Raw genomic sequence first — 71,199 nt, 5'->3', positions numbered from 1 at the left:
TAGAGAGTTAGAAACATCAATGAGAGAGAAACATTGACCATCTGCCTCCTACACACACACACACTGGGGATGTGCCTGCAACCAAGATACATGCCCTTGACCAGAATCGAACCTGGTACCCTTGAGTCCGCAGGCCGACGCTCTATCCCCTGAGCCACACCGTTTAGGGATTTCCTAAATATTATTGCACACTGAACTGCTCTGAGCCCGTGCTTGCTGCTCACCTCCATTGTCTTTCATCAGTACTCGGAATATTTAGGTTGTACGTATTTGTACAGTAGAAAGTACACTGAGAACCCTGGTTTGTTCACAGGGTGAATATGCAAGATGGTCTCGGAGGAAGCCTAGCCCTGCTAAGTGGCAACTAGGAGCTAGGTATGACATAAGGGCTTTTTCTCAGGTCACACCAGGAACCTGCTCTTGTCCAATTGTTTAGGTGCAGGTGCCACAGGCCACATCTCATTTCTACCTTTGCTTTCCCATAGTTGACACTTTGCTGACTTGTCATTTCATCTGTGACTTCCTGCCTCCTGGCTTCTATCGCTGTGGTGGCATTTTTATGTCACCTGTTTGGCTGAGCTGCTCCCTCTGCAGTATTCTCCAACATGTGCCTCACATATGTTATGGGTGTGCACACTTGCTCAGTAGTCGTCCAACAGCAGCTACTCGTTCATTGAATTTTACTTGGAAAAGATGTAACCAGTCTATGCACAGCTTGCCCGTGTCACCAGCAAACGAGCCCTGCTGAAGGCTGTTAGCAGAAGAGTGTGCTGGGAGATCCTGCTTCTCTTCCATGTGGTACTTGTCATATTTGAGTCATATTTCTGGTCAGGGCTTCCCTGTTCTGTGATCTTCCGTGGCCCAGAACTTCTCAGCAGCCTCTTATTAATCCTTGTTGCACATATTTTATTTTCAGGCAATTGCATAGAACCCATGTGTTATATGTAACACGCTTTTGTAATGGGACATTCCCCTGTCACCACGTTCAACATTAACTTCCTCAGCATTTTTCTGTTTTCAGGTTGTTGGCATAAAACGGATGATGCGGAGGCCTGTTCTGAGCAGAGTGTATCTGTACAAGGGGAATCACAGGTTAGTGCTTCTAAGACAGATCCAGCAACCCAGAGGACCCATCTCTGTGGGAGGTGTTTCTCTGTGTTCAAAGACATTCTGCACCTGACTGAGTCACAAGCAGCAGACTTTGAGCAGAAAGCCTTCTTCAGTGACGCATGTGTGAGAGACTTCTGTTTCAGTGAAAACCCTCATCAGCAGCAGAGGGAAGCCAGTGGAGAGAAGCCCTGGAAAGAAGCTGTGGACAAGGCCTCGTTTGTGACCAGGTGCAGCTTCTACTTATCTTGGGTGCTTTCAACCAGTAGGGAGGTTGGGGAAGACTTCCCAGCCATCTCAGAGCTTCTCCAGCACCAGGTCCCTCTCAACACTGAGGAGCCACACAGTGGCAGTGAGATTTCGCTGGAATTTCTCAGTGGAAATAGTCATTATGATTGGGGTGAAGGTGAAAAAGCTGCCAGCCACATCCAGAAAGTTGTTCAGCATCAGGGTGTCTGCTCTGAAGAAGTGAATTATGTGTGTAGCAAATGTGGGAATGTTTTTAGAGGCATTTTTAACCTTATGCAACATAAGAGAGTTCACACTGGAGAACAGCCCTATGAGTATAGTGATTGTGAGAAGTCCTTCAGTCAGAGATCTAACCTCAGCAAACATGACAGAGTTCTCACTGGAGAAAAGTCTTATGAGTGTAGTGAACTTGGGAAGTCATTCAGGCAAACCTCTACTGCCATTGAACATCAGAGGGTTCATGCTGGAGAAAAAACCTATGAGTGCACTGTTTGTGGGAAGGCCTTCCGAAAAAGATCTCACCTCATTAAACACCTCAGAATTCACACTGGAGAAAAGCCCTACGAGTGCACTGATTGCGGGAAGTTCTTCAGGGAGAGCAGTACTCTCATTCAACACCAGAGAGTTCACACTGGAGAAAAGCCGTATGAATGTACTCTTTGTGGAAAGTCCTTCATACAAAGGTCTATCCTCACTAAACACCACCGAGTTCACACCGGAGAAAAGCCATATGAGTGCACCGATTGTGGGAAGTCGTTCAAGCAAATCTCGGCTCTCAGTGTGCATCAGAGAGTTCACACTGGAGAAAAGCCTTATGAGTGTAGTGATTGTGGGAAGTTCTTCACTGTGAGCTCTGCTCTCAATACACACCACAGAGTTCACACCGGAGAAAAGCCATATGAGTGCAGTGATTGTGGCAAGTCATTCAGGCAAATCTCCCATCTCAGAGAGCACCAGAGAGTTCACACTGGAGAAAAGCCATATGAGTGTAGCGATTGTGGAAAGTTCTTCACTGAAAGTACTGCTCTCAATAAACACTACAGAGTTCACACTGGAGAGAAGCCACATGAGTGTAGTGATTGTGGGAAGTCATTCAGGCGAATCTCGATTCTCACAGAGCACCAGAGAGTTCACACGGGAGAAAAGCCATATGCGTGTAGTGATTGTGGGAAGTCCTTCAGACAGAGTTCTACCTTGACACGGCACCGGAGAGTTCACACTGGAGAAAAACCTTACGTGTGTAGTGCATGTGGGAAGACTTTTAGGTATAGTAGTCACCTCCTTTACCACCAGAGAGTTCACACTCTATAAAAGCCATGGAGTGTAAGGATTGTGGGAAGTCCTGCAACCATAGGGGTACCCTCACATGACCCCACTGAGGTCATACTGGAGAAATGCCACGTCAGTGTATCTTCTTTTACAATAGATTAGCTCCTATTTTTCCCGATTTTATAGGAAGTATAAGGTTTATAAATGGTAAACACTGGCTTTCTTCATTCTACACAGGTAATTTGAGATTCAACACCAACGTTTTTTATGTGATCACGTAATCTTTCTTATTGCTGAGTAGTATTGTGTTCTGTGGATAACCACTTTGTCTACTGATCTGTCTGTGGCTTTGGTTATTTTGACATTTGAGGTTTTATAAATAAATCTGCTGGGAATATTTGCGTTCAGTTCTTTCTACAGGTAATGTTTTACTTACCAAACTATTGCAGTGTCGGTGAATGTTTTACATTGTAAGATATGCCGAACTGTGACCACAAATGGTCATTCCCTTTGCCTCCCACCCACCCACAGTAATGAAAATTCCAGTTTTTCCCTGAACCTGCCAGCACATCTGATGGTTAATTTTTTCAACTAGTAGGCCCGCAATGTGTATACTGTGAGCTCATTTTCGTTTCAATAATGTTTCCCTAAGAATTTTTGATGGTGAGCACCTCTTCACGCATTTATTTACACGGTCTTTATCTCCTTTGTTATAATGTCTGCTCACGGTCTTTTGCCTCCATTTACAGTGAGTTTATTATTCTAACCAATAGAAGGACAGTGCAGCAGCTAAGACCTGTGTTTGAAATTCACTCATTTCTCGATGACTCGAGTGACTTCTTTGCTGAATGGAACTATTGGTTTTAAATTATAGAAAGACAATTTTCTCTCTCAATTTTTAGTCTATTCACAATTTATAGCCCATTTGTACCATACACTTATGTTTAATGTGCATTGTTAACATTCCCCACCACTCATTTTTAAGTCTAAGCATTCAATAGTACATTAAGTGAAGTATAGGTTTGTAGTATTTGTCCATTTCCCTGGTGTAAAGACTCCCGTTGCCACCATGTTCAAACTGCCAAAATGATGTCCTTGAACGTGGACATGGGAAGATATTTCAGTAGCACATCATTGTAGTTTATTTCCAACATGCTGACACAGTAGCAATGAATGTGCTCAAGAACATTCCTAATAAAATGGTGAAATTAGCTTTGTGCAGTGGCAGTATTGTAGCCAATGAGGTTTATCTGAGGTGCGATTATTGCCAATTGAAAAGAAAAAAGTAAAGTGGCAAGTTTTTAATGTTTTTGAAAGTTTTATATAAGTGTAATTAATTTAAAACATACATTTTAACTACATATATAATTTTAAAAATATTTTTATTGATTTCAGAGAAGGGAGAGAGAGATCGAAACATCAATGATGAGAGAGAACCATTGATCCACTGCCTCTGGCACACTGCACATGGGTTATCAAGCCCACAGCCCGGTAGTGAGTCCCAACCAAGAACTGAACCGTAAGCTCCTGGTTTATACGTCGACACTCAACCACTGAGCCAGGAGGCCAGGCAACAATATGTATTTTTATTGATAGGAAAGAGGAAGGAAGAGGTAAAAACATGAATGATGAGAGAGTAAGTATCATTGATAGGCTGCCTCCTGCACACCTCCTGCTGGGATGGAGCCCCAAACCCGATCATGTTCCATGACCAGGAATTGAACCCTGACCTCTCGGTTCATAGGTTGGTGCCCAACCACCGAGCAACACTGGCCAGGCTAAAACACATTCTTCAACTTACGCTTTTGACGTTTCCGTACATGCCTGCATCCATGAAGCCAACTTCCTCCTCCCCTTTTCAGTGCTAATTGGCACATGAAATCACTGCTGCAAGGGCATACTCTACCTTCGTAACAGCTTATTTCATGTGATTTCCATATAAAGAAAACACTTATGAATCCCCAGGAATTCTAGCTTTCTGTCACCATCTGTCATCATGGGTAGTTTATGTACACTCGGGCACATTCATGGTTATTTTACTCCTAATCCGTGATATGTTTTGCCCTGGCTGGGTAGCTCAGCTTGTTAAAACAGCATCTCAATAATGCCAAGGTTAAAAAATAATAATAATGCCAAGGTTGCCGGTTCCATTCCCAGTCAGGGCCCATACAAGAATCAAACCAGGAGCCAAAACCGGTTTGGCTCAGTGGATAGAGCGTCAGCCTGTGGACTGAAATGTCCCAGGTTCGATTCCGGTCAAGGGCATGTACCTTGGTTGCGGGCACATCCCCAGTAGGGGGTGTGCAAGAGGCAGCTGATCGATGTTTCTCTCTCATTGATGTTTCTAACTCTCTATCCCTCTTCCTTCCTCTCTGTAGAAAATCAATTTTATATATTAAAAAAAAAAATCAAACCAGGAATAGATAAACTTAGTGAAACAACAAATGGGTGTTTCCCTCTCTTCCCAGTGTCCTCTCTCTCCAATCCATACCTTCGTGTCTGTTTTTCACCAAATCTGTCCACACGGGTGACCGCCCACACAGCTGGGGACCCCGTGGTGAACCAGCCAGCAGGGTTCTCACGCGGGGCAGAGCGCACAGTGAGGGAGAGAATAGGAGGGGAGGGGCCCCGACTGTCAGTGTGGAGCGGGGACAGGGGGCTGAGCTGCACAGTCACCCTCAGGGGATGATGGGATCTGTGCTTCCTGAGACTAAAACCGAAGGGGCCTGGAGAAGCTCTGGGCCTGGACGTGGCCCTTGTGGCCTCTGCGCCTTCCGGCCGGGGGTTGAGACCGAGCTATTTTGGACTCAGGTGGTTGGGAGCAGCCCCTACTGCTTTGGGCCCCCAAATCTGTTCACCTTTGGGAAGTGTGGCGGGCTGGCACAGCCACGGCATACTCAGCCCCGGGGCGCCAGCTCAGCCAGGTTCAGTGACCCTGAGTGGGGGCGGCTGAAAGGCTTAGAAAAGACGGACAAGAGAATAAAGCTGGGTCTCGGTGGGACGCTGCTCCCTCATGGAGAGAGCGCCACCACCCGCAAGCCCTGCCTTTATTTTATAGCCAGATGCCAGGAGGCAAAGGAAGGGCGTGGTCAAGGTGTTTACAACTTTCTCGTGGGTTTCGATCCTCCTCAATGACATGCACCTGATCAAGCTTTGTTTACTTGCAGCCTCTATCACTCAGGCACGGGGGCCACGTGTTCAGACCACAGGTTCAGGCTCACAACCACAGCTGTTGGCTATCATGGTGCTGGAGGGTTCCGCCCTCCACGCTGGGACTTGCACGTGGCCATGAGAGGACTGTGCCCTCTCGTCAGTCCGAGGCTTGAACCTGTCCAAACACTGTAGCCGCTCCCCACAGGGAAGTCCTACCTCCCACCAACACACCCACACCCCTGAGCTCTGGGTAAGTTTCCGCTTTGATTTCATTAAAAATTCCACTCCCCAGCCAGTCCTGGAGGTCGCATGGATTCTCCAGGAATTGGTGCTGTGTATTTTCTTTTTCTTTCTTTCTTTTTTTTTTTTTTTTGAATTTTTGTGAGTTTATTTGAGCCAAACTGTCGACATATGCCGGGAAGCAGAACCTCGACGAATTGAGTTAATGCTCCCGGTGCTGTGTATCTTCAATGGGGAGAACCTTCTGCAATACAAACGTACCCAGAAGGCCATGCTACCACCTTGGGGGATGGATTGCAGGTGTCTCCCCCCTCAGGTTAGGCCTGTGCAGAGAAATGCCTTGCTCCTCAAGTGAGGTGATGGACCGCAGACTCTGTGGGACAATACACTATGGGATGTGAAGTTGAGGGGTCAGGGAGGTTGGGAGCTGGAACAGGATTGGTGAGAGGGTTTCGTGCAAATGGAATGTCCAGTGTGTGTGTGTGTTCCCCTCAGAGTATTGTCCCTGTCTATACAGTGTGACCCTGGACATAAGCCGGACACCCGAGTGCCCCGCTGAGGCTGGGGGTGTTCTGTACCTGTGTGTTTCTGTGCTTGTGTTATCTGTATGTTTCTCTCTGAGTCTGTGCACCCTGACAACAGGCAGCTGCATAGGCAATCTCCAGGGAGGCGGGGCAAGGGCAACATGGCTGCTTCTCCAACCCCAGGTGAGCCCCTTCTGCTGCTGCTCTTCCAGCCTCTGGTCTCCCCCTGGAGGTCCCATCACAGTCTATCACAGGGATAGATTAAGAAAAGGGTCAGCCAAAACCGGTTTGGCTCAGTGGATAGAGCGTCGGCCTGCGGACTGAAAGGTCCCAGGTTCGATTCCGGTCAAGGGCACGTAACTTGGTTGCAGGCACATCCCCAGTGGGAGGTGTGCAGGAGGCAGCTGATCCATGTCTCTCTCATCGATGTTTCTAACTCTCTATCCCTCTTCCTTCCTCTCTGTAAAATATCAATAAAATATATTTTTTAAAAAAGAAAAGGGTCAGTTCATAGAACCCCAGGCTGTGGGAAGCGGGGGAGGCGGGGGGTTGAGGAAGACTCTGATGGCAGACTGGAGTGCTAGAGTGTGCATGGGGCATGCGTGTGAAGGACACTAGGCTTCGTGGACGAGCTGGGGCATCCAGGTCCCTTGGGAAGGAATGAGTGGATGGGTGCGTGTGGGGGAAGCTGAGGGGAAAGACTTCTGGGCTCCTAACCCCCGCTAGTAATGAGGCAGTGGACATCCCTGGAGCGGGGTCCCTTGCCCCTGTGGAGGCGAGGCTGGCCCCTAATGGAGGAAGGTGCCTGGCGCTCCACGGAGCGTCATTCCGGGACTTCTGGGCTCTGATCATCTACTGGGTGTGCATGGCCACCCGGGAGCGAGAATGAGGCCCAGTGATCGCTGCACTGGTGGGTGAGGAGAATATCGAGGTTGCTTAGAGCACAGGTCGCTGCCAGAACAAGTGGAAAGCACAGGATCACCAGCGCTGTTCCTGGCGGCATTTTCACCATCAGCCACACCCGACGGAGCGCTCACTGACCTGGGCCATGAAAAACAGAGACTTGGAGGCAGCGTGGTGACGGATGTTCATGAGAAAGAACGTGGACGCTGGAACCCTTGCCGTCCTGTAGCCTTCCCGGTCAACTCTCTTGACCTGTGGGTCTTGCCCAGGACCATAGCGGGGGAACTGAGGAAGCAAGGAAGTTACCCACCCAAGGTCACACTCAGAAGTGGCTTCGGAGTTTGCTTGTCAAAGACGTCTGACCAAATCCCTCCTTGGAAGTTCACTCCTTTCACTCTTTTATTTTTTTAAATCTATTTTATTGATATTTTACAGAGAGGAAGGGAGAGGGATAGAGAGTTAGAAACATCCATGAGAGAGAAACATCCATCAGCTGCCTCCTGCACACCCCCCACTGGGGATGTGCCTGCAACCAAGGGACATGCCCTTGACCGGAATCGAACCTGGGACCTTTCAGTCTGCAGACTGACGCTCTATCCACTGAGCCAAACCGGTTTCGGCTCCTTTCACTCTTGCTGGTGACATTTTTGGGTGGCTCAGGGACAAAGTCCGCCTGGATGAGGAGAAAGCAAACCATCCGGGCTGACGACCACTGTCATTTCCTACCAAACCCCACTCCTCTCCTTGGCCCTGCACAGCCCCCAAAGAGGCTGGCACCACGTGATGGCCTAAACGGGGACTGTCAAGAATGTCAGTTTTGCCAGGCCAGTATGGCTCAGTGGTTGAGCATCGACCTATGAACTTGGAGGTCAAGATTCAATTCCTGCTCGTGGCCCAGTGCGGGCATACAGGAGGCAGCCAATCAATGATGCTCTCTCATCACTGAACTTTATCTCCTTCCTCTCACTCTCTCTCTCTCTCCCTTCCTCTGAGAAATAAATAAAAATAAAAATAAAGGAATGTCAGTTTCTCCTCCCGACCCCCTGAAATTTGCTGAAGCCAGTGATGTGCTTTGACCAATGAAAGGAGGTGGGAGTGAAGCTTGTCATCTCTAACAGAAGAGTCTGGAAGCACTGAGATGGGCCGCCCTCTCTGTCCTTCTGTGATAACACCTAGTAGGTACCTACGTGGTGCTTCTCTTTATCCTGGTCCCAGGAGAACCAGGGTGTTCATGTGGCATGGACAGGAAGCATACCTGCTTTACTCTAAGCCACTAAAGCTTTGGGGCTGATGGTGCCTGCGTCTACTCAGAGCATCACTCCCGGACCCTTCACAGCCCCAAAAGAGGCTGCTTCCACGCACTTGCCTTAATGGGGCCCGTCAAGTATGTCAGGCTCTCCTACTGAGCCCTTGGTGTTTGCGGCAGCCCTTGGTGTATTTTGACAGTGAAATGTGGTGGAAGTGAAGTCTGTTATCTCTAACAGAAGTGTCTAGAAACACTAAGACTAGCCATCCTCCCTTTCCATTTCTGATAACACGTAGTAGGTACCAACATGGTGCTTGTACTTTATCCCAGTCCCAGGGAAAGCAGGGTGTTCGTGTGGTGTGAACGAGAAAGAAACCTTCTTTAGTGTAAGCCACTAAAGCGTTGGGGCTGATGGCTTCGCACCATAACATCTAGCCCATTCTAGCGGGTATGCATTAGCAATTCCACTCTCTAGGAGGCAGCAAATCTTAACAATAGAAGCCAGAGCTCTGTGGTTAGAGAAACATGGGTTTGACTTCCAGCCCTGCCTTTATTAACTCTACAATCAGGCAATTTACGTTGACTCTCTGAGCCTGGATTGTCTCTCCATAAAGTAGATGGTTAAACCATCTCAGGTTGCGGAGAGGATTAAGTGAAATAATAATGCAGGTAAAGCATTGAATCCGGGCCTGGCACCTGTAGTAAACATTGGGTAACTCTTAGCTCCTTAGCTTCACAATGGGTACTGACCACAGACATCCAGACAATGTAGGGAATGTCAACTTGTTGGCCTATGTAACCCTTCAAACGCTGCTTTGAAACGAATAGGATGGGATTATGTATATTCTCATAGCCTGCTTTTTCTCTTAATAATGTGATATTTTTATGTTAAATATAAAGAATCTGACAGCTGGAGGGGCTCAGTTGGTTGAGCATCTTCCCATGCACAGAAAGGTCGCCAGTTCAATTCCTGGTCAGGGCACAAACCAGGTCTCCCAGTTGGATGTGTGGTGGGGCGGGTGGTGTGCAGGAGGCAGCTGATCAGTGTTTCTCTCTCTCCATCTCAGTTCATTTCTCTCTAAAATTCAAATTAAAAAATCAAATATATAACTATACACATTACATTTGTGGTCTTCAGGAATCAATGAAATAACACTTTCCGCCTCAGGGAGCATTCTGGGTTTCACAGAATCTGAAATAATGCCTCCAAACAAGAAATCAGTTGCAGACAACACTCCAAAAAAGCCTATAACAGCCACCAAAACCTCAAGTTGTCATTTCCCAGCGCCACTCAGCGTCCCAAAACCAACACTGCAATGACCAGTCAGTGACTGGGATCCTAATGGCACCTGGGGGGCCGGAAAAGTACGTTACCCAAAGGGCAATGGGCCCAATGATGGCTGAGTGTAGCCAGTGAAGGCCCAGAAGAGGCGCATTACCCAGGTGCCCATTGGTTTGGGTGTGACGTCCAGCATCTTTCTCCTGGTGGTCATTTCCACCTCTTTCTTCTGTTACCACAGTCAGAGGCTCTGGCGCTCTGCCTTAAAACCACAACGAGGCATCAGAGGCAGTGTCCCTGCTCTGAGTGGTGTGTCTGAGGCTTGTTGAGCCACAGCAGATGGGATGGAAGCCTCCTTGCTTTCCAGACTCCTCTGCTTACCGAGTTCCACTCAGCTCACCTCATGTACCTTCCAGGGTCAGGTCCTGCAGCCCAGGTCGCAGCTTACAGAACAGTGAGTCTCTGGTGGGTAACAGACGGCAATGCCAGCCAGGAAGGACGTGGTGGTGTGGTTGAGCTGGGAGGATTCGGGAAACCCAGGTCTGTTTTATGTCTAAAGGCAACAAGAAAGATGAGGGAAAGTTTTGTGTGAGGAGTTTTTCTTTCGTTTTCAGGGAGTGCCAGCATTGGTGCTTGTGAACAAAGAGAATCCTTGTCTGAGGCAGGATTCTAACCTTTTCCCAAAACTGCTCAGAGGAAGAATGAGAAGACTGGCAGAGAGAGCACAGCACTTGGGGACAGGAAGGTGAAGTCCTTTGAAAGATAATGAACCTGGGAAGAGTGTGCACTGAGGCAGGCCTGGGGCCCAGAGGCAATGCAGGCATCTCGAGGTCACCTGGCCCGGGGGCCGGGCAAGGGCACAGCCTGAGCCCATGAATCCTGGCGGTGGTGACCAGACTCTCAACAGACCTCTCTCTCCATAGATTCCTCCAAATGGAGAACCCCTGGGGACTGGGTTGTTGAACTTATTTCAGAGCCTCACGCTCTTGTGGCCTCGGAGATAGTGGTGCCCTGGGACTGTCCAGCCACTTTCCAGCCCTGGGACCTGGGGACCTTGATGAGACACCAAGCCCAGAATTCTAAGTCCAGGTCTGGGGTCCTATGAGTGGTCCCTGTTATTGGCAACCAGTGGAATGGGATGTGAGAGGATTTTCCAGGCATTGGGTCCTGTGTGTGCAAAGTCTCTGAGTGAAGATGGGGCTCATTGAGGAACCAGATGGTGTCCATTTTCTTGGAAAATGAGGAACTGGAAGCAATGCGACAGTAGTCAGGTTTAGAGGAGCTTTGTGACAACTTGGGAGTCTGTTCTGCAGGTGATGGGAGCAATGGGAGATTTGGAGCCATGGAGGCAGGTGACTGACCCAGGTCTCATTAGACTCCCTGTGGCTGCAGCATGGAGAACAATATAGATGGGATGGAGGTGGTGGAGAGACTAGGACAGAAGCTGCTGTGAGTCTTGTTGAGTGTGATGGTAACGGGCCCATGATAGGGGCTGTGGAGGCGAAATAAGATTTGGGTTCCGGATTGCTGTTTTCGGTGTGGTCTCCTGGATTATCTAATTTGAAGGCTGAGATAGAGGTAAGAGTCAGGGATGACGTGAAGGTTTGCATTTAGCCGCTGGAGGTATGGAAGAACCATCAGCTGAGATGCAGCTGAAATGTAGGAACAGTAATGTTCATTGGAAATAATAAAACTTTTACTTTTTACCTCTAAGGGTTTGCAATATTTCAGGGACCAGTTCCTGAGCGTCTGGAACTCTGAGGAGCAGTTCAGAATGAAAGCTTCTTTAAAAGGTAGCTGGGAGTAGAGAGACGAGGGTGGAGTTATAGGTCTTCTTTTCCCTTTTTTTTCCTTTTTAATTGGAGACCAAAGAGCAATTCAAGCACGGTGAGACTGCAGCTGTTGCATATTTACTTGTCAAACACACACCAGAATTCTGTTGTGAGCCTTAGCTGGGGTGTTGTGCTCAGTCTGGTTAATTTGCTTAGGGCAGCCTTGGGCAAACTATGGCCCGCGGGCCGGATCCGGCTGTTCTATCCGGTTCTCTTGCTCTCCCCTCCGCTCCTTTACTTTGAATTTATATTAGTTCACACAAACACTCCATCCATGCTTTTGTTCTGGCCCTCTGGTCCAGTTTAAGAACCCATTGTGGCCCTCGAGTCAAAAAGTTTGCCCACCCCTGGCTTAGGGGCATGAGTGGGCATCTTTGCGACTCCCTGGGCATGGGGGAGAGGACCTTAGGTGATGGGACTTGAGTGCTGAAGGCTGTGACTAGAGAAGGGACATCAGGTGCAGCACCAGTCGAGGTGGCATCTGGATATATGAGACCTGATGTGGTTCTAAATTGCTGAGGTTGAAAGAAAACTCAATGAGGGAGGGAGGCCTTCATAGCAGGACTCAAGGCTGCCTCAATGAGTGTGGACTCTCAGAGTTGGTGCAGAACTTAATCCTGTTCGGATTTGCCAAGCAGTCACTACACCACACATGCTGAGTAATGAGTAGGATGTAAAGGAGATCACCATGGGGGCTGTGGGTGTGGGAGTGCAGGTGTGGGAGGAAGAGTGATGTGCCCTTGGAGAGGGCCTGTGCATTCATGCATGAAGGACCCTGACATTGACATAAGAGGGGATGAAGGTTAAGTCCATTCCCTGCTGACAATATAGTATGGTGAATTTCAGATTAATTCAGAGTACACACTGGAGAAAACCTTTAAATGTGCAGGGAATGTTTTACTTTCTCAGAATAACAACAGCAAAGGAGAAGTTTTTACGACCATTTACCTGAATGCAAACCCCTTTTATCAGAACACTAGAGGCCTGGTGCACGAATTCCTGCACGGGTGGGGTCCCTCCGCCTGACCGGGATCAGGGCCAATCAGGGGCCATCTCACCCAGTCCTCATGGAAGATTGGCTGGCTGGGAAGGGGCCGTGGGAGGGCTCCAGGGCGTGTCCAGCCCCATCTTGCCCAGTCCCAATCTGCCAGACCCCTGCAGCAAGCAAACCTACTGGTCTGAGTGTCTGCCCCTGGTGGTCAGTGCACATCATAGTGAGCGGTTGAGTGGCTTTAGCATATCAGCATATTACGCTGTGATTGGTTGGACGATCGACTGGACAACCAGACACTTAACATATTAGGCTTTTATTATAGAGGGTACACTCTGCTAGATGCCTCCTAAGTTTCAGGTATAAGTGACACTTTCAGAAACTGCATCGCACTTGCTAACCTACTCAGGCTTACAACCTGATTGATGTCACTACAAATATTTGTGTGGAAGCTCTTTCACCCCTATCACCAGCCTCACCTGAAGAGTGTGCATCCATCACAACCCCTGCATGCTCTGGGGTTGTGCTTGAGAAAATTATGAATATTCTGAGCTCCTGGATGAATCTTCATTCCTTTATTTCTGACCAGAGAATTGACCCAGGTTTCGTCCAGAGCACCCATCCTCAGCCAAGAAGGGCTACCTCTTTCAGGGACGTTGTGGGTCTCACATTATGCTGTGATGAAGTGTTTCAGGTTCCAATTCATTAACCTGCAAACCTCTTGCTGTCCTCTGCTCTGGTTTATGATCTTTATGTAAAGGTGTTTTTTCTTTTGTACTTTAATTTTGTTGATTCTATTCTCTCCCTGGGATGATTGAAAAGAAATTGGTGATCTGTCTGCATGGACAGGTGAACAGATATGGTGGGGTCCCAAACTTTCTGTGCTTAGAAAGGCACAGCTTGATGGCAGAAAATCACTCTTTGTTCAATATTGGCTGATTTTGTATTGCTGACCAAGGCCTTCAGAGAAAGTGTGCATGACATTGTGGTTCTAATGTGCTGTCCGGTGTCTCTTTTATTGTAGAGGTCAATGGTTGCCCTGAACAGACGGCCTTTATCGTGCTCCTGTGAACAATATGAATTATATTCTCTGTTCACAGTATGTATTACGTAAGTGTCAGCAATGTTTAGGGGAACGACTCTCCACATGCTCCAAAGAGGTCATGTGTCATGATGTATGAGATTTCATAGGCTGGTGTCATTTGTTGTAAGACTCTCAGGTGGAACTGGTTTGGGACATAAACACTGTTTTCATAGTCATGGCAGACACTGCAGTTAAACTAGATGAAAAGTGCCTCTTCTGGACATACGTCCACATTATTCCAGGGCCTGTGCCTTGCATGATCTTTGAGAACTTTCTGAGGACCTCCATCAGTATTTCCTGTAGCTGGAGTCACTGGCAGAGACAATAATCTAATAGTTTTGTGGATTCCCCTGACCCCTAGGGTGTTCACCTCCAGGTTTTTGCTCAACAGGCAAGAACTCAAAGCTAGAGGAAGGATAAGCCTGTAGTCAGTCCCAGGATGTGTCTTTTGAAACCAGCCAGCATTCCTGTTGGTTCCAATGGCAATAGTCTTCACTGCTTGACAACATTTGCTGCCACTGAGGCAAGGCTGGTCCTCCCAGGAAACGAGAACTCACATGCAACCAAGTGCACCTTTCTCATGTGTGCTATTTGGTGAGCCCTGACCTAGAGAGAAAGCTGTGAAACTGTCACATGTGACATACACCACCTGTAACACCTACACAGGGTGGGGCAACAATAGGCTCACAGTTGTATGTTTGCAAAACACAGAGATTATTCTTTTAAAAAAATATTTTAGAAAATACTTTTATTCTTTTTTGAGGAAAGAGAGAATAAGAGGCTGGAAGAGAGAGAAAAACATAGATCTGCTGCCTCCTGCACGCCACAACTGGAAATCCATTTGGGGATGTTCACTGACCTGGAATCAAACCAGAGACCTGTCCGTGAATGGGATGACACCCAACCAACTGAGGACACTGGCCGGGCAGCGTTTATTCCTGTTTATTGTTATTAATTATTGTATCGCTTTCCATACCAGCAACTCTATACCTTCTTTTGCCACACCCTCTATTTTCCTACTGCCCTGTTGTAATCTCTCTTTCTGCCTTTCTCGGCCCTCCATGCACTCAGGGATTTTCCTTTTTTACGGTAGAATAGTTCATAGTATTCATAATTTTATAGGCACTATTTGATGTGTACTCCTTAACAAGTACTGGTTTCCTCCATGTACACAGTCATTTTGAGGTTCAACACAAATGCTCATGTGAAGAGATAATTTACTTATTTCTGAGGAGTACTGTGTTAGGTGAATAATCACTTTATCTGTTGATCTATTTTTTAAAATATATTTTATTGATTTTTTTACAGAGAGGAAGGGAGAGGAATGGAGAGTCAGAAACATCGATGAGAGGGAAACATTGATCAGCTGCCTCCTGCACACCCCACACTAGGGATGTGTCCACAATCAAGGTACATGCTCTTGACTGAAATTGAACCTGGGACCCTTCAGTCCACAGGCCGATGCTCTCTCTATCCACTGAGCCAAACTGGTTAGGGCCTGTCTATGTGTTTTGTTATTTCCAGGTTTGAGGTATTATAAATAAATCTTCTGGGAATATTTGCATTCAGTTCTCTATATAGACATATGTTTTACTTATCAATCTGTTGTGTAGGTGAAGTTTTATATTTAAGATATGCGGAACTGTGAGCCAATATGGTCATTTCCTTTCCCCTAACTCACAGAATATAAATACCTAATTTTTCTTCTCCCCTGCAAGGACATACAATGGTTAACCTTTTCAAATAGTAACCCCAGAAATGCATATAATATTAACTCACTTTCACTTAATTCCATCTATCTAAGAATTTTTTATGGTGAACATTTTTTTATACATTTCTTTGCACTGTCTTTATCTGTTTTGTTAAAATTTCTGCTGAGAATCTTTTTCAAATTGATTAAATAAATTTATTATTTTAACTGAAGGAGGACTGTGCAGCATCTAAGACATATGTTTGAATTTCGCGCATTCCTCAGTGACTCCAGTGACTCCTTTGCCATATGGAACCATAGGTTTTGAATCCTGAAAGGAAAATTGTTTTACTCAGTGTTTTAAATTAAATATTTTAATTTTTTATATGATTAATGCTTTGTACAACTGAAGCCAACTTATCCCATATACTTATACATTGAAGCTGCATTGCTAACATTCAGAGCCACTCTTATTTAAGTCTAAGCATTTATTAATACATTAAATGAAGTCTGGGTATTTGTCAATTTTCCTGGCATAAAAACTCTCATCATGGTCTGTATTAAACTGTCAAACTGATAGCATTGAATATGCACATGATAAGATATTTCTTTTTTTAAAAATATATTTTATTTATATTTCACAGAAAGGAAGGGAGAGGGATAGAGAGCTAGAAACATCGATGAGAGAGAAACATCGATCAGCTGCCTCCTGCACACCTCCCACTGAGGATGTGCCCGCAACCAAAGTACATGCCCTTGACCGGAATCGAACCCGGGACCTTTCAGTCCGCAGGCCGACGCTCTATCCATTGAGCCAAACCGGTTTCGGCATGATAAGATATTTCAATAGCACAGGATTGTATTTGATTTCCAACATACTGATACAGTTGCAACAAATGTGCTCCAGAACTTTCATAATAACACAGTACAATTATTGGCAAGCCTCAAGTTTTAAACCTTTTTTAAAGATTGATTTGAGTATAATTGATTTAAATCATACATTCAAAAAATATTTTTACTTAATTTTAGGGAGGAAGGGAGAGGAAGAGACCGAAACATCAATGATGATAGGGGATCACTGATAGGCTGCTTCCGGTACCTTCCCTCTCCCTGGGAATGGAGCCTGCAACCCATGTATGTGCCCTGACCAAGAATACAACCATGACCTCAACCACTGACCCACACAAGCTGGGCTAAAGTGTTTAAAAAAATTTTTTTTAAATATGTATGTTTTATTGTTGATAGTATTACAGATGTCCCCCATTTCCCCCTTATATGTGTTCTTCGGTGGATCTGTCCGTGTGGACCAGGTAAGCAGACCTCCAGCCCCATCTCCTCCTCCAGCACCACCTGTGGGGCCTCAACACCTTACTCACCAAGGTGATTGGCTCAGAGGAGTCCTCCTCTGGGTCTATGGGAAAACTACATTACCCAGAAAGCACTGCGCCAGGGTGAGAGGTGCTAAAGAGCATTTCGGAGCCTGCACATCCGGTTAGGGCGGGACTTCCTGCGTCCTCCTCTTGGCGGCCATTGTGGCCGCTACTGGGTTCACAGACGCACAGCGTCAGCGCTCTGGTGGCCAGTGGGAGTAGGTGCGGGAGGCGGCGTCCCGCTGGGCAGGGTGAGTCTGAGGCTGGGTGACCCCCAACCGGCGGGACTGGGGTCCCCGTGCCTCCCGCCTCCTCTCCGCTGACAGAGTTCACTCGGCGTCACCCCATCGGCCCTCCAGCCTCGGGGCCGGCGCCGCTCAGGCCCCGCAGCCCAGGTCGCAGCGCCCAGAGCAGTGAGTGCCCGTGGGGGACGCAGGGGGTGAGGGGAGGAGGGCGACGGGCTGCGATGCCCCGGGGAAGGCCGTGGGGGGCTGAGCCGGGAGGCGGGGAGCCCAGGCCTGTTTGTGTCTAAAGGCGACAGAGGAGGAGAGGCGGTTCCGGGAGGAGCGTCCCTTCCTCCTCAGGGGACGGGGCGGTGGGCGGTGGGAACCACAGAGGGACCCTGAGCCCCGAGGGGTGCGGGCGTCACCGGCCCCGGGGCTGGGCCAGGGCCCTGAGCAGCCTGAGCCCCTGGGTCCTGGCGGTGGGTGCCAGGCCCTCCACAGGCCTTCCGTCCCCACAGGTTCCTGCAGGTGCAGAGCCGCTGAGGGGCTGGGCTGTGGGGCTGATGTCAGGGCCTCACACTATCGTGGCCTCTGAGTTGTGGGGTCCTGGGGCTGTCCAGCCGCTCTTCTCGGGGACCTTGGACCTGGGGACCTTGAAGGAACACCAAGCCCAGAACCCTAGGTCCAGGTCAAGGGTCAGATGAGTGGCACCTGATTTTGGCATCCAGTGGAATTGTGGGTGATAGGTCCTTCCATGCATGGGTTCCAGAATGTGCAAAGGGTTGAAGTGAAGACCAAGCTGATTGAGGGACGAGCAGGTGTCCATGTTTTAAAAAATAGGAACTGGAAACAGTGGGACAGGAATCAAGTCCAGAGCAGCTTTGTGACAACTTGGGTGTCTGTTCTGCTGGGGATGGGATCACTGGGGTCATTAGAGCAGTAGAGCAGGTGATGTGTCCCAGGTCTCATTAGACTCCTGTGACTGCAGCATGATGCACAATATGGGTGTGAGGACGGTGGTAGGAAGACTAGGATGGAAGCTGCTGTGATGGTCTTGGTGAGTGTGACGGTACCTGGAGCACAGTGGTGGGTGTAGATTCGGAAGAAGCAGTTGCATCATGGATCAGGGTTTTAGGTGTGACCACCTGGATTTTCTAATTTTGAGGATTGGAGAGAGGGGTAAGAATCAGAGATGATGTGAAGGTTTGGATTTAGCACCTGAAGGTATGAAAGCTCCATCAACTGACATGGAGAAATTCATAGTGGGAAAAGTCATGTTCATGGAGAATATGAAATCTTTTATTTTTTTCCTATTAGGATATAAGATATTCCAGAGACCAGTTCATGACCATCTGGAACTCTGAGGAGTAGTTCAAGATGAAGACTACTTAAAAAAATAGTAAAGAGTATGGAGCAGGGAGGAGTTGTGGATCACCTTTTTATTTTATTTTATTGGAGGTGGAAGAGTAATTTAAAAAAGGTGAGACTGTGGCTGGTGCATATTTACTTCTTAAACACTCACGAGGATTTCTTGTGACCCTCTGTGTGGCCTGGTGTGTTGCATCCAGTTTGGTTGACTTGCTTATGGGCCTGAGTGGGCATCTGTGAGACTCACTGGGCATGGGGTAGAGGGCCATAGGCAGTGGGACTTGAGTACTGAGGGCTGTGAGTGGAGAAGGGACATCAAGTGCAGCAGCAGTAGAGGTGGGCTCTGGATAACTGAGTTGATGTGGTTCTCAATAGGGGAGGTTGAAGGAAAAAGCAATTTGGGAGGGAGGCCTTCATAGCAGAACTGAAGGCTGTGTCTTGGGTGTGGGCAATCAGAGTCAGGTTAGTACGTGATACTGTTTAAATTTGCCATGCATTCTCTGGAACACACATGCTGAGTTATGACTAAGACCAAGGAGATGTCTATGGGAGCTGGGGCTACGGGAGTGCAAGTGTGAGAGAGATGTGGGCGAAGGAGTGATGTGCTTTTGGAGAGGGTGTGTGAATTCTTGGCCACAGATCCCTGATACTGACATAGTGGGAATAAAGGTTGAGTCCATTTCTGGTGATAACTGGATGATACAACATGGGGAATTTTAGGGTAATTCCTGAAAAGACAGGTGTTCTGACCCTAAATGCCAGGTCCAGAATTTAGGTGTCATGTAGGTGCACACCTGCCTGTTGTTGTTGGGCTGATACAGTGATCAGTAGGAATGGGATAGCATACATCAGTGTTACCTGGGCTTGAAAGTCTCTACTGGCTTGGGGAAGGGAGAAGGGTAAGAGAGAAATACACTACAGAGGAGGTGAGTTAGAATGTTGAAAAGGTGGTTAGATAACAACCCCTCCTCTACGTAGCGTATACGTGTTGTCTTTGAAGCTGTGACTCTGGGAATGAAGCTGTAGGAGAGAAGTGTGATACAAAGAATTATGTGGAACAGGTCGTGCAAAGTGTTGGCCTCAGCACCCTAGGATTGGAATCGAAAGAGTGACGAGTGATGTCATATTTTTTGGGGTCTTGGAGGGAGAATGTGTTGCACAACAAGGATATTTTCCCTCAAGACCAGTGTCAATTCACTCACATCTCTCTTTATGGCCAACATTTGTCTGTACCCTATGTTGGTGTCACACATTGCGTTGACCCTAAATGTGAGGGACTGAGGTCAGGTATAATCAATCTGGACATCTGCTTTATTGCTGTGGGAAGACACAGTATGAGTAGGAATATAAGGAGAGAGTGACTCTGTTGGATGCAAGGTCTGCTATCTTCTGTGATGTGGGAATTATAGGGTGAGGATGGATGTGAGTATTGGGGTTTGTTAAGAAAGTAAAAGCCTGGGAGAGAAGCTGATCATAGACTGAACTGTCCCCATTTCGACAGGATATGGACTTTGAGGACGTGGCCATTGGCTTCTCTCAGGAGGAGTGGGGGCTCCTTAATGATGCTCAGAGACTTCTGTACTGCGATGTGATGCTGGAAGTGTTTGCACTTGTCTCATCTGTAGGTAAGAGCTTCACATTGTCCCAGTGTCCTGAGGTGATGTCCTCTCTTCCTTTATTCTCAAAACAGCTTTCTCTCTCCCACAGCCAGACCATGGGCTCTTCCATTTTATCCCATTATCCTGTGAAATGTGCCGTGGCTGAGAGTGCTGAGTGTGTGTGGAGCCCAGAGCAAAGGACTCCATGAATATCCCTCACACCCATAGCCGCAGATAGGACCGGAAGTGTCTGGGGGTCAGGATTTCTGCAAACAGCTTAATGGGCCCAAGCTTGCACTCTCTCTCTCTGGGAGGGTGTCTGTGTCCACATCCATGGCTTCCACTTCGGCACCATTCCTCCAGCTAAAGACTCTTTGTGACTGACTGTGCCAGGTTATGGTCTCTACTTGCATGAACCATGGGCAGTTCTTGAAAGACCTCCTTCCATTGTTTGTAATATTTTGTTCCCTGAATCCTATTGCATGCTGTCTTGCTTTGGGCCAGTGATGCCTACTCACCTCTGTTGTCTGTCAATAAAACTCAGAATATTTATGTTTTATGTTCTTGTACAGTGGAAGGTACAAGGAGAGACCTGTTGTTTTCACAGGTTGAACATACAGCATGATCTAAAGGGTTGCCTGGCTCTCCTGAGTTACAATTTGTGGGAACTATGACATAAGGGTGGTGTTTAGATCATACCGGGAACCTGCTCACGTCCAACAGAGTTTAGGTTGAGGTGCCACTGGCAGCAGCTCATTTCTACCTTTTCATTCCCATGGTTGACCCTTCCCTGACTTATCTTTTAATCTCTGCCTTCCTGGTTTCTGGCTATGTTCACCTTTTTGCCCTTTTTCCATCTCCTGTTCCTCTGAACTGCTCTCTCTGCAGTATTCTCAAATAATGACCTGCATATGTGTTATGAGGTGCACAGACATGCTTCACTAGACCTTGACACAAGCTTCTCATTTCTTGAATTTTACATGTAATAAGATGTTTTCAACCTTCTGCACAGCTGGCCCATGTCACCTGCAGACAAGCCCTGTTGAACACTGTTAGCAGAAGAATGAGCAGACGATCCAGCTTCTGTTCCATGTGGTGCTTGCCATGTTTGGTTCATATTTTGTTTGAGATCTTCCCTGTATGGTGATCTTCAGAGGCCCAGATCTTCACAGCAGCATCTTATCAATCCTTCCTACAGATGTTACCCTCAGAGAGTTGCATGGAACCAATGCGTTATGTGGGACACACTTTTGTAATGACACTTCTCCCTGTCACCACAGTCGATATTCATTTCATCACCATTTTTCTGTTTTCAGGTTGTAGGCATAAAACGGATAATGCGGAAGCGTGTTCTGAGAAGAGTGTATCTGTACAAGTGGAGTCACAGATCAGGGTTTCTAAGACAGCTCCAGCAACCCAGAGGACCCATCTCTGCCTCAGATGTTTCTCAGTGTTAAAAGTTGTTCTGCACCTGACTGAGTCACAAGCAGCGGACTTAGAACTGAAAGCCTTCTTCAGTGACGCATGTGTGAGGGACTTCTGTTTCAGTGCAAACCCTCACCAGCAGCAGAGGGAAGCCAGTGGAGAGAAGCCCTGGAAAGAAGCTGTGGACAGGGCCTCGTTTGTGACCAGGTGCAGCTTCTACTTATCAGGGCTGCCTTCAACTAGGAGGAAGGTTGGGGGAGACTTCCCAGCCATGTCAGAGCTTCTCCAGCACCAGGCCCCTCTCAACACTGAGGAGCCACACAGTCGCAGTGAGATTTCAGAGGAATTTCTCAATAGAAAAAGTGGTCACCAATGGGATGAATGTGAAAAAGCTGCCAGCCACAACCACAACCTTGTTCAACATCAGGATGTCTGCTCTGGAGAAGTGAAATATGAGTGTAATACATGTGGGAAAGTGTTTTCATGTATCTTTAACCTCAAGAGACATAGGAGAGTTCACACTGGAGAAAAGTCCTATCAGTGTACTGACTGTGGGAAGCTGTTCAATCAAAGGTCTTCCCTCACTAAACACCACAGAGTTCACACTGGAGAAAAGCCTTACAAATGCAGTGAATGTGGAAAATCATTTAGGTGCAATTATGACCTCTTTATCCACAAGAGAGTTCACACTGGAGAAAAGCCTTACAAATGTAGTGAATGTGGAAAATCGTTTAGCCGCAGTTCTGTCCTCTTTACCCACCAGAGAGTTCACACTGGAGAAAAGCCATATCAATGTAGTGTTTGTGGGATGTCCTTCAGTCAGTACTCTAACTTTAGTAGACACCGCAAAATTCACACTGGAGAAAAACCTTATGAGTGCAGTGAATGTGGGAAGTCCTTCCATCATAGGTCTTCCCTCACTAAACACAACAAAGTTCACACTGGACAAAAACCATATAAGTGTAGTGAATGCGGTAAATCTTTTAAGGAAACTACACACCTCTTTATGCACAAGAGAGTTCACACTGGAGAAAAGCCGCATCAATGTAGTGATTGTGGAAAGTGCTTCAGTCATAGCACTAGCCTCATTCAACACCTCAGAGTTCACACTGGTGAAAAACCTTATGAGTGTACTGATTGTGGGAAGTGCTTCAGTCAAAGCTCTAGCCTCATTCAACACCTCAGAGTTCACAGTGGTGAAAAACCTTATGAGTGTAGTGATTGTGGGAAGTGCTTCAGTCAAAGATCTAACCTCGTTCAACACCTCAGAGTTCACACTGGTGAAAGACCGTAGAGTGTAGTGATTGTCCGAAGTCATTTGAGCAAATCTCCACTCTCACAGAGCACCAGAGTTTACATTGGAGAAGAGCTTTAAATGTGCAGGGAATGTTTTACTTTCTCACTCAGAAGAACAACTCCAGAGTAGAAGCTTTTACCCCCATTTACCTGAATGCAAACCCCTTTATCAGAACATACACTCTGCTAGATGCCTCCTAAGTTTCAGGTATAAGTGACACTTTCAGGAACTGCATCGCACTTGCTAACCTACTCAGGCCTGCAACCTGATTGTTGTCACTGGAAGTATTTGTGTGGAAGCTCTTTCACCCCTACCACCTGGCTCACCTGAAGAGTGTGCATCACTCACAAGCCCTGCATGCTCTGGGGTTGTGCTTGAGAAGATTATGAATATTCCGAACTCCTGGGTGAATCTTCATTCCTTTATTTCTGACCAGAGAATTGACCCAGGTTTCATCCAGAGCACCCATCCTCGGCTTAGTGCTACCTCTTTCAGGGACATTGTGGATCTCACATTATGCTGTGATGGAGTGTTTCAGGTTCCAATTCATCAGCCTGCAAACCTCTTGCTGTCCTCTGCTTTGGTTTATGATCTTTATGTAAAGGTGTTTTTTCTTTTGTACTTTAATTTTGTTGGTTCTATTCTCTCCCTGGGATGATTGAAAGGAAAGTTGTGATCTGTCTGCATGGACAGGTGAACAGATATGGTGGGGTCCCAAACTTTCTGTGCTTTGGAAGGCACAGCTTGTTGGCAGAAAATCACTCTTTGTTCATTATTGGCTGATTTTGTATTGCCGACCAAGGCATTGAGACAAAGTGTGCATGACTTTGTGGTTCTAATGTGCTGTCTGGTGCCTCTTATATTGTAGAGGTCAGTGGTCGCCCTGAACAGGTGGCCTTTATTGTGCTCCTGTGAACAATATGAATTATATTCTCTGTTCACAGTATGAATTACATATGTGTCAGCAATGTTTAGGGGAACGACTCTCCACGTGCTCCAAAGAGGCCATTCGTCATGATGTATGAGATTTCATAGGCTGGTGTCATTTGTTGTAAGCCTGAGGTGGAATTAGTATTGGGACAGAAACACTGTTTTCATAGTCATGGCAGACACTGCAGTTTAGATGAAAAGTGCCTCTTCTGGACATACGTCCACATTATTTCAGGGCCAGTGGCTCGTATGATCTTTGAATACATTCTGAGGATCTCCATCACTATTTCCTATAGCTGGAATCGATGGCATACAAAATAATGTCCTTTTTTTTTTTTTTTTTTGGATTCCCCCAGCCCCTCTAGGTTGTTCACCTCAAGGTTGTTGCTCAACAGACAAGAAATCAAAGCTAGAGGAGGGATAATGCTATAATCAGTCCCAGGATGTGTCTTTTGGAACTAGTCTGCATTCCTGTTGGTTCCAATGGCAATAGTCTTTATTGCTTGTCAATATTTGCTGCCACTGAGGCAAGGCTGGTCCCCCAGGAAATGAGAAGTGACGTGCAATCAAGTGCACCTTTCTCATGTGTGCTATTTGGTGAGCCCTGACCTAGAGATAAAGCTGTGAAACTGTCACATGTGACATACACCACCTGTAACTCATACACAGGGTGGGGCAACAATAGGCTCACAGTTGTAAGTTCAGAAAACACAGATATTATTGTTTTAAAAAATATTTTAGAAAATACCTTTATTGTTTTTTGGAGGGAGAGAGATGAAGAGATGGTAAGAGAGAGATAAACATAGATCTGCTGCCTCCTGCACGCCCACTGTTGGGGTTCCATTTGGGGATGTGCACTGACCTGGAATCAAACCAGAGACCTGTCAGTGAATGGGATGACACCCAAGCAGCTGAGGACACTGGCCGGGGCCGCGTTTCTTCCTGTTTATTGTTACTAATTATTGTATTCCATACCAACAACTCTAAACCTACTTTTTTCCACATCCTATATTTTCCTAATACCCTGTTATAATCTCTCTCTGCCTTTCCCGGCCCTCCATGCAGTCATGGATTTTCCTTTTTTACAACAGAGTAGTTCATGTTGGTCATAATTTTACAGGCACTACTTGGTGTGTACTCTGTAACAAATACTGGTTTCCTCCATGTGCACAGTCAATTTGAGATTCAACACAAATGCTCATGTGAAAAGATAATTTACTTATTTCTGAGAAGACATTCGGTGAATAATCTCTTTATTGCTCTGTATTTGTGTTTTGTTATTTTTAGGTTTTGGGGTATTATAAATAAATCTGGGAATATTTGCATTCAGTTCTCTATATAGACATATGTTTTCTTATCACACTGTTGTGTAGGTGAACGTTTTATATTTAAGATATGCAGAACTGTGAACCAAAATGGTCATTCCCTTTGCCTTCCCCTTAACCAACAGTAAATAAAAATCTCTATTTTCCTGCTACCCTGCAAGGACACGCAGTGGTTAACCTTTTCAAATGGGTATCCTGGAAATGCATATAATGTTAACTTGCTTTCATTTTAATTCCATCTACGTAAGAATTTTTCATGGTGAACATTTTTTCATACATTTATTTGCACAGTATTTATCTGTTTTGTTGAAATGTCTGCTGAGAGACCTAACCATTTTGGCTCAGTGGATAGAGCTTTGGCCTGCGGACTGAAGGGTCCCGGGTTCGATTTCAGTCAAGGGCATGTACCTTGGTTGGGGGCATGTCCCCAGTAGGGGGTGTGCAGGAGGGAGTTGATCAATGTTTCTCTCTCATCGATGTCTCTAACTCTGTCCCTCTCCCTTCCTCTCTGAAAAAAATCAATAATATATATATTTTTAAAAAATATCTGCAGAGAATCTTTTTCAAGTTGTCTAAATAAATTTATTATTTTAACAAAGGAGGACTGTGCAGCTTCTAAGACATCTGCCTGAATTTCCCTCATTCCTCAGTGACTCCAGTGACTCCTTTGCCATATGGAGCCAAAGTTTTTGAATCCTGAAGGAAAATTGTTTTACTCAGTTTTTTAAATTATTTATTTTAATTTTTTTATTGATTAAGGTATTACATATGTTTTACTCAGTTTTAATGCTATGTACAACTGAAGCCAATTTTATACCATATATTTATACATTTAAGCTGCATTGCTAACATTCAGAGCCACTCTTATTTAAATCGAAGTATTTATTAAAACATTACAAGAAGTCTAGCCCTAACTGGTTTGGCTGAGTGTATAGCCGATAGAGCGTCGGTTTGCGGACTGAAGGGTCCCAGGTTCGATTCCAGTCAAGAGCATGTACCTTGGTTGCGGGCACATCCCCAGTGGGGGGTGTGTAGGAAGCAGTGATAGATGTTTCTCATCGATGTTTCTGGCTCTCTATCCCTCTCCTTTCCTCTCTATAAAAAATCAAAATATATTTTAAAAAAAAGTCTAGGTTTGTAGTATTTTTCTTTTTTTTTTTGTAGTATTTTTCAATTTTCCTGGCATACAACCTCTCATCATAGTCTGTTTTAAACTGCCAAAGTGATTGCATTGAATATGCACCTGATAAGACATTTCAGTAGCACATGATTGTATTTTATTTCCAACATCTTGATACAGTTGCAACAAATGTGCTCCAGAACTTTCATAATAACACAGTAAAATTATTGGGAAGCGTAAAATTTTAAACCTTTTTTAAAGTTTGATTTAAGTACAATTGATTTAAGTCATACATTCAAAAAATATTTTTAGTTGATTTCAGGGAGGAAGGGAGAGGAACAGAGAGATAGAAACACCAGTGATGACAGAGAATCACTGACAGGCTGCTTCCCGTACCTCCTCTCTCCCTGGGAATGGAGTCTGCAACCCATGTATGTTCCCCGACCATGAATAGAACCATGACTGGTTCATAGGTCGATGCTCAACCACTGCGCCACAGCAGCTGGGCTATCGTATTAAAATTTTTTTCAATGTATTTTTTTGTCATTGATATTATTACAGATGTCTCCCATTTCCCCCTGTAAATACACTGAGTGGCCAGATGATGATGATCTCTGAACGCATAATAATCTGGCCACTCTGTGTCTATCCTATAGAATAAAAGGCTAATATGCAAATTGTCCCCTCGACCAGGAATTCGACCAGCAGGCAGGCCGGCCAACCGCCCATGTCCCCTCCCCCTGGCCAGGCTGGCCGGACCCCACCCATGCACGATTTCATGCACCGGGCCTCTAATATATAAATACTGAGTGGCCAGAGTATTATGCGTTCAGAGATCATAAAAATCTGGCAACTCAGTGTATAATCTTTGGTGGATCTGTCCGTGTGGACCAGGTAAGCAGACCTCCAGCCCCATCTCCTCCTCCAGCACCACTTGTGGGGCCTCAACACAAATATTCTCCTAGTCCTAAAACATTGGCTGCAATGAGCCCTATTCTGGGGTGGGAAAAACTACATTACCCAGAAAGCACTGCGCGATAGAGGGGTTGGGCGCATTTTGGTGCCTGCATATCCGGTTAGGGCGGGACTTCCTGCGTCCTCCTGCCAGCGTACATTTTCCCCTCTTTTGTTGGGTAATACACTCACCAGCGTCAGCGCTGTGGGGTCCCCGTGCCTCCCCGCCTCCTCTCCGCTGACAGAGTTCACTCGGCGTCACCCCATCGGCCCTCCAGCCTCGGGGCCGGCGCCGCTCAGGCCCCGCAGCCCAGGTCGCAGCGCCCAGAGCGGTGAGTGCCCGTGGGGGACGCAGGGGGTGAGGGGAGGAGGGCGACGGGCTGCGATGCCCCGGGGAAGGCCGTGGGGGGCTGAGCCGGGAGGTGGGGGGCCCAGGCCTGTTTGTGTCTAAAGGCGACAGCGAGGAGGAGAGGCGGTTCCGGGAGGAGCGTCCCTTCCTCCTCAGGGGACGGGGCTGTGGGCGGTGGGAACCACAGAGGGACCTTGAGCCCCGAGGGGTGCGGGCGTCACCGGCCCCGGTGCTGGGCCAGGGCCCTGAGCAGCCTGAGCCCCTGGGTCCTGGCGGTGGGTGCCAGGCCCTCCACAGGCCTTCCGTCCCCACAGGATCCTGCAGGTGCAGAGCCGCTGAGGGGCTGGGCTGTGGGGCTGATGTCAGAGCCTCACACTATCGTGGCCTCTGAGATAGTGGGGTCCTGGGGCTGTCCAGCCTCTCTTCTTGGGGGACCTTGGACCTGGGGACCTTGAAGGGACACCAAGCCCAGAATGCTAAGCCCAGGTCAAGGGTCAGATGAGTGGTACCTGATTTTGGCATCCAGTGGAATTGTGGGTGATAGGTCCTTTCATGCATGGGTTCCAGAATGTACAAAGGGTTCAAGTGAAGACTAAGCTGATTGAGGGACGAGCAGGTGTCCATGTTTTAAAAAATAGGAGCTGGAAACAGTGGGACAGGAATCAAGTCCAGAGGAGCTTTGTGACAACTTGGGTTTCTGTTCTGCTGGGGATGGGATCACTGGGGTCATTGGAGCAGTAGAGCAGGTGATGTGTCCCAGGTCTCATTAGACTCCTGTGACTGCAGCATGATGCACAATATGGGTGTGAGGACGGTGGTAGGAAGACTAGGACGGAAGCTGCTGTGATGGTCTTGGTGAGTGTGACGGTACCTGAGCACAGTGGTGGTTGTGAATGTGGAAGAAGCAGTTGCATTATGGATCAGTGATTTAGGTGTGGCCACCGGGATTTTCTAATTTTGAGGATTGGAGACAGAGGTAAGAATCAGAGATGATGTGAAGGTTTGGATTTAGCACCTGCAGGTATGAAAGCTCCATCAACTGACATGGAGAAATTCATAGTGCGAACAGTCATGTCCATGAGGAATATAACATCTTTTATTTTTCCTATTAGGGTATGAGATATTTCAGAGACCAGTGCATGACCATCTGGAACTCTGAGGAGTAGTTCAAGATGAAGACTACTTAAAAAAATAGTAAAGAGTATGGACCAGGGAGGAGTTGTGGATCACCTTTTTATTTTATTTTATTGGAGGTAGAAGAATAATTTAAAAAAGGTGGGACTGTGGCTGGTGCATATTTACCTCTTAAACATTCACCAGGATTTCTTGTGAACCTCTGTGTGGCCTGGTGTGTTGCATCCAGTTTGGTTGATTTGCTTATGGGCCTGAGTGGGCATCTGTGAGACTCACTGGGTATGGGGTAGAGGGCCATAGGCAGTGGGACTTGAGTACTGAGGGCTGTGAGTGGAGAAGGGACATCAAGTGCAGCAGCAGTAGAGGTGGGCTCTGGATAACTGAGATCTGATGTGGTTCTCAATAGGTGAGGTGGAAGGAAAAAAGAAGTTAGGATGGAGGCCTTCATAGCAGAACTGAAGGCTGTGTCTTGGGTGTGGGCACTTAGAGTCATGTTACTACATGATACTGTTTGAACTTGCCATGCATTCTCTGGAACATACTTGCTGAGTTATGACTAAGACCAAGGAGATGCCTATGGGAGCTGAGTCTACGGGAGTGCAGGTGTGAGGGAGGTGTGGGAGAAGGAGTGATGTGCTCTTAGAGAGGGAGTGTGAATTCATGACCACAGATCCCTGATGTTAACATAGAGGGAATGAAGGTTGAGTCCATTTCTGGCGATGAATGGATGATACAACATGGGGAATTTTCAGGTAATTCCTGTAAAAACGGGTGTGTGGTGCTACACACCAGGTCCAGAATTTAGGTGTCATATAGGTGCACACCTGCCTGTTGTTGTTGGGCTGATACTGTGACCAATCTGAATGGGATAGCATACATCAGTGTCACCTGGGCTTGAAAATCTCTACTGGCTGGGGAGGGGAGAAGGGTAAGAGAGAAATACATTACAGAGGAGGTGAGTTAGAATGTTGAAAAGAAGGTGATTAGAAATCATCCACTCCTCTACATGTTGTATATGTGTTGTCTTTGAAATTGTGACTCTGGGAATGAAGCTGTATGAGAGAAGTGATACAAAGAATTATTTGTGCCCTGGCCAGTTTGGCTTAGTGGATAGAGCATCTGCCTACGGACTGAAGGATCCGGGGTTCGATTCCGGTCAAGGGCATGTACCTTGGTTAGGGCACATCTCCTGTAGGGGATGTGCAGGAGGAAGCTGATTGGTGTTTCTCTCTCATCGACGTTTCTAACTCTCTCTCCCTCTCCCTTCCTCTCTGTAAAAAGTCAATAAAAGATATTAAAAATAAAAAAGAATTATTTGTAACAGGTAGCACAAAGTGTTGGCCTCAGCATCCTAGATTGAAATCGAAAGGTTGATGAGTGATGCCACGCTTTTGGGGTCTTGGAGGGAGAATGCGTTGGACAACAAGAATATTGCCCCAGCCCTAACTGGTTTTGCTCAGTGGATAGAGCGTCGGCCTGAGGACTGAAGGGTCCCAGGTTCGATTCCGGTCAAGGGCATGTACCTTGGTTGCGGGCACATCCCCAGTGGGGGGTGTGCAGGAGGCAGCTGATGGATGTTTCTCTCTCATAGATGTTTCTAACTCTATCCTTCTCCCTTCCACTCTGTAAAAAATCAGTAAAATATATTAAAAAAAAATAATATTGCCCATAAGACCAGTGTCAATTCGCTCACTTCTGTCTTCATGGCCAACATTTATCGGTCCCCTATGTTGGTGACACCCATTGCGTTGACCCTAAATGTGAGGCCCTGAGGTCAGGTATAATCAATCTGAGCATCTGCCTTTATTGCTGTGCGAAGACAGAGTACCAGTAGGAATATAAGGGGAGAGAGACTCTGGTGGATGCAAGGTCTGCTATCTTCTGTGATGGGGGAGTGGAGGGAGCAGATGGATATGGAGAGTGGGAAGTATCACAAAATTAAAGCCTAGGAGAGAAGCTGATCATTGATTGAACTTCTCCCTTACGACAGGATATGGACTTTGAGGACGTGGCCATCGCCTTCTCCCAGGAGGAGTGGGGGCTCCTTGATGAGGCTCAGAGAATTCTGTACTGCGATGTGATGCTGGAAGTGTTTGCACTTGTATCTTCTGTAGGTAAGATTTTCACATTGTCCCAGTGTCGTGAGGTGATGTCCTTTCTTCCTTTATTCTCAAAACGTAGCTTTCTCTCTCCCACAGCCAGACCATGGGTTCTGCTAATTTCCGCCCCTGTCTTGTCACATGTGCTGTGGCTGCCCGTGCTGAGCTGTGTGCAGAGCCCTGACCAATGGACTCCAGGAACATCCCTGACACCCATTGTCTCAAAAAGTGCAGAAAGTGTCTGGGAATCGGGAGTCTTACAGGCAGCTTAATGGGTCCCATCCTCCCCTTCCTCTCCCTGAGAGGGTGACAATACCCACATTTATTCCCTTCTTCCCTCTTCCTGTAGGAAAAGGTGCTTTAAGACAGCCTGTGCTAGGTTATGTTCTTCATTTACATGAATCTTGGGCTATTCTTGTAAGACCTTCTTCAATTGTTTGTAATATTACCTTTGCCTAGTACTGTTGCGGGCCAAATTGCTCTGAGCCACAGTTGGCTGCTCTCCTCTGTTGTCGTTCATTAATACTTTAGATTTTTAGGATTTGTGCATCGGTAGAGTAGAAGATTCAGGGAAAACCTGGTTTCCTCATAGGGTGAACATGCAAGATGGTCTCAGAGGAGGTCTGGCCATTGTGAGTGACATCTCGGGGGAAGGAATGACATAATGGTGGTGGTCAGATGGTACAAGGAACCAGCTAATTTTCAACAATGTTTCCGGGCAGGTGCCACTGGCTACACCCCATTTCTACCTTCTCTTTCCCATAGTTGACATGTTGCTGACTTGCATTTCATCTGTGACTTCCTGGCGTTTGGCTACCTTCACCTTTGTCACCTTTTTGCATCACCTGTCCCTCTGCACTGCTCCCTCTGCAGTATTCTCCTACATGGACCTGCACATGTGTTATGAGGTGCACATACATGCTTAAGTAGTTCTCGAACCCCTGCTACTCGTTTATTGAATTTCACTTGGAAGAAGACATAACCAGCCTTCTGCACAGCTTGCCCCTGTCAGCAGCAGACCTGCCCTGCTGAGCACTCTTAGCAGAAGACTGAGCAGGAGATGCATCTTCTCTTCCACGTGGTCCTTGCCATGTGTGTGTCATGTTTCTGGTGAGGTCTTCTCTCTTTTTTGACCTTCAGAGGTTCAGACCTTTACAGAATCTTCTTATATCCTTCCTGCACATCTCTTATTTTCAGACAATTGCATAGAACCCATGTATTATGTGCAAAACACATTAACAATGGGACTTCCCCTGTCAACACAGTCAACATTCATTCCCTCCTCATTTCTCTCTTTTCAGGTTGTTGGCATAGAACGGATGGTGAGGACGTCTGTCCTGAGAAGACCATATCTGTACAAGGAGAGTCACAGGTCAGGGCTTCTGCGACAGCTCCAGCAACCCAGAGGACCCATCTGTGTAAGCGGTGTGTCTCAGTGTTCAAAGATGTTCTGCACCTGACTGAGTCACAAGCAGCAGACTTTGAGCAGAAAGCCTTCTTCAGTGACGCATGTGTGAGAGACTTCTGTTTCAATGCAAACCCTCACCAGCAACAGAGGGATTCCGGTAGAGAGAAGGTCTGGAAAGAAACTGTGGACAGGGCCTCGTTTGTGACTGGGTGCAGCTTCTACTTAACAGGGCTGCCTTCAAGAAGTAGGGAGGTTGGGAAAGTCTTCCCAGCCATCTCAGACCTTTTCCAGCACCAGGTCCCTCTCAACACTGAGGAGTCACACAGGGGCAGTGAGATTTCGCAGGAATATCTTAGTGGAAAAAGTCTTCACCAGACTTGGAACTGTGAAAAATTAGGCAACCACAACCAGAAAGTTGTTCAGCATCAGGGTGCCTGCTCTGGAGAAGTGAAATATGAGTGTGACAACTGTGGGAAAGTTTTTAAACGAATATTTCACCTCATTCGACATGGAAGAATTCACACTAGAGAAAAGCCCTATGAGTGTACTGATTGTGGAAAGTCCTTTGGACAAAGGTCCGACCTCATTTTACATCTCAGGGTTCACACTGGAGAAAAACCATATGAGTGTAGTGATTGCGGAAAGTCCTTCAGGCAAAGCTCTCAGCTCACTGAACACCAACGTATTCACACTGGAGAAAAACCATATGCGTGTACTGATTGTGGGAAATGTTTTAGGAGAAATAGTAAGCTCCTTAACCACAAGAGAGTTCACACTGGAGAAAAACCCTATGAGTGTACTGATTGTGGGAAATCTTTTAGGAGCAATAATACGCTCCTTAACCACAAGAGAGTTCACACTGGAGAAAAACCCTATGAGTGCACTAATTGTGGGAAGTCTTTCAGGAGAAGCAGTGACCTCTCTGAACACAAGAGAATTCACACTGGTGAAAAACCTTTTGAATGTAGCGATTGTGGGAAGTTCTTTAGACGAAAGTCTACCCTCACTCGACACTACAGAGTTCATACTGGAGAAAAGCCGTATGAGTGTACTGATTGTGGAAAGTCCTTTAGACATAGACCTACACTCATGGACCACCACAGAACTCACACTAGAGAAAAGCCCTATGAGTGTACTGATGGTTGGACGTCCTTTGGACCAAGGTCCGACCTCATTTCACACCACACAGTTCACCCTGGAGAAAACTCAATATGAGTGTAGTGATTGTGGAAAGTCCTTCAGGCAAAGCTCTGAGCTCTGTACACAAGAGAATTCACACTGGTGAAAAACCTTTTGAATGCAGTGATTGTGGGATGTTCTTTTAGACTAAAGGAGACCCTAATTCAACACCACATAGTTCATACTGGAGAAAAGCCGTATGAGTGTAGTGATTGTGCGAAGTTCTTTAGACGAAAGGCTAACCTTATTCAACACCACAGAGTTCATACCAGACAAAAGCTGTAGGAGTGTAGTGATTGTGGAAAGTCCTTTAGACAAAGACCTTCGCTCATGGACCACCATAGAGGTCACACTTGGAGAAAGACCTCATGAGTGCAGTGAATGTGGGAAATGTTTTAGCAGCAAACCTAGCCTTGTTAGACATCTGAGAGTTCACATTGGAGAAAAGCCTTAACTGTGCAGGGGATGGTTTATCTTTCTCACTCTGCAACCCTGAAGGAGACTTAAATCCATTTACCTGAATATAAACCCCTCTTATCTGAACATGCTCTGTGGGAAATTCCTCATAACTTTGAGGTACAAGTGAGGCTTGAAGGAGCTGTATTGCACTTGCTAACTTCTGAGGACTCCTACCTCATTGATGTCACTGCGAGTATTTGTGGCTGAAATGACCTCCTCTACCACTTGGCTCACCTGAACAGTGTGCACCAGTCACCACCCCAGTGTGCCACGGAAAAGGAATTCTGTGTTCTTTCTTGTGCTTGAGAAATTTATGAATTCTTTGAGCTCTTGAGTAGAGAATTGACCTGACCCAGGCTTCATCCAGAGTCCCCATCCTCAGCTAAGAGGTGCTACCTCTTTCAGAGACATTGTGGGTCTCACTTTATGCTGTGATGAAGTGTTTCAGATTCCAGTTCACCAGCCTGCAAACCTCTTGCTGTCCTCTGCTCTGGTTTATGATCTTTATGTAAGGGTTTGTTTTTTTTTTCTTTTCTACCTTTAATTTTGTTGGTTCTTTTAATTCCCTCGGATGATTGAAAGGAAAGGAGTGCTCTGTCAGCATGGAGAGGTGAACAGATATGGTGGGGGGGTCCCAAACCTTTTGTGCTTTGGAAAGCACAGTATGATTTCAGAACAGCACTCTTTGTCCAGTGTTGGCTTATTTTGTGTTGCTGACCAAGTCCCTGAGAAAATATGCATGACTTTGTGGTTCTAATTTGCAGCCTGGTGCCTCTATTATTGGTGATGTCATGGTCACCCAGAAAAGGAGGCCTTTGTAGTGCTTTTGCGAACAATATGAATTATATTCTCTGTTCTCAGCATTTATTACATAATTCTCAGCACTGTTTTGGGGGATTCCTACCCACATACTGTAAGGGAGCCATGTGCCATAGTGTATAAAATTTCATAGGCTGGTGTCATTTGTTGTAAGACACGGAGGGTTAGATTGAACCACAATTAGGATGGAAACACTGTGTTCATAGTGAATAAGACGAGTAAATTAGATGAAAAGTTCTCCTTCACCTTATCCACAAATGGTCAGTGGGCTGTGGCTTGTGTGATCTTTGTGTATAAACATTCTCAGGACCTCCATCACTGTTTCCTGTGGCTGAAATAATTGGCAGGAAAAATAATGTAATGGCTGTTTGGATTCCCCTTGCCCATCTAGGGTGTTCACCTCAGGGTTTGCTCAGCAGGATAAGCCTATAATCAGTCCCAGGATGTGTGTTTTGTGATTCCTGTTGATTCCAATGGCCATAGTCTTCACTGCTTGACAACATGTGCTGCCACTGAGGCAAGTCCAGTCCTCTCAGGAAATTAGGTAGAGCCCATATAGGGTTGACATTTTAATTTTCTAACAAGACAGGAATATCTAGGTCTTTATTTGAAAGTATTTTAAGGCTTTATTTAGTTTTTTTAAATAACTGAAATGTAACAAAATATACTTTTCTCATGTGTACTACTTTGTGAGCTTGGACATAGGGATCAAGATGTAAACCCATCACTTGTGAAGTAAACTTACCTCTCACCCACATACAGGTTAGGGCAGTGGTCCGCAAACTCATTAGTCAACAGAGCCATAAACCGCGGCTCGCCGCAGTTTGCCGACCACTAGGTTAGGGCCATATAAGTATCTTATATATCTTTAAAATAACTTACTGACTTTTTAGAAAGAGAGGGGGGGCGACAGAGAATGAGAAATGGCGATATGGAAAAGATGCAGCTAACTGCTGCCTCCTGCACGCCACCCACAGGGCATCCAGGCAGGAATGGAACCTGTGACTTTACAGGGCAAGGGATGGTGCCCAACCAACTGAGGCACACTGGCCGGGGAGAATCTTCCTGTGATATTTATTAATTATTGTATTAATTTCCATATCAACAACTCTATACCTACTTGTGCCCTGTGCTGTATGTTCTTACTGCCCTTTTATAATCTTTCTGCCTTTCTTGGCCCTCCATGCAGTCATGGATTTTTCTCCCTTTACAATAGAATAGTTCATACTGTTCATAATTTTATAAGCACTAGATTGTGTGTAGTCTTTAACAAATACTGGCTTCCTCCATGTTACACATTTATTTTGTGATTCAACACTAATGTTCATGTGGATAGTTAAAGTTTTTTTTATTGCCGAGTAGTACTGTGTTCTATGGATACCACTTTATCTATTGATCTATCTATGGTTTTGGTTATTTCCAGGTTTGGGGTATTATAAATAGATCTGCTGAGAATATTTCCTTCAGTTCTCTATATAAATGTACATTTTACTTCTCAAACTGTTTCCATGTAGGTGAACCTTTTACATTTAAGATATGTGGAACTGACCCAGAAGGGTCATTCTCTTTGCCTTCCCACTAACCCACAGTATATAAAAATTCTAGTTTTTCTGCTACCCTGCCAGCACATGCAGTGGTTAACCTTTTCAAATAGTAGCCCTGGAAATGAATAGAGGGTTAACTTTCTTTGGTTTTAATTCCATTTAGCTAAGAAATGTTTATGGTGAGTGTTTTCTCATGCATTTGTTTACACTGTCTTTATCTCTTTCATTAAAATGTCAGCTCAGAATCTTTTCAAGTTGTTTAAATAAATTCATTATTTTCAGCCAAAGGGGTCCTGTGTAGCATCTAACATGTATGTTTGAATTTCACTCATTCCTCAATGACTCCATGAATTCTTTTCCATATGGAACCATAAGTTTAGAATACTGGAAGCAAAATTGTTTTCCACAAATTAATTAATTTATTCATTCATTTATTTATTTTGTAAAGAGCAAGGTTTTATTCACTTCAACAGGCAAGCAAAAACTACAGCAGAGACATAATTTGTGTCTGCACTGGTGATATTCATTTTGGTCCAATGAGAAATCACAGTAATGCATTAACAGGGATTTGAGCCCAGAACTTACATCCAGATGGGGCCACTCCTCGGTCCCCTTCAGCACCTTCCCGGGGTGCGCACAGTCTGAGCCCCGTTGTGGTGCCTGCCTCACGAATGGCATCACTTCTGCAGCACCTGCACCCGCGGCCTCCTGCACTGGCTGTGAGGTGCGGGGCCGCGGGGGCTCATGCCCAGAGCTGCTTCAGCAGGAGGGTCCTGAGCAGATGCTGCCTCATCTGCAGTCTCTGGTCCCCCCGAGAGACGTGGGGAGCAGTCTCTAGTAGGGTTGAGCCGGGGGGCTCCAGACTCTTCTTGCCCATGAAGTGACCAGTGGCCCGGAGGTTGCCCCGTGGGTGCAGGCGGATTTTGCCAGCCTGTCCGTGGGGCTCCCGGAGACCTCAGATGAGTGAGGTTGCACTGTAAGTGAGCAGAGCGCAGAGCAGGACAAGGCCAAGCCACCAAGCGTCCCCCGCCCGCAGGGCCAGCACTGTGGCCTGGCCGCACCACAGAGCTGCAAGCTTTCCCAGCAGCTCCCTATTTATTTATTTAAAATCTGTTCTCATTGCTTTTGGAGGGAGGAAGGAAGATTGATGGAGAGAGAGAAACATCGAAGAGCAAGAGGAACATCACTGATTGGCTGCCTTCTGCACAACCCACACTGTAGGTCGAACTTGCAACCCAGGCATGTGCCCTGAGCAGGATTCCAATCAACAACCTCTCGGCTCCTGGTTTGATGCTCAATGGCTGAGCCACACGGGCTGGGCATGTTTTTCACAAATTTAATCCTAAAGGCCATGAAATCCCACTTGTAAGTCACACTTTTAAGTTAATCTGCATTGCTAACATTCTTCTCTGTTCTACTCTTAAGTTTAAGCATTCATTAATACAATAAGGGAAGTCCAGGTATTTGTCAATTTCCCTGGTGTAAATACTCTCATCATTGTCAGCTTCAAAGTGCCACATTGATGGCACTGAACACGGGCAGGATAAAATAATTCAGTAGCACATCCTGATGTTTTATTTCCAGCATCCTGACAGAGTAGGAAAAAATATACTCAAGAACATTCATAATAGGGAGAAACCAAGATGGCGGCATAGGTAAACACCTAAACTGCTGCCTCGCACAACAATATCAAAACTACAACTAAAAGACAAAACGGACACCATCCAGAACCACAGGAAAGCTGGCTGAGTGGAAATTCTGCAACTAGAAGGAAAGAGGAAAGCACATTGAGACTCAGAGGAGCTACAAAAGGCTGAGGTACGGAGGCTCGCACGCGGAGAGGGCGGGCGGCTGTGTGCACGGGTGGCTGAGTGCTTGGCTGGCTTTCTAAAGTGGGAGGGAGAAGGAAACTCCCAACTGCACTGAATTCCAGTCCCGGGCGAGATGCTGGGAAACCAGACTCATTCAGGGGGAATCTGGACTGTCAGGAAAAAGAAAGCACACTGAGACTCAGGAGCTGCGGAAGGCAGAGGTCCGGAGGCATGTGTGCGCAGAGAGGACTGACTGCTGAATGCACAGGAGGCTGAGTGCGCAGCTGGCTTTCTAAAGCGGGAGGGAGATGGAAACTCCTGACTGCACTGAACTCCAGTTCTGGGCAAGTTTCTGGGAACCCCAACTCATTTGGGGAGAAATTGGACTGTCTGGCAGCGGGCGAAACTCGAGGGCGGCTTTCTCTCAGAGGTGCTTGCAGCGTTTACCGAGGGACACTAAGACCCACCGGCCTCATAAGACAGCGCTGACGGGAAACAAGGCTGTCTGCTCCGCCCTGAAATTCCGCCTCATCCAAGCTGAGCACAGAGGATTTTGCAATTTTGCAAGTCTTGTCTCATAAGGGTGTCTCCAGCACAGAAGTTCTCCCAGTGTAGACATAGCTGATCCTCACCGCCAATTGGCCTGGAGGTCAATTCCTCCCAGTGATACCAACAACAGTCAAGACTTAACTACAACAAGGCTGTACACACAGTCCACAAAGGGGTGCACCAAAAGTGTCCACCTCAGGTAACTGGGGAGGCTGAGCCACTGGGCCCTATAGGTCACCTAGCACACAAAGCTACTCTACCAACTCAGGGAAGCAGCGAAAATGGGGAGACAAAGAAACAGATCACGAATGAAAGAAATGGAGGAAAAGAAATGACTGGATATAGAGTTCTAAACCACGGTTATAAGGTTTTTCAAGAATTTCCTAGAAAAGGCTGATAAATTTAACGAGACTCTTGAGAATATGAAAAAGGACCAACTAGAAATTAAACATACACTGACTGAAATAAAAAATATTATACAGAGCCAAAACCGGTTTGGCTCAGTGGATAGAGCGTCAGCCTGCAGACTGAAAGGTCCCAGGTTTGATTCCGGTCAAGGGCATGTACCTTGGTTGCGGGCACATCCCCAGTAGGGGGTGTGCAAGAGGCAGCTGATCGATGTTTCTCTCTCATCGATGTTTCTGACTCTCTATCCCTCTCCCTTCCTCTCTGTAAAAAATCAATAAAATATATTTAAAAAAAATATTATACAGAGACCTAACAGTAGACTAGAGGACAGCAAGAATCAAGTCAAAGTGTTGAAATACAAAGAAGCAAAAAACCCACAGTGGGAAAAGCAAAAAGAAAAAAGAATCCAAAAACTTGAAGATAGTATAAGGAGCCTCTGGGACAACCTCAAGTGTATCAACATCCGAATTATGGGGTTGCCAGAAGAAGAGAGAGAGCAAGATTCTGAAAACCTATTTGAAGAAATAATGACAGAAAACTTCCCCCACCTGGTGAAAGAAAGAGACTTACAAGGAATCCAAAGAGGACCACACCAAGACACATCATAATTAAAATGCCAAGAGGAAAAGACAGAGAATATTAAAAGCAGCAAGAGAAAAACAGTTAGTTACCTACAAGGGAGCACCCATACGACTGTCAGCTGATTTCTCAACAGAAACTATGCAGGCCAGACAGGAGTGGCAAGAAATATTCAAAGTGATGAATAGCAAGAACCTACAACCAAGATTACTCTACCCAGCAAAGCTATCATTCAGAATGGAAGGTCAGATAAAGAGCTTCACAGATAAGTAAAAGCTAAAGGAGTTCATCACCACCAAACAAGTATTATATGAAATGCTGAAAGGTATTCTTTAAGAAGAGGAAGAACAAGAAAAAGGTAAAGATAAAAAATTATGAACAATCATGTCTATCAACAAGTGAATCTAAAAATCAAGTGAATTAAAAATCTGATGAACAGAATAAACTGGTGAATATAATAGAATCACGGGCATAGAAAGGGAGTGGACTGACAATTCTCCGGGGGAAAGGGGTGTGGGAGGTGCGGGCAGAGACTGGAAAAAAGTGTACACCTATGGATGAGGACAGTGGGGGAGGGAGGTAAGGGCAGAGGGTGGGGTGGGACCGGATGGAGCAGAGCTATGAGGGGGAAAAAAGAGGAACAACTGTAATAATCTGAACAATAAAGATTTATTAAATTAAAAAAAAACTATTGAGTGGGCAAACTTCCAAAAAAACACACAAAACATTCATAATAAACTAGTAAAACAATTGGGAAGGGGCACGTTTTAAACCATCCGTGGGTAAACTACGGCCCGCGGGCCGGATCTAGCCCGTTCCTCTGTTCTATCCGGCCCGCTGAGCCGAAAGAGTGGAGGGTTCTCTTGCTCTCCCCTCCGCTCCTTTACTTTGAATTTATATTCGTTCACACAAACAATCAATCCATGCTTTTGTTCCGGCCCCCCCGGTCCAGTTTAAGAACCCATTGTAACCCTTGAGTCAAAAAGTTTGCCCACCCCTGTTTTAAACTATTTAAAACTTTGTTTTAAGTATAATTGATTTAAAATATACATTTGAAAAAAAAATTTTATTGATTTCAGAGAGGGAGAGAAAGAGAGATAGAAACATCAATGATGAGAGAGCATCACTGATAGGCTTCTTCCTGTACCTGCCCTCTCCCTGGGAATTGAGCCTGCAACCCATGTATGTGCCCTGACCATGAATAGCACCATGACATCCTGGTTCATAGGTAGATGCTCAGCCACTGAGCCACACCAGCTGGGCTATAATATCTGACAAAAAATTGTTTACTATGTGTATGTTTTATTGTTGATAGTATTACAGATGTCCCCCATTTCCCCTTTATATGTATTCTTTGGTGGATCTGTCCGTGTGGACCAGGTAAGCAGACCTCCAGCCCCATCTCCTCCTCCAGCACCACTTGTGGGGCCTCAACACCTTACTCACCAGGGTCATTGGCTGGGAGGAGCCCTCCTCTGGGCCTTTGCGAAAACTACATTACCCAGAAAGCAAGAGCATTTCGGTGCCTGCACATCCGGTTAGGGCGGGACTTCCTGCGTCCTCCTCTTGGCGGCCATTTTGGCCTCTTCTGTGGGTTCACAGACTCACAGCGTCAGCGCTCTGGTGGCGAGTGGGAGGAGGTGCGGGAGGCAGCGTCCCGCTGGGCAGGGTGAGTCTGAGGCTGGGTGACCCCCATCCGGCGGGACTGGGGTCCCCGTGTCTCCCCGCCTCCTCTCCGCTGACAGAGTTCACTCGGCGTCACCCCATCGGCCCTCCAGCCTCGGGCCGGCGCCGCTCAGGCCCCGCAGCCCAGGTCGCAGCGCCCAGAGCAGTGGGTGCCCGTGGGTGACGCAGGGTGTGAGGGGAGGAGGGCGACGGGCTGCGAAAAGGTTTCTCACCAGTGTGAATTCTCTTGTGTTCAGAGAGGAGACAGCTTCTCCTGAAAGACTTCCCACAATCAGACACTCATATGGCTTTTCTCCAGTGTGAACTCTGTGGTGTCGAATGAGGGTAGACTTTCGTCAAAAGAACTTCCCACAATCACTACATTCAAAATGTTTTACACCAGTGTGAATTCTCTTGTGTTTAGAGAGGTAACATCTTATCCTGAAGGACTTCCCACAATCACTACACTCATAGGACTTTTCTCCAGTGTGAACTCTCCTATGTCTCTTGAGGTTAAAGATACATTTGAAAACTTTCCCACGGTTATTACACTCATATTTCATTTCTCCAGATGAGACGCCCTGATGTTGAACAAGGTTCTGGTTGTGGCTGCCAGCTTTTTCACATTCATCCCACTGGTGACGCCTTTCTCTATTGAGAAATTTCTGCAAAATCTCACTGCCACTGCGTGGGTCCTCAGTGTCAAGAGATGCCTGGTGCTGGAGGAGCTCTGAGGCGGCTGGGAAGTCTTCCCCAACCTCCCTACTGGTTAAAGGCAGCTCTGATAAGGAGAAGCTGAAGTTGGTCAAAAATGAGGCTCTATCTAGAGCTTCTTTCCAGGACTTTTCTCCACTGGCATCCCTCTGTTGCTCGTTAGGGTTTGCACTGAAACAAAAGTCTCTCACACATGCGTCACTGAAGAAGACATTCTGCTCAAAGTCTGCTGCTTGTGACTCAGTCAGGTGCAGAATATCTTTGAACACAGAGAAACACCTCCGGCAGAGACGGGTCCTCTGGGTTGCTGGAATTGTCTTAGAAGCACTGACCTGTGACTCCCCTTGTACAGATACACTCTGCTCAGAACAGGCCTCCACATCATCTGTTTTATGCCAACAACCTGAAAACAGAAAAATGGTGCCGAAATGAATGTCGACTGTGGTGATAGGGAGAAGTGTCATTACAAAAGTGTGTCGCTCTTAATACATTGGTTCCATGATATTGTCTGACAGTAAAATATCTGAAGAAAATATTGATAAAATGCTGCTGTGAAGATCTGGGCCACTGAAGTTCACCATACAGAGAAGATCTCAAAGAAAATATGGAACAGAAGCTGGATCTTCTGCTCATGCGTCTGCTAACAGTGTTCAACATCGCTTGTCTGCTGGTGACATGGGCCAGCTGTGCAGAAGGTTGCTTACATCTTATTCACGTAAAGTTCAAGAAACCAGAAGCTCCTGTCGAGGTCTAGTGAAGCACGTCTGTGCACCTCATAACACATATGCAGGTCAATATTTGAGGATACTGAAGATAGAGCAGTTCAGAGGAACAGGTGATGAAACAGGCACAAAAAGGTGAAGGTAGCCAGAAACCAGGAAGGCACAGATTAAAAGATAAGTCAGTGAAGTGTCAAGCATGGGAATGAAAAGGTAGAAATGAGCTGATGCCAGTGGCACCTCAACCTAAAATCTGTTCAACATGAGCAGGTTCCTAGTATGATCTAAATAGCACCCTTATGTCATTCCTCCCACGAGATCCAACTCAAGAGGGCCAGGCAGCCCTTTAGATCATCCTGCATGTTCACCCTGTGAAAAAACAGGGTTCTCCTTGCACCTTCTACTGTACAAGCACATAGAACACAAATATTCTGAGTTTTATTAAAAGACAACAGGTGAGTAGCCAGCACTGACCAGAGCAAGACGGCATACAATAATATTCAGGGAACAGAATATTACAAACAATGCAAAGAGGTCTTTCAAGAACTGCCCATGGTTTATGTAAGTAAAGACCATAACCTGGCACACTCAGTCACAAAGAGCCTTTAGTTCGAGGAATGGTGCAGAAGTGGAAGCCATGGATGTGGACACAGACACCCTCCCAGAAAGAGAAAGTGCAAGCCCACTAAGGTGTTTGCAGAAATCCTGATCCCCAGAACACTTCCTGCCCTATCTGAGGCTATGGGTGTGAGGGATACTCATGGAGTTCTTTGCTCTGGGCTCTCTACACACTCGGCTCTCTCAGCCACAGCAAATTTACAAGATAATGGGATAAAATAGAAGAGCCCATGGTCTGGCTGAGGGAGAGAGAAAGCTGTTTTGAGAATAAAGGAAAAGAGAACACTAGGAGAATTGTGAAGGTCTCACCTGCCCCTAAACACTGATGGAAATGAAGTGGTTCCTGGTACCATCTGACCACCACCATTATGTCATTCCTTCCCCCAGTTGTCTCTCAGCATGACCAGATCTCCTCTGAGACCATCTTGCATGTTCACCCTGTGAGGAAACTAGGTTTCTCCGGGATCTACTCTACCGATGCATAAACCCTAAATATTCCAGGTATTAATGAAAGACAATGGAGGGGAGCAGCCAGCTCTGGCCCAGAGCAATTTGGCCCACAACAGTCCTCAGCTAAGGTGATATTACAAACAACAACTGAAGAAGGTCTTACAAGAATAGCCCACGGTTCATGTAAGTGAAGATCATAACCTGGCACAGGCGGTCATAAATCACCTTTCCCCAGAGGAAGAGGGAAGAAGGGAATAAATGTGGGTATTGTCACCCTCCGAGAGGAAGAGGAAAATGGGAGCCATTAAGCTGCCTGTAAGACTCCCGATTCCCAGACACTTTCTGCACTTTTTGAGGCAATGGGTATTATGGATGTTCCTGGAGTCCATTGTAAGGGGTCTCCACACAGCTCAGCTCAGGCAGCCACAGCACATTTGACAAGAGAGGGGCAGAAATCAGCAGAACACTCACCACAGGACACTGGGTCAATGTGAAGCACTTAACTGCAGATGAGACAAGTGCAAACACTTCCAGCATCACATCGCAGTACAGCAGTCTCTGGGCCTCATCAAGGAGCTCCCACTCCTCCTGAGAGAAGGCCATGGCCACATCCTCAAAGTCCATATCCTGTCGTAATGAGGACACTTCAGTCCATGATCAGCTTCTCTCCTAGGCTTTTACTTTTGTCATACTTCCCACTCTCCACATCCATCTGCTCCCTCCACTCCCCACATCACAGAAAATAGCAGGCCTCGCACCCAACAGAGTCACTCTCTCCTTATATTCCTAGTGATACTGTGTCTTCCCACAGCAATAAAGCAGATGTCCAGATTGATTATACCTGACCTCAGGGCCTCACATTTAGGGTCAACACAATGGGTGTCACGAACATATGGTACAGATAAATATTGGCCATAAAGAGAAATGTGAGTAAATTGACACTGGTCTTGTGGGGCAATATCCTTGTTGTCCCACAGATTCTCCTTCCAAGACCCCGAAAAACAAGCATAACTCGTCACTCTTTCCATTCCAATCAAAGAGTGCTGAGGCCAACACTTTGCGCTACCTGTTCCACAAAATTCCTTGTATCACACTTCTCTCATACAGCTTCATTCCCAGAGTCACAACTCAAAGACAACACATGTACGCCATGAAGAGGAGTTGTTGTTTTCTAATACCTTCTTTTCAACATTCTAACTGACCTCCTCTGTAATGTATTTCTCTCTTACCCTTCTCCCTTCCCCAAGCCAGTAGAGATTTTCAAGTCCAGGTAACACTGATGTATGCTATCCCATTCCTATTGATCACTGTATCAGCCCAACAACAACAGGCAGGTGTGCACCTATATGACACCTAAATTCTGGATTTGGCAAGTAGCGCCACAACACCCGTCCTTTCAGGAATTACCCTAAAATTCCCCATGTTGTATCATCCAGTTATCACCAGAAATGGACTCAACATTCATTCCCTGTATGTCAATATCAGGGATCTGTGGCCATGAATTCACATTCCCTCTCCAAGAGCACATCACTCCTTCTCCCACACCTCTCTCACACCTGCACTCCCGTAGCCCCAGCTCCCATAGGCATCTCCTTGGTCTTAGTCATTACTCGGCGTGTGTGTTCCAGAGAATGCATGGCAAGTTCAAACAGTATCATGTACTAACCTGACTCTGATTGCCCACACCCAGGACACAGACTTCAGTTCTGCTATGAAGGCCTCCCTCCCAACTTCTTTTTTCCTTCCACCTCGCCTATTGAGAACCACATCAACTCAGTTATCCAGAGCCCACCTCTACTGCTGCTGCACTTGATGTCCCTTCTCCACTCACAGCCCTCAGTACTCAAGTCCCACTGCCTCTGGCCCTCTACCCCATGCCCAGTGAGTCTCACAGATGCCCACTCATGCCCATAAGCAAGTCAACCAAACTGGACCAGGCCACACAGAGGGTCACAAGAAATCCTGACGAGTGCTTAAGAAGTAAATATGCACCAGCCAGTCTCACCTTTTTTGAATTGCTCTTCCACCTCCAATTAATAAAATAAAATAAAATAAAATAAAATAAAATAAAATAAAATAAAATAACTCTTAAATAAAATAAAATGAAATAAAAATGTGATCTACAACTCCTCCCTGCTTCACAGTCTTTACTATTTTTTTAAGTAGTCTTCATCATGAACTACTCCTCAGAGTTCCAGATGGTCATGAACTGTTCTCTGAAATATCTCATACACTAATAGGAAAAAGAAAAGATTTTATATTCCTCATGGACATTACTTTTCCCACTATGAATTTCTCCATGTCACTTGATGGAGCTTTCATCCTTCAGGTGCTAAATCCAATTTACATCATCTCTGATTCTTACCTCTCTCTCCAATCCTCAAAATTAGAAAATCCAGGTGGCCACACCTAAAGCCCTGATCCATAATGCAACTGCTTCTTCCACATCCACAACCACCACTGTGCTCAGGTACCATCACACTCACCAAGACCATCACAGCAGCTTCCATCCTAGTCTTCCTCCCACCATCCTCACACCCATATTGTGCATCATGCTGCAGTCACAGGAGTCTAATGAGACCTGGGACACATCACCTGCTCTACTGCTCCAATGACCCCAGTGATCCCATCCCCAGCAGAACAGAAACCCAAGTTGTCACAAAGCTCCTCTGGACTTGATTCCTGTCCCACTGTTTCCAGTTCCTATTTTTAAAACATGGACACCTGCTCATCTCTCAATCATCTTAGTCTTCACTTCAAGCCTTTGCACATTCTGGAACCCATGCATGTTAGGGCCTATCACCCACAATTCCACTGGATGCCAAAATCAGGTGCCACTCATCTGACCCTTGACCTGGACTTAGGTTTCTGGGCTTGGTGTCCCTTCAAGGTCCCCAGGTCCAAGGTCCCCTGAGAAGAGCGGCTGGACAGTCCCAGGACCCCACAACTCAGAGGCCACGATAGTGTGAGGACCCCACAACTCAGAGGCCACGATAGTGTGATGGCCCACACTCACTTTGGTTTTGTTGGGTCAATTAAATTTTAACACATTTTGCCGAAACCGGTTTGGCTCAGTGGATAGAGTGTCGGCCTGCGGACTGAAGGGTCCCGGGTTCGATTCCGGTCAGGGGCATGTACCTTGGTTGTGGGCACATCTCCAGTGGGAGGTGTGCAGGAGGCAGCTGATCGATGTTTCTCTCTCATCGATGTTTCTAACTCTCTATCCCTCTCCCTTCCTCTCTGTAAAAAATCAATAAAATATATTTAAAAAAAATTTTTTAACACATTTTTTTATGTTGTTGACCATAACAGATTTCCCCTCATTCCTCCCCTCCCCCTTTGCCTCTGTCTACCTTCCACCACCACTTCTAGGCCGTCACCACCTTATTGTCTATGCCCATGGGCTATGCTTATATGTATATACTAGAGCTCCAATGCACGGAATTCATGCAAGAATAGGCCTTCCTTCCCCTGACAGCCGGCACAGCTTCCCTCTGACACCCGGGACCCGGGCTTCCCTCGCAGCCCCTGTTTCTTCTGGAAGGATGGAAGGATGTCTGGTCTAATTAGGACATTATGCTTTTATTATTATAGATATTCTTTTAAAAAATAGTTATATTGCTTTTGAGAGAGAAAGAGAAAAGAGATGGAAACATCCGTGGTGGGAGAGAGTCACTGATTAGCTGCATTCTGGATGCCCTGCCCGCCCTGAGAATTCAGCTGGCAAACCAGAAGCCGGGCTCATGGCTGGCGAGTGCAGTGGCAGTGGTGGAAGCCTCTCCCGCCTCTGCAGCAGCGCTGAGGAGCAGTGAGCCAAGCGGTGAGGAGTGAGGGGTCCTGGACTGTGAGAGGGATGTCCGCCTACGGGCAGTTGGACATCCCACAAGGGGCCCCAGACTGTGAGAGGGTGCAGGACGGGCTGAGGGACACCTCCCCCAGTGCACGAATTTCATGCACCAGGCCTCTAGTTCCTAATAAAATAGTTCAGAAGTGGCAAGTTTTAAACATTTTTTAAAACTTTATAATTGATTTAAAACAAAAATTCAAAATATATTTTTTTAATGATTTCATAGAGCAGTGGTTCTCCACCTTCCTAATGCCATGACCCTTTAATACAGTTCCTCATGTTGTGGTGACCCCCAACCATAAAATTATTTTCGTTGCTACTTCATAACTGTAATTTTGCTACTGTTATGAATCATAATGTAAATATCTGATATGCAGGATGTCTTAGGCGACCCCTGTGAAAGGGTCGTTCGGCCCCCAAAGGGGTCGTGACCCACAGGTTGAGAACTGCTGTCATAGAGGAAGGAAGAGGGAGAGAGAGATAGAAACATCCGTGGTGACAGAATCACTGGTGGGCTGCCTCCTGCACAGACCACAGTGGGGATTGAGCCCACAACCCTGGCATGCGACCCGACCTGGAATTGAACTCTGACTTCCAGGTTCGTAGATGACACTGAACCACACCGGCCGGGTTCTTCTAAACTTTTAAAGGTCCCCTCCCCCGCCCCCCCGACCTGCAACCAGGGCAGCAGTGAGTTGCAGCAGCTCATCCCAGGCTGAGGCCCTGGACCTGCCCTCAAGGTCCAGAGAGCTCACAGCAGCCCCGCTTTGGCTCCATCGTTTCCCACAATGTTCCTAGGGCCGGAGGAGCCCCACGGAGTCTCTGCTGTTGCTTGTTCGATCCCAGGGCCTACATTTTCCTCCCATTATCCCCAGCTTCAACAAACGTACCTTCAACGTCTCCTGAACTCATGTTGTGAAATCTTTTCTGCATGAAATCAAGAACAGACATACCAGGCCACCCTGAGGCCGACCCAGTCCAGGCTGCTTCCTGTTCCCACAGTGATGCCTGGGACATCCTCTATAAAGACAGACCAAGGCCTGACTTCCCTTACAAGGGTTGGGAGAAAACGTGATGGCCCACACTCACTTTGGTGGTGTTGAGTTAATTCAATCTTTTTTTTTCAATCAGTTATTTCTTTTTTTAAAACATCCATGTGAGCCCTAACCAGTTTGGCTCAGTGGATAGAGAGTCTATCTGAGGAAGAAGGGTCCTGGGTTCGATTCCAGTAAAGGGTAAATGCCCCGGTTGCTGGCTCGATCCCCAGTAGGGGGCGTGCAGGAGTCAGCCAATTAAGGGTTCTCTCTCATCATTGATGTTTCTTTTTTTATATATTTTATTGATTTTTTACAAAGAGGAAAGGAGAGGGATAGAGAGTTAGAAACATCGATGAGAGAGATACATCGATCAGCTGCCTCCTGCACACCCCCTATGGGGTATGTGCCCGCAACCAAGGTACATGCCCTAGACCGAAATCGAACCTGGGACCTTTCAGTCCGCAGGCTGACACTCCATCCACTGAGCCAAACCGGTTTTGGCTCATCATTGATGTTTCTATCTCTCTCTCTTCCTCTCTGAAGTCAATAAAAAATATACTTAAAAAAAGAGCCATGTGCTCTGACCGGTGTGGCTCAGTGGATAGAGCGTCGGCCTGCGGGCTCAAGGGTCCCAGGTTCGGTTCCGGTCAGCGGCATGTACCTTGGTTGCCGGCACATCCCCGGTGGGAGGTGTGCAGAAGGCAGCTGATCGATATTTTTCTCTCATCAATGTTTCTGACTCTCTCTCCCTCTCCCTTCCTCTCTGTAAAAAAATCAATTAAAATATTAAAAAAAAAAGATCCATGTGAGAGAGACACATCAGCTGATTGCCTCCCGCACCCACCCTGATCAGGGCGTTGGGTCAAGCTTGCAACCGGTACACGTGCCCTGGACCAGAATCAAACCTGGGACCCTTTGGTCCAAAGGCCAATGCTCTATCCACTGAGCCAAATGGGCTAGGACAGTGGTCGGCAAACTGTGTCTTGCAAGCCACATGCGGCTCTTTGGCCCCTTGAGTGTGGCTCTTCCACAAAATACCACGGCCTGGGCGAGTCTATTTTGAAGAAGTGGCCTTAGAAGAAGTTTAAGTAAAAAATTTGGCTCTCAAAAGTAATTTCAGTCGTTGTACTGTGGATATTTGGCTCTGTGGACTAATGAGTTTGCCGACCACTGGGCTAGGATGAGTCAATTCAATCTTAACCCTATTCGTTTTCTAAAAATGTTTTTTTTTAAAAAATATATTTTATTAATTTTTTTACAGAGAGGAAGGGAGAGGGATAGAGAGTCAGAAACATCGATGAGAGAGAAATATCGATCAGCTGCCTCCTGCACACCCCCCCACTGGGGATGTGCCCGCAACCAAGGTACATGCCCTTGACCGGAATCGAACCTGGGACCCTTCAGTCCGCAGGCCGACACTCTATCCACTGAGCCAAACCGGTTTTGGCTGGCCTATCTTCTTTTCAAATATTTTTTTAAATATGTGTTTTTTATTGATAGTGTTAGAGATGTCTCCCATTTCCCCCGTGTCTATGTTCTTTGGGGGTCTCTCCCCGTCCCCCCTCCCCTGGGAGGTCCGTCAGTCTGTCCCCGGTCACCAGGCCTCCGGTCCCACCTCCTCCTTCCCCAGCCCCACTGGCAGCGCCGCACCACCTGGTTCCTCAGGTTCCTGGGCTGGAAAGCGAGCCCTCTCCTGGGCGGTTGGGAAAACTACATTTCCCAGAAAGCAATGCGCCCGCGCAAGTGGCAACAAAGGGCCTCCGCATCCGGTTAGGGCGGGACTTCCGTTTTCTTCCTTGTGGCTGACATTTTGACTTTTTGGAACTGTTCACCGGTTCAGGGCCTTCAACGCGTCCATTGTGAGAAGGAGGAGACGCGGGAGGCGGCGTCCCGCTGGGCAGGGTGAGTCTGAGGCTGGGGGACCCCCAACCAGCGGGACTGGGGTCCCCGTGCCTCCCGCCTCCTCTCCGCTGACAGAGTTCACTCGGCGTCACCCCATCGGCCCTCCAGCCTCGGGGCCGGCGCCGCTCAGGCCCCGCAGCCCAGGTCGCAGCGCCCAGAGCAGTGAGTGCCCGTGGGGGACGCAGGGGGTGAGGGGAGGAGGGCGACGGGCTGCGATGCCCCGGGGAAGGCCGTGGGGGGCTGAGCCGGGAGGTGGGGAGCCCAGGCCTGTTTGTGTCTAAAGGCGACAGCGAGGAGGAGAGGCGGTTCCGGGAGGAGCGTCCCTTCCTCCTCAGGGGACGGGGCTGTGGGCGGTGGGAACCACAGAGGGACCTTGGGCCCCGAGGGGTGCGGGCGTCACCGGCCCCGGGGCTGGGCCAGGGCCCTGAGCAGCCTGAGCCCCTGGGTCCTGGCGGTGGGTGCCAGGCCCTCCACAGGCCTTCCGTCCCCACAGGTTCCTGCAGGTGCAGAGCCGCTGAGGGGCTGGGCTGTGGGGCTGATGTCAGGGCCTCACACTATCGTGGCCTCTGAGTTGTGGGGTCCTGGGACTGTCCCCCCCTCTTCCTGCCCCGGGACCGGCAGACAATCAGCCCAGAGTCCTGAGGCCACGACTAGGGCTTTAGGAAGCGGACCCTGGTTGTGGCAACGGGTGGAGTGCGATGTGGGGGGTCCTCCCAGGCACAGGGACCAGGATGTGCAAAGGCTGGGGGTGATGACTGAGCTGGCTCAGGAACTGGCAGGTTACTTAAAAAATACACATACATATTTTTGGCCCTAGCTGGTTTGGCTCAGGGGCTGGAGCGTCGGCCTACAGACTGAAGGGTCCCAGGTTTAATTCTGATCAAGGGCACATGCCGGGGTTGGGGGCTCAACCCACAGTAGGGGCTTTCAGGAGGCACCCGATCAATGATTCTCATCATTGATGTTTCTAACTCTTCCTCTGCTTTTCTCTATGAAATCAATAAAAAAATACGTTTAAAAATAATAAAATTAGCCCTGGCCGGTTTGGCTCAGTGGATAGAGCATCAACCTGCAGACTGAAGGGTCCCGGGTTCGTTTCCGGTCAAGGGCATGTACCTTGGTTGCGGGCACATCCCCAGTGGGGGCTGTGCAGGAGGCAGCTGATGGATGTTTCTAACTCTCTCTCCCTCTCCCTTCCTCTCTGTAAAAAGTCAATAAAATACATATATTAAAAATAATAAAATTAAAAAAATAAAAATGTATCTATATATACTTTTATTCTGATTTTAGATGTAGAAAGGAAGGGAGAGGGAGAGAGACAGACAAACATCCATGAGAAAGAAACAAGGGTCAGTTCCCTCCTGCATGACCGCTAGGGGAATCCAGTCCCAACCCCAGGCAGGGGACTTGACTGGGACTGGTATGTATCTGCGACCTCTCCGTGCATGGGTTGACGCTCAGTCAGCTGAGACACATGAGCCAGGACTGTGAATCACTTTAATACAGGGAATCATGGTCAGGATGGTAATGGTCTTAGTAGCTCAGAGGATCAGTGTGACCCTGTGGTCCTGTGCACCAAGCCCAGTGAGGACTGGCTTTCCTGCTGGGGCCCCTGTTGTGGGAGGTGGGTGTCACAGCACAGCAAAGGGACAGAGGTGGACATGTAGTGTGTTGAGGAAAGATAATGGTTTCCCAGTGGCCAAGGCCTTTAAAAGATTGTTACAGAAAACCGAAGAAGAACCAAGCAATACTTAGAGAGAGATGGAGTTACTTTTATTACGCGCGGGTCCAGAGGAAAATGTCTCTCAAATTCTGGGCCCGAACATGCAGGAATTTTCCCTATTTATATGTTTTTACCTTCTTTGTCTCCCAAATATGGGGTGTTTCCAGCCCCTTTTGCAAGTTCTTAAAGAGCCCGTATGTGTTGGGGCCTTGAGACCTCAACCAGAGGCCTGGCCTGGCGCCAGCACTGATAACCTTGTCTGGGGAAGGTTTAATGCCTCTCTGAAGTGGGAGTAGTCTTAGCAAGCAAGAATTTACAGAAGCCAAATAGCAGGGTTAAACTTTCAAACAGCAGTTTTTGTATAAGATGATGCTTCAAGATGAGTGGACATGAGATGAACTGGAGACCAAAGAGTAATTCACACAAGAGGAGACTCGGGCTGGTACATATTTACTTCTCTAAACACTCACCAGGGTTTTGCTGTGACCCTTGGTGTGGCCTAGGGGGTTGCAGTCAGTCTTGTGGGTTGGCTTAGAGCAGCGGTTCTCAACCTGTGGGTCGCGACCCCTTTGGGGGTCGAACGACCCTTTCACAGGGGTCGCCTAAGACCATCGGAAAACACAGATATTTACATTACGATTCATAACAGTAGCAAAATGACAGTTGTGAAGTAGCTACGAAAATAATGTTATGGTTGGGGGTCACCACAACATGAGGAGCTGTATTAAAGGGTCGGGCATTAGGAAGGTTGAGAACCACTGGCTTAGAGGCTTGAGTGGTCACCTGTGAGACTCACGGGGCTCGGTGCACGGGACCACCGTGGCTGGGACTTGAGTGACGGGTAAGTGGAGAGATGTGGGCTGTGACTGGTGAAAGGACATCAAGTGCAGCACCAGGGCAGGTGGGCTCTGGGTATCTGAGATCTGATTGCGGTTCTCAATAGGTGAGGTTGAGGGGAAAACCAGTCATAGAGAGGCCTTCGTAGAAGGGCTCAAAGCTACCTCTATGAGTGTGGACTCTCAGAGTCTGGGCAGTACTGGATCCTGTTTGAATTTGGCAAGCATTCTCTGGACCACACATGCTGAGTAATGAGTAAGAGGCCAAGGAGATGCCTATGGGGGCTGGGCTGTGGGAGTGCAGGAGTAAGAGAGGTGTGGGAGAAAGAGTGATGTGCACGTGGGGAGGGAGTGTGAATTCATGGCCACAGGGCCCTGACATTGACAGGAGGGTGGACGCATTTCTGGTGGGATCTGGCTGATACAATAAGGGGAATTTTAGGCTAATTTCCTGAAAAGCGGGGTGTTGTGATGCAACTACCAGGTCCGTAGCTTAGATGCCATTTATCTACCCACCTTCCATTTGTTGTGATGGCTGGCACAGTGATCCGTAGGAATGAGATAGCATACATCCGTGTTACCCGGCTTGAAAATCTACACTGGCATGGATAAGGGAGAAGGGGAAAAGAGAAACAGATTATGGAGGAGGTGAACTTCAATTTTGGAAAAGAAGGTGATTAGGAAACAAGGTGTCCTCGCCCCGGAAAATCTGTGTTATCTTTGAAGTTGTCCCTGTGGGAATGCAGCTGTGAGAGAGAGGTGTGGTTCAAAGAACTGTGTGCATCAGGGAGTGCAGAGTGATGGCCTCAGTACCCTGGGTTTGGGGTTGTAAGAGTGAATTGTGATGCCATGTTTTTGGTGTCTTATAGGGACCTTCTGGGAGACTGCCCAACATAACCAGTGTCAATCACTCACAGTCCTTTTATGGCCAGTATCTCTCCCTACCCTATGTTCTTGACACCCACTCTATTGACAACAGGCAGTGTGGCCTACAAGTGAGGCCCAGAGCTCAGGTATCTTCTCTCTGCTCAACTGCCTTTATTGTTGTGGGAAGACAAAATATCAGTAGGAGTTTAAGAAGCAAGTGACTTTCATGGGACCAAGGCCTGCTATCTTCTCCAATGTGGAAGCAGAGGCAGGAGATGAATGTGGAGGGTCAGAGATATTATATACTTGGAATCTTAGGAAAGAAGCTGATCATGGACTGAGCTTTCCCCGTCATGACAGGATATGAGCTTTGAGGTTGCGGCCATTGTCTTCTCTCAGGAGCAGTGGGGGGTGCTTGGTGAGGCTCAGAGACTTCTGAACTGTGATGTGATGCTGGGCTGTTCTGTACCCGTGTTTCTGTGCTTGTGGTGTCTATATGTTTCCTGTGAGTTTGTGTGTCTCTGCGCCCTAGAAACAAGCAAATGCATAGGCATTCTCTTCCGGGGTGATGGAGAGGACAGTGTGTGTGTGAAGGCTTTCGGGTTCAAAGGCTTGGAGAAAGGGCTGACGCGCAAATTAATACACAAGACAAGAATAAGTAGAGGAAGGTGCCGGCGTCTACTCAGAGCATCACTCCCGGACCCTTCACAGCCCCAAAAGAGGCTGCTTCCACGCACTTGCCTTAATGGGGCCCGTCAAGTATGTCAGGTTCTCCTACGGAGCCCTTGGTGTTTGCGGCAGCCCTGTGGTGTATATTGACGAGTGAAATGTGGTGGGAGTGAAGTCTGTTACCTCTAACAGAAGTGTCTAGAAACACTAAGACTAGCCATCCTCCCTTTCCATTTCTGATAACACGTAGTAGGTACCAACATGGTGCTTGTACTTTATCCCAGTCCCAGGGAAACCAGGGTGTTCGTGTGGTGTGAACGAGAGAGATACCTTCTTTAGGGTAAGCACTAAAGCTTGGGCCTGTTACCCACAGTAACATCTAGCCCGTTTTAGTGGGTACGCATGCCCCGTTCTACCCTCTAGGAGGCAGCAGAGCCGGACATTAGAAGCCAGAGCTCTGTGGTTAGAGACACATGGGTTTGACTTCCAGCCCTGCCTTTATTAACTCTACAATCATTCAATTCACGTTGAGTCTCTGAGCCTGGATTTCCTCCCCATTAAATAGATGGTTAAACCATTTCGGGTTGCGGAGAGGATTAAGTGAAATAATAATGCAGGTAAAGCATCAAACCGGGCCTGGCACCTGTAGTAAAACATTCAGTAACTGTTAGCTCCTTAGCTTCACAATGGGTACTGACCACAGACATCCAGACAATGTAGGGAATGTCAACTTGTTGGCCTATGTAAGCCTTCAGATACTGCTTTGAAACAAATAGGATGGGATTATGTATATTCTCTTATAGCCTGCTTTTTCTCTTAATTATGTGATATTTTTATGTTAAATATAAAGAATCTGACAGCTGGAGGGGCACAGTTGGTTGAGCATCTTCCCATGCACAGAACGGTTGCCAGTTCAATTCCTGGTCAGGGCACAAACCAGGTCTCTTGGTTGTATTCGCGGTGGGTTGGGGGCTGCAGGAGGCAGCTGATGGGTGTTTCTCCATCTCAGTTCATTTCTCTAAAATTCAAATAAAAAATCTTAAATATATAACTATATATATTGATTTAGATTTGTGGTTTCAGTATTATATCAATGAAATAATACTTTCCACCTCAGGGAGCATTCTGGAATTCAGGGAATCTGAAATAATGTCTCCAAACAAGAGATCAGTTGCAGACAACACTCCACAAAAGCCTATAACAGCCACCAAAACCTCAAGTTGTCATTTCCCAGCGCCACTCAGCGCCCCAAAACCAACACTGCAATGGCCAATCAGTGACTGGGATCCTAATGGCACCTGGGGGGCCGGAAAAGTACGTTACCCAAAGGGCAATGGGCCCAATGATGGCTGAGTTTAGCCACTGAGAGCCCAGAAGAGGCACATTACCCAGGTGCCCATTGGTTTGGGTGTGACGTCCAGCATCTTTCTCCTGGTGGTCATTTCGACCTCTTTCTTCTGTTACCACAGTCAGAGGCTCTGGCGCTCTGCCTTAAGACCACAACGAGGCATCAGAGGCAGTGTTTCTGCTCTGAGTGGTGTGTCTGAGGCTTGTTGAGCCACAGCGGGTGGGTTTGAAGCTTCCTTGCTTTCCAGACTCCTCTGCTTACAGAGTTCCACTCAGCTCACCTCATGTACCTTCCAGTGTCAGGTCCTGCAGCCCCGGTCGCAGCTTACAGAACAGTGAGTCTCTGGTGGGTGACAGGCGGCCATGCCAGCCAGGAAGGACGTGGTGGTGTGGTTGAGCTGGGAGGATTCGGGAAACCCAGGTCTGTTTCATGTCTAAAGGCAACAAGAAAGATGAGGGAAAGTTTTGTGTGAGGAGCTTTTCTTTCATTTTCAGGGAGTGCCAGCATTGGTGCTTGTGTATAAAGAGAGACGTTGTCTGAGGTAGGATTCTAACCTTTTCCCAAAACTGCTCAGAGGAAGAACGAGAAGACTGGCAGAGAGAGGACAGCACTTAGGGACAGAAAGAAGTCCTGTAAATGATGAGGTCACTAGAAAGAGTGTGCACTGAGGACTGAGGCCCTGAGGAAATGCAGGCATCTCAAGGTCACCTGGCCCGGGGTTGACCAGACTCAACAGACCTTCCTCTTTCCCCAGATTCCTGCAGATGTAGAACCGCTTAGGGGACTGGTTTGTGGAACTTGTTTCAGGGCCTCCCAGTCTAGTGACCTCTGAGGTAGTGGTGCCCTGGGACAGTCCAGCTTTTTTATCTGTGGACCTTGATGAGACTCCAAGCCCAGAATTCTCAGTCCAGGTCTAGTGTCATGTGAGTGGTCCCTGTTATTGGCAACCAGTGGAATGGGATGTGAGAGGATTTTCCAGGCATAAGTTCCTATGTGTGCAAAGGCTCAGAGTGAAGACAGATCATTCAGGAATGAGAAGGTGTTGATTTTTTTAAAAAATGAGGAACTGGTAACAATGGGACAGTAGTCAGGTTTAGAGGAGCTTTGTGACAAGTTGGGAGTCTGTTCTGCAGGTGATGGGAGCAATGGGAGATTTGGAGCAATGGAGGCAGGTGATCTAACCCAGGTCTCATTAGACTCCCTGTTGCTGCAGCATGGAGAACAATATGGGTGTGAGGGAGGTTGTAAAAGGATTGGGAAGGGAACTGCTGTGATAGTGTTGGGGAGTGTGAGGCTATCTGGCAAATGATGATGGCCGTGGAGGTGCTACAAGCAGTCCGATTCCGGTTCTGTTTTTAAAGTTGGCCCACCAGGATTTTCTAATTATGAGGTTGAGAGAGACAGAGGTAACAGTTAAAGATGACGCGAAGGTTTGGATTTCACAGCTGAAGGTATGGAAGCACCATCAACTGAGATGGAGAAATTCATAGTAGAAAGAGCAATGTTCATTTGGGGATGCAAAATCTTTTATTTTAGGCCTGTTAGAGTGTGAGATATTTCATAGAGCAACTCATGAGTGTCTGGTACTCTGAGGAACAGTTCAGGGTGAAGACTTTGTTAAATGGTAGTGGAGAGTGTATGAACCAGGGAGGAGCTGTAGATCACCTTTTTGTTTATTTATTTATTTTTAAAGTGGGTTTCTTCTTTTTTTAAAAAAATATATTTTATTGATTTTTTACAGAGAGGAAGGGAGAGGGATAGAGTTAGAAACATCGATGAGAGAGAAACATCCATCAGCTGCCTCCTGCACACCTCCTACTGGGGATGTGCCCGCAACCCAGGTACATGCCCTTGACTGGAATCGAACCTGGGACCTTTCATTCCGCAGGCCGACGCTCTATCCACTGAGCCAAACCGGTCAGGGCTAGATCACCTTTTTCTTTTGTAATTGGACACAAGGAAGAGTAATTCAAACAGGATGAGAATGGAGCTAGTGCATATTTACTTCTTAGACACTCAACAGGAATCTGTTGTGACCATGACTCAGTCTGGTGGATTTCCTTAGGGGCATGAGGGGTCATCTGTGAGACTCACTGGGCGTGGCAAAGTGGGCCATAGGTGATGGCATTTGAATGATGGAGGCTGTGACTCACGAAGGGACATCCAGTGCAGCAGCAGTGAAGGTGGGCTCTGGATATCTGAGATCGGATGGGTTCTCACTAGGTAAGGTTGAAGGAACAAATCAGGGAGGAAAGCCTTCCTATCAGGACTCAAGGCTGTCTTCAGTGTGGGCTGTCAGTGTCGGGTTAGTACTTCATTCAACTGGAATTTGCCAAGCATTCTCAGCACCACACTGTGAGTAAAGAGTAGGAAGCCAAGGAGATGACTGTGAGGGCTGTGGTGGTGGGAGTGCAGGTGTGAGAGAGGTGTGGTAGAAAGAGCGATGTGCCTGCCCTTGGAGAGTGAGTGTGAATTCATGGCTACAGCTCACTGTCACTGACATACAAGTGGATGAAGGGTAATTCCCTTTCTGGTGGTGTCTTTATGATATCCTATGGGGGAATTTTAGGGTTACTGCTGAAGGAGGGGATGTTGTCATGCTACATGCTAAGTCCAAATCTTAGATGCCATGTATGTGCACACTTGCCTGTTGGTGTTGAGGGATGATACAGTGATCCATTGGAAAGAGATAGCATATATCAGGGTCTCCTGGGCTTGAAAATCTCCACTGCCATGGGAAAGGGGAAGGGGAAGGGAGGTACACATTACAGAGGTGGTAAATTTGAGTTTTGGAAAAGAAGCTGATTCGGAAACAACTGATCCTCATCATGGCATATTTGTGTTATCTTTGAAGTTGTGCCTCTGGGAATGAAGATATGTGAGAGAAAGTGTGCTTCAAAGAATTATGTGGAGCAGGTAGTGCAAAGTGATGGCCTCTGCACCCTCGATTGAGATTGGAAGGGTAAAGTGTGATGCCATGTTTTATGGTGTCTTAGAGGGACAGTCCAGGGCACTGCCAGGAGGATGCCTGATAAGACCAGTGTCAAATCACTTACACTCTCTCTATGGCCCACAACTCTCCCTCCCTATGTTCATGACAACCACTTATTGACCAGACCCAATGTGAGGCCCAGAGCAGAGCTATCATCAACCTGCTTATCTGCCTTATTGTTGTGGGAAAGCACAGTATCCGAAGGAATACAAGGAGAGACTGACTTTGAAGACCTGGTATATTTTCAGATGTTGGGACTAGAGGGGTCTGCTAAATTGGGAGGATGATGACCGTAAAATCCTAGGAGATAAGCTGATCATGGACTGAACTGTCTCCAATATGCCAGAATATGGACTTTGAGGACGTGGCCATTGCCTTCTCTCTGGAGGAGTGGGAGCTCCTGGATGAGGCTGCGAGACTTCTGTACTGCGATGTGATGCTGGAAGTGTTTGCACTGGTATCATCTGTCGGTAAGCCCTTCACATCTCTCCTGGTGTCCTGGCGTGATGTCCTCTCTTCCTGTATTCTCCACCTGTCGCTCACTCTCTCCCACAGCCAGTCCATGGACTCTGCTACTTCCCCCACTTTCTTGTCAACCGTGCTGCGGCTGCCAGTGCTGAGCTGTGTGCAGAGTCTTGAGGAATGGACTCCACGAGCATCCCTAGAAGCCATTGTCTCTCAAAGTGCAGATAGTGTCTGGGAGTCAGGAGTTCTACAAACAGATCCATAGGTTCACCTTGCTCTTCCTTTTCCTGGGAGGTTTACTATGTCCACTTCCGAGGCTTCCACTTTTGTCCCTTCCCTCGAGCTTAAGGTCCTTGGTGACCGCCTGAGCCAGGTTATGGTCTTTACTTACATGAACCATGAACAGTTCTTCTAAGGCCCAACGTCAGTTATTATCTGTAATACTCTTTCCTCGAATACTATTGCATGCCAAGGTGCTCTGGGCCAGGACTTGCTGCTCACCTCTGTTGTCCTTCATGAATACTCAGAGTATTTAGGTTCCAGGTATTTGTACGATAGAAGGTACAATGAGAACATGGTGTTTTCTCATGATGAATATGCACAGTGGACTCAGAGAAGGCTGGGCACTTCTGAGTGGCAACTGGGGGGAGGTATGGTACCAGTGCTGTGTTCAGATCATACCACGAGTCTGCTCCTGGCAACACTGTTTAAGTGCAGGTGCAGGTGCCACCGGCCACAACTCATTTCTACCTTTTCTTTCTCATACTTGACAGTTTGCTGACTTGTCATTTCATCAGACTGTTGGCTACCTTCGCCTTTTGTGGCCTTTTTACATCACCTGTTCCTCTGCACTGCTCTCCGTGCAGTGTTCACAAACACTGTCCTGCACTTGTGTTATGAGGGGCAAATACACTGAGTGGCCAGATTATTACGATCTCTGAACGCATAATAATCTGGCCACTCGGTGCATTTGTATCTCAAATGGGTACCAAAAGTATTCTAGACTTTTGCTGGAGACCAACCACCTATTTGCCCTGAGCTTTCTATCAGCCAGTGCAAAGGGGAACACTGATCAGGTGCACAATTTACAGTATCTTGGATATCAAATAAATGAGGTGCTCAAGAGAAGTACACCGAGTGGCCAGATGATTATGCGTTCAGAGATCATCATCATCTGGCCACTCAGTGTATATGCATAAATAGTCCTCTAACACCAGATGCTAGTTTATTGAATTTAACTTGGAAACAGACATAACTGTCCTCCTGCACAGCCATCCCATGTCACCAGCAGAGAAGCACAGGTGGACACTCTTAGCAGAACAACGAGCAGGAGATTCTGCTTCTCTTCCATGTGATGTTTGCCATCTTTCTGTCATATTTCTGGTGAAGTCTTTTCTGGTTTGTTAGCTTCAGAGGCCCATAATTTTACAGCAACCTCTTATTAAGCTTTCCTGCAGATCTCTTATTTTGAGATAATTCAATGGAAACAGTGTAGTATGTGGAATACACTTTTGTATTATAACTTCCCCCTGATACCACAGTGAATATTCTTTTTTTTTTTTTTTTATACCATTCTCTGTTTTTAGGTTGTTGGCATGAAATGGAAGATAAGACGACACATTCTGAGCAGAGTGTATCTCTACAAGGGGAGTCACAGGTCAGGACTTCTGAGACAGCTCCAGCTACTCAGAGGACCCATCTCTGTAAGAAGTGTTTCTCAGTGTTAAAATATATTCTGCACCCAACTGAGTCACAAGCAGAAGACTTTGAGCAGAAAGCCTTCTTCAGTGATGCATGTGTGAGAGTCTTCTGTTTCAGTGCAAACCCTCACCAGCAGCAGAGGGTTTCCGGTGGAGAGAAGCCCTGGAAAGAAGCTGTGGACAGGGCCTCGTTTGTGAACAGGTTCAGCTTCCGCTTACCATGGGTGCCTTCAGTGAGTAGGGAGGTTGGGAAAGTCTTTCCTGCCATCTCAGATCTTCCACAGCACCCAGCAGCTCTCAAGACGGAGGAGCCACACAGTAGCAGTTTGATTGCACAAGAATTTCTCAGTGGAAAATGTCACCATCATTGGGGTGAACGTGAAAAAGCTGCCAGCAGCAACCAGAAAGTTGTTCAACATCAGGGCGCCTGCTCTGGAGAAGTGAATTATGAGGGTAACAAATGTGGAAAATGTTTTAGATGCATCATGAACCTCAATCAAAAAAGAGAAATTCACACTGGAGAAAATCCCTATGAATGTACCGATTGTGGGAAGTTCTTTAGACAAAGCTCTATCCTCATTCAACAACACAGAGTTGACAGTGGAGAAAAACCGTGTGAGTGCAGTGAATGTGAGAAATCTTTTAGCTGCAAAACTAGCTTGGGTACACACCAGAGAGTTCACACTGGAGAAAAGCCAGTTGAGTGTAGTGATCTTGGGAAATATTTTAGGTCCAATAGTCACCTTCATAACCACAAGAGCGTTCATGCTGGAGAGAAGCCATATGAGTGTACAGATTGTGGGAAGTCCTTCAGGTGTAGCTTTAACCTAGTTCAACATAAGAAAATTCACACTGGAGAAAAGCCCTATGAGTGTAGTGATTGTGGAAATTCCTTTAGGAAAAATGCTCACCTCCTTAATCACAAGAGAGTTCATACTGGAGAGAAGCCATATGAGTGTACAGATTGTGGGAAGTCCTTCAGTCGTAGCTCAAGCCTCATTCAACATCAGAGAGTTCATTCTGGAGAAAAGCCATATGAGTGTAGTGATTGTGGGAAATCTTTTAGGTTCAATAGTTACCTTCATATCCACAAGAGAGTTCATACTGGAGAGAGGCGATATGTGTGTGATGAATGTGGGAAGGCTTTCGTTGATAGGTCTACCCTCATTCACCACCACAGAGTTCACACTGGAGACAAGCCTTATGAGTGTAGTGAATGTGGGAAGTCCTTCAGTGAAAGATCTGGCTTAAATAAGCACCACAGAATTCACACTGGAGAAAAGCCCTATGAGTGTAGTGATTGTGGGAAATCTTTTAGGTTCAATAGTCACCTTCATATCCACAAGAGAGTTCATACTGGAGAAAAGCCATATAAGTGTACAGATTGTGGGAAGTCCTTTAGTCATAGCTCTACCCTCATTAAACATCAGCGAGTTCACACTGGAGAAAAGCCATATGAGTATAGTGACTGTGGGAAGTCATTCAGTCGAAGCTCCACCCTCACTGAACGCCAAAGAGTTCATAGTGGAGAGAAGCCTTAAATGTGCACGTAATGTGTTATTTTTCTCACTTAGAATAACATCACTGAAGGCGATTCTTTGGGACATATTTATCTGACTATAAACCCCTTTTAAGAGAACATACACTCTGCTAGATTTCTCATAAGTTTCAGGTGTAACTGAGGCTTGAAGGACCTCCATTGCCCTGGCTAACATGCCCAGATCTACTACCCGATTGATAGCGCAATGAGTATTTGTGGCTGAAGAGATTTCACCTCTGACACCTGGCTCACCTGAAAAATGTGCACCCGTCCCCACCATGTGTGCTCAAGGGAAATATATTCTATGTTGTCTCTTGTGCTTGAGAAAATTATGATTATTCTGAGCTCTTGACAGGATCTTCATTCCTGTATCTTGGACTAGAGAATGGAACTGACCCAGGGGTTATCCAGAGCACCCATTCTCAGCTACGAAGTGTGACCTCTTTCAGGAACATGGTTCTCACGTTATGCTGTGATGAATTGCTTCAGGTTCTGAGTCACTCTACTGCAATCTGCTTAGTGTCCTCTCTTCTGGTTTATGATCTTTATATAAAGGTGTGTGTTTTTTTTTCTTTTTTTACCTATAATTTTGATCGTTCTATTGACTCTCTGGGATGATTTGAAAGGAAAGTTGTGATCTTTCGGCCTGGAAATATAAACAGATATGGTGGGGTCCCAAATTTTCTTTGCTTTTAAAAGGATACACCATACCGACCGAAAATCACTCTTTGTCCGATATTGGCTTTTAATCATTGCATTCCAAAATCTTGAAAGAAAGACTGCATGACTTTGTGGTTCTAATTTGCAGCCTGGTGCCTCTGTGATTGGTGATGTCAGTGGTCACCCAGAAAAGGAGGCCTTTGTAGTGCTTCTGTGAACAACATGAATTCTATTCTCTGTTCACAGTATGGATTTCACAATTCTCAGCAAGGTTTAGGGGGCTTCTTTTCACATAGTATAAAGCAGCCATGTGCCATAATGTACAAAATTTCATAGGCTGGTGCCTTTTGTTTTGAGATACTGAGGTTTCTATTGAACCACAATTAGTAGAGAAACACTGTGTTCATAGTGAGTGGGAAAAACTGGAGTAAATTTCCTAAAAAGTCCCTCTTCTCTACCTTATCTAGAAATGGTCGTGGGCTGTGGCTTCTGCGGTTTTTGTGTATAGACATTCTCAGGACCTCCATCACTGTCTCCTGTGGCTGAAATAATTGGGAGAAAAAATAATGTTACAGTTTTTTGGATTCCCTTCGCCCATCTAGCGTGTTCACCTCAGGGTGTGCTCAGCAGGCAAGACCTCAAAGCTAGAGGAAGGATAAGCCTGTAGTCAGTCCCAGGATGTGTCTTTTGTATCCAAATCAACATTCCTGTTGATTCTGATGGCAGTAGTCTTCACTGCTTGCAATATTTTCTGCCACTGAGGCAAGGCTGGTCCTCTCAGGAAATTAGGAAAGAGATGGTAGAGCCCATACACGGTTGATATTTTAATTTCCTATCAAGAAGGAGTAACTGGGTCTTTATTTGAAAGTATTTTAAGGCTTTATTTCAGTATCTTTATACCTGGAATGTAACAAAATGCACTTTTTTCATGTGTACTGTTTGGTGAGCTTGGACACAGGGATCAAGCTGTAAACCCATCACTTGTGAAATAAACTTATCTCTCACCCACATACAGGTTAGGGCAAAAGTAGGCTTAGAGATGTGGCTCTGCAAAGTATTTTATATGTCTTTAAAATAATTTATTGAGGTTGTAAAAAAGAAAAACAAAGATTCTTAAATAAAACTCTCTAAAAAAAATAAAATAATTTATTGACTTTTTAGAAAGAGAGGGAGGGAGACAGAGAATGAGAAATGGCGATATGGAAAAGATGCAGCTAACTGCTGCCTCCTGCACACCACCTACAGGGCATCCAGGCAGGAATGGAACCTGTGACTTTCAGGGAAGGGATGGTGCCCAACCAACTGAGGCACACTGGCCGGGGAGAATCTTCCTGTAATATTAATTATTGTATTAATTTCCATATCAACAACTCTACACCTACTTTTGCCACATGCTGTATGTTCCTACTGCCCTTTTATAATCTCTCTTTCTGCCTTTCTTGGCCCTCCATGCAGTCATGGATTTTCCTTCCTTTACAATAAAATAGTTCATATTGTTCATAAGTTTATAAGCATTATAAGTTGTGCAGTCTTTAACAAATACTGGTTTCCTCCATGTTACACGGTTATTTTGTGATTTAATACTAATGTTTATGTGGATAGTTAAAGTTTTTTTTATTGCTGAATAGTACTGTGTTCTACAGATACCCACTTAATCTATTTGTCTATCTATGGTATTGGTTATTTCCAGATTTGGGTTATTATAAATAGATCTGCTGGGAATATTGCTTTCTGTTCTCCATATAGATGTATTGTTTACTTCTCAAACTGTTGCCATGTATGTGAATGTTTTACATGTAAAGATATGCGGAACAGTGACTCAGAAGGGTCATTCTCTTTGCCTTCCCGCTAACCCACAGTAAATAAAAATTCCAGTTTTTTGCTACCCTGCCAGCACATGCAATGGTTAACCTTTTTAAATAGTAGTCCTGGTAAAGCATCAAACAGACTGTCAAATTACAGAGGGAAGGTTAGGGAGAGGTGGGGGAAATAAGAGATCAACCAAAGGACTTATATGCATGCATCTAAGAATAACCAACGGATGCAAAACATGGTGGGGGGGGTGAGGGCCTGTATGGGAGTGGGGTGGGGGGACAACGGTAAGATATGTACACATATAATACCTTAATAAAAAGTAAATAAATAAATAGTAGCCGAAACCGGTTTGGCTCAGTGGATAGAGTGTCAGCCTGCGGACTGAAAGATCCCAGGTTCGATTCCGGTCAAGGGCACGTACCTTGGTTGCGGGCACATCCCCAGTGGGAGGTGTGCAGGAGGCAGCTGATCGATGTTTCTCATCGATGTTTCTAACTCTCTATCCCTCTCTCTTCCTCTCTGTAAAAAATCAATAAAATATATTTAAAAATAAATAAATAGTCCTGGAAATGAATATAGTGTTAACTCACCTTTATTTTAATTGCATTGATCTAAGAAATTTTTATGGAGATTGTTTTCTCATGCATATTTACATCTTGTTAAAATGTCAGCTCAGAATCTTTTTCAAATTGTTTAAATAAATTTATTATTTTTAGCTAAAGGGGTCCTGTGTAGCATCTAAGACATGTTTGAATTTCTCTCATTCCTCAATGATTCCATGACTTCTTTGACTCCATATGGAACCATAGGTTTTGAATACTGGAAATAAAATTGTTTTTCACAAATTTATTTACTTATTTTAAAATATGTTTTAATGGCTTTTAGAGGGGAAGGAAGATGATCGAGAGACGGAAGAGCATCATCCATGGGTGCCTCCTGCACAACCCACACTGGAGATCGAGCTTGCAACCCAGGCATGTGCCCTGACTGGGATTTGAACCAACAACTTCTCGGTTCCAGTTCAATGCTCAACAGCTGAGCGACACTGGCTGGACGTGTTTTCCACAAATTTAATCTTAAAGGCCATTTAAATCCCACTTTTACGATACATTCGTAAATTAATCTGCATTGCTAACATGCTTTTCCATTCTTTTCTAAGTGTAAACATTCATTAGTACAATCAATGAAGTCAAGGTTTGTAGTATTTGTCAATTTCCCGGTGTAAATACTCTCAACATTGTCAGCTTCAAACTTCCAAAATGATAGCACTGCCCTGACCGGTTTGGCTCAGTGGATAGAGCGTCGGCCTGCGGACTGAAGGGTCCCAGGTTCGATTTTGGTCAAGGGCATGTACCTGGGTTGCGGGCACATCCCCAGTAGGGGGCGTGCAGGAGGCAGCTGATCGATGTCTCTCTCCCATTGATGTTTCTAAACTCTCTATCCCTCTCTCTTCCTCTCTGTAAAAAATCAATAAAATATATTAAAAAAAAACAACAAAAAGAAACCAAAATGATAGCACTGAACATGGGCAGGATAAGATACTTCAGTAGCTCATCATGATGCTTTATTTCTACCATACTGATACAGTAGGAACACATATGCTCAAGAACATTCCTAAGAATACATTAAACTATTTCTAATAACATAGTAAAACATTATTTAAAACTTTAAAGTATAATTGATTAAAAACATTTAAAAATATTTTTTATTGATTTCAGAGAGGAAGAGAGAGAGAGAAACATCAGTGATGATAAGGAATCACTGATAGGCTGCTTCCTGTACCTCCCCTCTCCCTGGGAATTGAGCCTGCAACCCATGTATGTGCCCTGACCAAGAACAGAACCATGACCTCCTGGTTCATAGGTCGATGCTAAACCACTGAACCACACCACCTGGGCTATAGTATTTAAATTTTTTTTTAATATCTGTATGTTTTATTGTTGATAGTATTACAGATGTCCCCCGTTTCCCCCTTATATGCATTCTTCGGTGGATCTGTCAGTGTGGACCAGGTAAGTAGACCTCCAGCCCCATCTCCTCCTCCAGCACCACTTGTGGGGCCTCATCACCTTACTCACCAAGGTCATTGGCTGGGATGCCAGCCTTTCTCTGGGGTTGAGAACACTACCCAGAAAGCACTGCGCCAGAGGAGGTAAGGAGCATTTTGGTGCCTGCACATCCGGGTAGGGCGGGACTTCCTGCGTCCTCCTCCTGGCGGCCATTTTGACCTCTTCTGTGGGTTCACAGACTCAAAAGCTCAGCGCTCCAGTGGAGAGTAGGGGGAGGTGTTGGAGGCAGCGTCCCCACTGGGCAGGGTGTGTCTGAGGCTTGTTGACCCCCAACCCTCGGGATTTGGGTCCCCGTGTCTCCCAGACTCCTCTCTGCTGACAGAGACTGACTCAGCTTCACCCCATGGAACGCTCCTGCCTGGGGTGCGGGCCCTCTCGGGTCCTGCAGCCTAGGTTGCAGCGTCCAGAACAGTGAGTCCTCGTGGGTGGCACAGGGTGTGAGGGGGAAGGTGGGCGAGGGGCTGCGATGCCATGGGGTGACTGAGCTGGGAGGGTTGCTTATGGGCCTGAGTGGGCATCTGTGGGACTCACTGGGCATGGGGTAGAGGGCCATAGGCAGTGGGACTTGAGTACTGAGGGCTGTGAGTAGAGAAGGGACATCAAGTGCAGCAGCAGTAGAGGTGGGCTCTGGATAACTGAGATCTGATGTGGTTCTCAGTAGGCGAGGTGGGAGGAAAAAAGAAGTTGGGAGGGAGGCCTTCATAGCAGAATTGAGGGCTGTCTTGGGTGTGGGCAATCAGAGTCAGGTTAGTCCTTGATACTGTTTGAACTTGCCATGCATTCTCTGGAACACACTTGCTGAGTAATGACTAAGACCAAGGAGATGTCTATGGGAGCTGGGGCTACGGGAGTGCAGGTGTGAGAGAGGTGTGGGAGAAGGAGTGATGTGCTCTTGGAGAGGGAGTGTGAACTCATGGCCACAGATCCCTGATATTGACATAGAGGGAATGAAGATTGAGTCCATTTCTGGTGATAACTGGATGATACAACGCGGGGAATTTTAGGGTAATTCCTGAAATGACGGGTGTTGTGGTGCTACACACCAGGTCCAGAATTTAGGTGTCATGTAGGTGCACACCTGCCTGTTGTTGTTGGGCTGATACAGTGATCAATGGGAATGGGATAGCATACATCAGTGTCACCTGGGTTTGAAAATCTCTATTGGCTTGGCGAAGGGAGAAGGGTGAGAGAGAAACACATTACAGAGGAGGTGAGTTAGAATGTTGAAAAGAAGGTGATTAGAAAACATCCCCTCCTCTTCATGGTGTGTATGTGTTGTCTTTGAAGCTGTGACTCTTGGAATGAAGCTGTATGAGAGAAGTGGGATACAAGGAATTATGTGGAACAGGTAGTGCAAAGTGTTGGCCTCAGCACCCTAGGATTGGAATTGAAAGGGTTTCGAGTGATGCCATGTTTTTTCGGGGTCTTGGAGGGAGAATGTGTTGAACAACAAGGATATCGCCCCACTAGACCAGTGTCAAATCACTCACATCTCTCTTTATGTCCAACATTTATCGGTCCCCTATGTTGGTGACACCCATTGCATTGAGCGTAAATGTGAGGTCCTGAGGTCAGGTATCATCAATCTGAGCATCTGCTTTATTGCTGTGGGAAGACACAGTATCGGTAGGAATATAAGGAGAGAGCGACTCTGTTAGGTTCAAGGCCTGCTATTTTCTGTGATGGGGGGAGTGGAGGGAGCAGATGGTTATGGAGAGTGGGACGTATGATGAAAGTAAAAGCCTAGGAGAGAAGCTGATCATGGATTGAACTGTGCCCATTATGACAGGATATGGACTTTGAGGACGTGGCCATCGCCTTCTCTCAGGAGGAGTGGGGGCTCCTTGATGAGGCTCAGAGACTTCTGTACTGCGAGGTGATGCTGGAAGTGTTTGCACTTGTCTCATCTGTAGGTAAGAGCTTCACATTGTCCCAGTGATGTGAGGTGATGCCCTTTCTTCCTTTATTCACAAAACAGTTTTCTCTCTCCCACAGCCAGACCCTGGGTTCTGCTGATTTCCACCCCTGTCTTGTCAAATGTGCTGTGGCTGCCGGTGCTGAGCTGTGTGGAGATCCCTTACAATGGACTCCAGGAACATCCATAACACCCATTGCCCCAAAAAGTGCAGAAAGTGGCCGAAACCGGTTTGGCTCAGTGGATAGAGCGTCGGCCTGCGGACTGAAGGGTCCCGGGTTCGATTCCAGTCAAGGGCATGTACCTTGGTTGCGGGCACATCCTCAGTGGGAGGTGTGCAGGAGGCAGCTGATCGATGTTTCTCTCTCATCGATGTTTCTAGCTTTCTATCCCTTTCCTTTCCTCTCTCTAAAATACCAATAAAATATATTTTAAAATAAATAAATAAATAAATAAATAAATAAATAAATAAAAAGTAAAAGTGCAGAAAGTGTCTGGAAATCGGGAGTCTTACAGGCAGCTTAATGGGTCCCATCCTCCCCTTCCTCTCCCTGAGAGGGTGACAATACCCACATTTATTCCTTTCTTCCCCCTTCCTCTAAGGAAAGGTGCTTTATGACCGCCTGTGCCTGGTTATGTGCTTCACTTACATGAACCGTGGACTATTCTTGTAAGACCTTCTTCAGTTGTTGTTTGTAATATTACCTTAGCTGAGGACTATTGGGACAAAATTGCTCTGAGCCAGAGCTGGCTGCTCTCCTCCGTTGTCTTTCATTAATACTTGGAATATTTAGGGTTTATGCATCGGTAGTGTAGAAGATTCCGGGAAAACCTCGTTTCTTCATAGGGTGAACATGCAAGATGTTCTCAGAGGAGGTCTGGCCATTGTGAGTGACAACTGGGGAAAGTATGACATAACTAGAGGCCCGGTGTACGAAATTCGTTCATGCGGTGGGGGTTGTCCCTCAGCCCAGCCTGCACCCTGTCCAATCTGGGACCCCTTGAGGGATGTCCAACCCCCCCGATCCTAGTGGGATCGGGCCTAAACGGGCAGTTGGACATCACTGTCACCATCCAGGACTGCTGGCTCCCAACTGCCCTCACCTACTGGCCTGGTCCCCCCAACTGCCCTCCCCTGCTGGCCTGGTTCCTCCCAACTGCCCTCACCTACTGGCCTGGTCCCCCCAACTGCCCTCCCCTGCTGGCCTGGTTCCTCCCAACTGCCCTCCCCTGCAGGCCTGGTCCCCCCAACTGCCCTCCCCTACTGGCCTGGTCCCCCCAACTGCCCTCCCCTGCAGGCCTGGTTCCCCCCCAACTGCCCTCCCTTGCAGGCCTGGGTCCTCCCCCCCCCCCCCCCCGAACTGTCCTCTACTGCAGGTCTGGTCCCCCTGCCCAACTGCCCTCCCCTGCAGGCCTGGTCCCCCACAACTGTTCTCCCCTTCAGGCCTGCCCCCCCACCCCAACAGCCCTCACCTGCAGTTCTGGTCCCCCCCAATTGCCCTCTCCTACTGACCTGGTCTCCCCTAACTACCCTGCTCTGCTGGCCTGGTCACCCCTAACTTCCCACAACTGCCCTCCCCTGCAGTCCATCTTGTGGTGACCATCTTGTGGTGGCCATCTTGTGTCCACATGGGGGCAGCCATCTTTGATCACATGGGGGCGGCCATCTTTGGTCTTGGTGTGACAGTCAATTTGCATATTACTCTTTTATTAGATAGGATGGTGGTGGTCAGATGATACCAGGAACCACCTAATTTCCAACAGTGTTTAGGGGCAGGTGCCACTGGCTACACCCCAATTCTACCTTCTCTTTCCCATCATTGACACTTTGCTGACTTGCATTTCATCTGTGACTTCCTGGCTTTTGGTTACCTTCACCTTTGTCACCTTTTTTTTTTAAAAAATAAATCTTTATTCTGATTATTACAGTTGTGCCTCTCCACCCCGCCCCCCCTCCCCCATAGCTCCCCTCTACCCAGTTCCCACCCCACCCCATGCCCTTACCCCCCGCAACTGTCCTCATCCATAGGTGTAAGATTTTTGTCCAATCTCTTCTAGCTCCCCCCATTCCCCCTTCCCCCTGAGAATTGTCAGTCCACTCCCTTTCTGTGCCCCTGATTCTATTCACCAGT

At 46.8% G+C, this 71,199-nt stretch overlaps 2 protein-coding genes and 2 long non-coding RNA genes across 6 annotated transcripts in view; all 4 read left to right on the top strand.

The window, feature by feature from the left end:
• The window catches only part of LOC308234854 (uncharacterized protein), a 7,901-nt gene extending 4,876 nt beyond the window's left edge, over positions 1-3,025 (top strand). Inside the window, exon 3 of the mRNA XM_080643264.1 lies at positions 1,022-3,025. Coding sequence (XP_080499390.1) covers positions 1,022-2,667 — 1,646 coding nt within the window. The 3' untranslated portion in view covers positions 2,668-3,025. The remainder of the gene's footprint in view (positions 1-1,021) is intronic.
• A 14,041-nt stretch (positions 3,026-17,066) lies between these two features.
• Positions 17,067-25,254, top strand: LOC308234853. The gene is made up of 4 exons (XR_013959145.1): positions 17,067-17,350; positions 18,479-18,641; positions 20,031-20,154; positions 21,444-25,254. It is a non-coding gene; the product is annotated as an uncharacterized lncRNA (long non-coding RNA).
• Positions 25,255-27,322: 2,068 nt separating this feature from the next.
• On the top strand, positions 27,323-36,453 carry LOC308234852. Its single transcript, XR_013959144.1, has 3 exons — positions 27,323-27,510; positions 30,652-30,775; positions 32,062-36,453. It is a non-coding gene; the product is annotated as an uncharacterized lncRNA (long non-coding RNA).
• Positions 36,454-50,343: 13,890 nt separating this feature from the next.
• On the top strand, positions 50,344-65,204 carry LOC308235628 (uncharacterized protein). Of its 3 annotated transcripts, none has more exons than XR_013959198.1 (3): positions 50,344-50,468; positions 59,250-59,373; positions 60,955-65,204. XR_013959198.1 is itself a non-coding variant. In XM_080644639.1 (2 exons), exons 1-2 carry the CDS (start codon positions 59,253-59,255, stop codon positions 62,607-62,609), a joined length of 1,776 nt encoding a protein of 591 aa, XP_080500765.1. In that variant the 5' UTR covers positions 58,836-59,252; the 3' UTR covers positions 62,610-65,204. The 3 variants fall into 3 exon arrangements, 1 of the variants encoding a protein (XP_080500765.1); XR_013959199.1 differs by having other exon boundaries at positions 50,344-50,630; XM_080644639.1 differs by lacking the exon at positions 50,344-50,468 and having other exon boundaries at positions 58,836-59,373.
• The last annotated feature ends 5,995 nt before the right edge of the window (positions 65,205-71,199 follow it).

This window comes from Plecotus auritus, assembly GCF_963455305.1.
Source record: "Plecotus auritus genome assembly, chromosome: 10".
NCBI classification, from domain to species: domain Eukaryota; kingdom Metazoa; phylum Chordata; class Mammalia; order Chiroptera; family Vespertilionidae; genus Plecotus; species Plecotus auritus.
The sequence above is the reverse complement of the archived record's forward strand: the minus strand, read 5'-3'. Positions and strand labels throughout refer to the sequence as shown.

What these genes read in the sequence shown, in the direction of transcription:
- LOC308235628 (XM_080644639.1), top strand. Translation starts at nt 59,253, where the DNA reads ATGGACTTTGAGGACGTGGCCATTGCCTTCTCTCTGGAGGAGTGGGAG. An exon ending in TGCACTGGTATCATCTGTCG is followed by an intron (nt 59,374 to 60,954) that starts GTAAGCCCTTCA and finishes CTCTGTTTTTAG; the next exon opens with GTTGTTGGCATGAAATGGAA.